Raw genomic sequence first — 72089 nt, forward strand, 5'->3', positions numbered from 1 at the left:
GAATCGTGCATCCCGATCCGAAATGATGGAGGTGGGCACCCCGTGCCTCGAAACAACTTCTTTAAGATAGATGTCTGCGAGAGTGGAGAACTTATCCGTTTCCTTTATAGCTAGGAAGTGTGCAGACTTGGTGAGTCGATCCACGATCACCCATATAGTATCATTCCCACGCTGGGATCTGGGTAAGCCTGTAACAAAATCCATGGAAATCTCTTCCCATTTCCATTGAGGTATCTTAGGCTGCTGAAGTAGGCCCGCTGGTTTCTGATACTCCACTTTGACTTTTGCACACGTCAAACATTTGCCGACGTAAGTTGCTATGTGGGCCTTCATGCTAGGCCACCAATATGTAGTTCTGATGTCGTGGTACATTTTATCCGAACCTGGATGTACCGAGTAGCGAGACTAATGAGCTTCATCCATCACAAGTTCTCGTAAACCGCCATATAGTGGGACCCAAATGCGTCCTGTTACGTAGTAGGCGCCGTCTTCCTTTTGTTCTAATCATTGCCTTGAGCCGCGTAAGGCTTCAGCCTTTACATTTTCTGGTTTCAATGCTTCCACCTGAGCATCTCGTATTTGTACAGGAAGACTGGACTGAATGGTGAGCTGTAAGGCTCGTACGCGTCTAGGTAGAGTGTCCTTTCGACTGAGAGCGTCAGCCACAACATTGGCCTTGCCTGGATGGTACTTGATGGCGCATTCGTAGTCGTTCAGAAGTTCAACCCATCTCCGTTGACGCATGTTCAAATCCTTTTGCTTAAGAATATGCTCGAGACTCCTGTGATCGGTGTAAATCGTGCACCTGGTACCGTACAGGTAGTGTCGCCATATCTTAAGCGCGAAAACAACAGCTCCCAGCTCTAAATCGTGCGTCGTGTAGTTTCGTTCATGAATCTTGAGTTGTCGCAAAGCGTAGGCAATAACTTTATCCCGTTGCATCAATACACACCCAAGTCCCTGTATCGGTGCGTCACAATAAACCACGAAGTCATCTGTGCCCTCCGGCAGTGAGAGAATAGGTGCGCCGCAAGGCCTATCCTTTAAGTACTGAAAAGCGGTCTCTTGGGAATCTCCTCAACGGTAGGTGACACCTTTCTGTGTCAGCATAGTAAGCGGCTGCGCGATCTTGGAGAAGTCTTTGATGAATCGCCTGCAATACCCCGCCAAACCCAAGAATTGGCGTATTTCCGTCGGTGTACGCGGTGCAGGCCAGTTCCTGATCGAATCTACCTTGGATGGATCAGCATGAATCCCATCCCTGTTCACCACATGGCCTAAGAAGTGGACTTCACGAAGCCAGAAGTCGCATTTAGAAAACTTTGCATACAGTTGCTCCTTTCGAAGAAGTTCCAAGATAAGACGTAAGTGCTGCTCGTGCTCCTCCTGACTCTTGGAGTAGATCAGAATGTCGTCGATGAAGACAATGACGAACTTGTCAAGATAGGGTTTGCACACCCTGTTCGTAAGGTCCATAAATACGGCAGGTGCGTTCAATAATATCAAACCATCCATCATATCAAACATAAAATATAGTAGGTAAAATAATTCATAAAACCCAATACGATTAATGTTCGAGCCAAACTTTGTTTGAGTAGCGTAAACATAATAATGAAAACCCAAGATAAGTTATAAGTTCAAATATCGTTCATTGCGTCTCCTCGTCCTAACACGAAAACTCGACCTCTTGCCTCGTTGCCATTGTTGTTGTTGTTTCCCCCGTTGTTGTTGTTGTTCCCGTTGCCCTGGTTATTGTTGTGGTTCTGATTCTGATTCAACTGAGGGCAATCGCGTTTGTAATGACCTTCTGCCCCACACTGGAAACATCCCCGGTTTCCACGCTGTGGTTGCTGCTGCTGGTTCTGTGGAGCTGGCGGTGGGAGTTACTGGTTCTGATTTGCTGGCCGAGAGCTTCTACAATCCTTAGCCTCATGACCCATCTTGAGGCATCTTTGACAACGTTCCCTGCGACATCTTCCGCTGTGGTGTCTGTTGCACTTATTACACAGTGGGTGAATTCCCCGATATCCACCCTGCCCCTGACTGCCAGATGATTGCTGACTCGAATTCTGGTAGTCATTTGTCTTGCGCTGCTGAGACTGAACAGAAACCGATCCCTTGCTGGAATCCCCCTCCCATTTCCTCTTGTTGTCACTGGGAGTAGCAGAAGTGGTGACAGCAGCAGTGGTAGCCTTGACACGTTTTGGCAGCCTGTTCTGATCCACTGCCTGATCTGTAATACGATGAGCAAGGCGCTGAATAGCCTGGATATTATCAAGGTTAGCCGATGTAACATGGCTCTGGATCTCTGGCGCTAAACCCTTGAGATACAACTCAATACGTTTCACTGGAGGGTCCACCATAGTTGGGCATAGCACGGCCAGTTCATTCGACCGTTTGGTATAGGCTTCGATCTCTGACCCAACCATTTTCAAGTGATACAGTTCATCTTCCAACTTGTGAATGTCTTCACGAGTGCAGTACTCCCTTTTGATCAATTCTTTGAAGTCATTCCAAGGGGTGGCGTTAGCAGCTGCCAACCCTAGGATCTGTACTTGCGCGTTCCACCAAGTCAACGCGATTCCTTCCAAAGTGCCAGTGGCGTACTTGACCCTGCGAGCCTCAGGGCATTCACACATTTCGAACACAGATTCTAGCTTCTCGAACCAATGGAGGAGTCCCACTGCCCCCTCGGTGCCACTGAATGAGCTTGGACGACAGTCCATGAAGTTCTTGAAAGTGTAGACAGGCTGCTGCGCGTGTTGACCTATTGTGTACGAATAGGACAAAGTTAAATACGAGAGTTAATGTAGGATCTAAGGATCCTAGTGTGTGTCTATACGGCAGGGTATACTACCTGCTTGAGCAGCTGCAAGTGCCGCAGCAACTTGAGCTTGAACGAGAGCCTCTAGCTGGGCTTGAGTCATGTTAATTCGTCCGGCCATTGATCTTCACATCAAAGGCAACATAAGTGAGAAAGGTTCGCGAATAGTGCGATGACAGAAGAGTGTAAGCACATAGGTGTTCTCAAGCAATAACAAGTAGTGAGCAAAGTAATGTAAGCATACTACGAGCAAAGTTCTATGCAGTTCTAGCAAGCAGGTAATAAACATAAACCTTATTACCTAGGATGTTGAGTCTTGCACGTGGAGCGAAGCGTCGTTGTGGATCGTTGAGAGCACTGTTCTGGTTATAGTCTGGTTTTAATAAAAACGTTTTCCCCATATTAAAACCAAGTTCTCTATAACCAATGGCTCTGATACCAATCTGTCACACCCCCAAAATCCACCTGCGGAGTATCACCGCTTGGGAGCGTGACTGACCAGGATCAAGCCACCAATCATATTGAACATGTAATTAATATCAAATATAATAAATGTAAACCAATCATTCAATACGATAGGTGTTCAAAACATAATCATAGTTTTCAAAGTATAGCGGAAGCATAAGTACGAAAACCCAAATGTGTAACATAAGTTCAATAAGTTTCAAAACATAATCCATGCTCCACAACGACCTGCTCCTCCCTGTGCAAGCTCCATAAATATCTAACGACCTGCAAGGCATGTAACAAAGGATCAACAACTAGTTGAGCGAGTTCACATTTAACAGTTCAGTAATAGTATAGTGTGAGTAGTAGTATGTTCGTTCGTTATGTCCTGTATCGTATTAGTTTCCATCGCGGCCTCCCAGGCAGGTATGCGAAGATAATAGGGGATGTTCATCCCAAGTATTCTAGACTAGGTTTATCTGTATCGCGGCCTACCAGGCAGGTGTGCGAAGATTAGCAAATTCAGTTCGCGGCCTTTCAAAGGCAGGTGTGCGAAGTCAGTCATAATATCGCGGCCAACCCTTGGCAGGTGTGCGAAGATCAGTTCAATAAGTGTTACTAGTCTAGTCGTAGTTCTATCGTTAAGTTCTATCAACTGAGTATGTACTATAAGGTAATCCAATCCCATTCCCACCCTGGGAACCCCATGCCTTGGCTGTGTGAACTCACCTTGGTTTGCTCGGTTTGACTAGTTACGTGTTCAAGTTGCTCAAAACAATCCTAACATGGTTTATCAGTAACAATCAGTGTCGCATTTGTATTAAATCACGTATTTTATCACATAATACACAAGTTGCACAACGGATGTTCGTACCACACACAAGCTTACATAATACAAGGTACACATTCGGAATACAAGTTACTTCGCATCACAATTATATTCTACTAAATAACACTTGACAATTTATTGCATAAATCCATTTAAGATGCGGCCCACATGATTTCAGGCCCAGTTAAGCGTACAACCTACTCGATGTACAATCCAATACGCGGACCATTTCATGCGGACCATTTAACCAGTCAATAACATGTACGCTAGTGTGTGTATGTGTGTGGCCCATTTGAAACTAGCTAAACTTTTCTGCTTGTGAAGCCCGATTACCACACAAGGCCCAATTGAGTATATGTATGTAAAAGAAGTTCAGGCATATAAAAACAAGTAACAAGGTCGGCCCATGGGCTCCCATTACAAAACTCGGACAGAAGTTTAACAAATGTCGGACTAGAGAATATGGGAATTAAACTCGGACATGTGGGAGAGGTCACAAAGGTCGGACTTGGGTGATCCATCAAACTCGGACCATGTAAGGGGAAGGGGGTTTAAACTCGGACAAGATCAAAGGGACAAGAAACTCGGACCTCATGTGATAAGTAGGAACCTCGGACATGCATCATTATCAATAACCTCGGACTTACCTTCATATAGATAAACTCGGACCTCCCATTTTTCTTTATAAAAATCGAACAACCTTATTTTTTTAGCAAGAAAGTCGGACAAGGGATCTTAAACTCGGACATGGGCCTGGGGCATTAAAACTCGGACTACATGAGTAGTCTTCAATTACTTCGGACAAGCCACAAAGTAGTATACTCGGACCCATATCATGCCTAAAGGTCGGACACAAGCTTCACATAAACACTTAAAGTCGGGCTAAGGGTTAACCCACCAAAACTCAGACAATAATATCCATATATAATGTTTAAACCTCAGACAACAATCTTAATATAAAGCTCGGACCTTGTTTGATTTATAAAAGTCGGACATACATCACAAAACTCAGACACTTCAATCATGCGTGAACTCCAAACATTGCACAGAATCAAAAACAAGATCAGAACAGTTACGTTTTTCCATTTCATGACGAAGAGAACCCTAATCCTATTGAACCTGTCTAACATCAATTCCATTATCACATCAATCATGTATTTCTTAATCACCAAACAAATCGATCACACAACCATTCGATGTCATTAACATTATAATCAGACTCAAATCCAAATCACAGCACATTATATGGAAAACTAGGGTTTTAACATCAATCAATCAATCAACAATTAACATCACACAATGATTAAACAATTACCTTGATTCGATTCTAGATGGATTGGCAATCAACCTTGATGCAAAAGACTTGTGAATCCAAGAATGATAAGAAGGTGATTGTAGAGAGGATTAGGGAATGTGGGTACGTGTTTTGATTCTTGTGATGATTAGTGAATGATTAGTAAAAGAGATTAGGGTTAAGTATGGTTTAATTTTCACTAATTACACTATACATCCTGAGTTTCTATATTTTACACAAGTACACCATCCCCTAACAATTTCACAATTCCACCACCATGTTCATATATTTACCAATTTCACAATTAACAAACAATCATGCACAATCACACAATTAAAACATATATAATTCCATGGCAATCAATTGTGCAAGTAAACAACTAAATAATACAAGAACGTGCAATAAATGCGAAATAGAATCTTGGAAATTCGAGTTGTCACATTATCCCCAACTTAAAAGAAATTTCGTCCCGAAATTTGGTACGCACTCACTGAGGAAGCTAGGTAAGCTGTATCGTTCACTGGTTTTCCTGGGGTGTCACATCATCCCCCCGTTGATTTGGAATTTCGTCCCGAAATTCAGTAGTAGTAGCTTCAGCCTCAGTAGTGGTTGCATTGGTTTCGAACAATTAGGGGTACTTTTCTGTCATCTGGTCTTCGCGTTCCCAGGTGTACTCTGGGCCACGTCGGGAGTTCCAACGAACTCGAACAAGAGGGATTCTCTTGTGTTTGAGGACCTTAACATCCCGGTCCGTGATTTCAACTGGTTCCTCGACGAACTGCAACCGCTCGTCGATAGTGAGTTCCTTAAAAGGAATTATGAGGGTCTCATCTGATAGGCACTTCTTCAGATTCGACACGTGAAATACATTGTGAACTGCACCGAGTTCAGCTGGTAGGTTCAATCGGTAGGCTACTGGGCCTATTCGTTCTATAATCTCAAATGGTCTGACATACCGCGGATTGGGTTTGCCTCTTTTACCAAAACTAACCACACCCTTCCAGGGTGAAACTTTGAGTAAAACCCGGTCCCCGACCTGAAATTCCAACGATTTCCTACGCTTATCTGCGTATGCTTTCTGACGGTCGCGTGCTGCCGCCATGCGTTGTCGTATCTGTGCAATTTGTTCAGTAGTGTCAACTACCATTTCTGGGCCTGTAATCTAACTATCCCCCACCTCTGCCCAACCGAGAGGTGACCGGCATTTACGTCCGTACAATGCCTCGAATGGAGCGGCTTGAATGCTGGTGCGGTAACTGTTATTGTATGAAAACTCCACTAAAGGGAGGTGCTTTTCCTAGCTGTTGCCGAAATCGATAACACACGCCCGAAGCATGTCTTCTAGAGTTTGAATCGTGCGCTCAAACTGCCCATCCGTCTGAGGATGATACGCTGTGCTCATGTCTAATCGTGAGCCGAAAGATTTGTGCATCGCTTGCCATAGTTCTGACGTGAATCGTGCATCCCGATCCGAAATGATGGAGGTGGGCACCCCGTGCCTCGAAACAACTTCTTTAAGATAGATGTCTGCGAGAGTGGAGAACTTATCCGTTTCCTTTATAGCTAGGAAGTGTGCAGACTTGGTGAGTCGATCCACGATCACCCATATAGTATCATTCCCACGCTGGGATCTGGGTAAGCCTGTAACAAAATCCATGGAAATCTCTTCCCATTTCCATTGAGGTATCTTAGGCTGCTGAAGTAGGCCCGCTGGTTTCTGATACTCCACTTTGACTTTTGCACACGTCAAACATTTGCCGACGTAAGTTGCTATGTGGGCCTTCATGCTAGGCCACCAATATGTAGTTCTGATGTCGTGGTACATTTTATCCGAACCTGGATGTACCGAGTAGCGAGACTAATGAGCTTCATCCATCACAAGTTCTCGTAAACCGCCATATAGTGGGACCCAAATGCGTCCTGTTACGTAGTAGGCGCCGTCTTCCTTTTGTTCTAATCATTGCCTTGAGCCGCGTAAGGCTTCAGCCTTTACATTTTCTGGTTTCAATGCTTCCACCTGAGCATCTCGTATTTGTACAGGAAGACTGGACTGAATGGTGAGCTGTAAGGCTCGTACGCGTCTAGGTAGAGTGTCCTTTCGACTGAGAGCGTCAGCCACAACATTGGCCTTGCCTGGATGGTACTTGATGGCGCATTCGTAGTCGTTCAGAAGTTCAACCCATCTCCGTTGACGCATGTTCAAATCCTTTTGCTTAAGAATATGCTCGAGACTCCTGTGATCGGTGTAAATCGTGCACCTGGTACCGTACAGGTAGTGTCGCCATATCTTAAGCGCGAAAACAACAGCTCCCAGCTCTAAATCGTGCGTCGTGTAGTTTCGTTCATGAATCTTGAGTTGTCGCAAAGCGTAGGCAATAACTTTATCCCGTTGCATCAATACACACCCAAGTCCCTGTATCGGTGCGTCACAATAAACCACGAAGTCATCTGTGCCCTCCGGCAGTGAGAGAATAGGTGCGCCGCAAGGCCTATCCTTTAAGTACTGAAAAGCGGTCTCTTGGGAATCTCCTCAACGGTAGGTGACACCTTTCTGTGTCAGCATAGTAAGCGGCTGCGCGATCTTGGAGAAGTCTTTGATGAATCGCCTGCAATACCCCGCCAAACCCAAGAATTGGCGTATTTCCGTCGGTGTACGCGGTGCAGGCCAGTTCCTGATCGAATCTACCTTGGATGGATCAGCATGAATCCCATCCCTGTTCACCACATGGCCTAAGAAGTGGACTTCACGAAGCCAGAAGTCGCATTTAGAAAACTTTGCGTACAGTTGCTCCTTTCGAAGAAGTTCCAAGATAAGACGTAAGTGCTGCTCGTGCTCCTCCTGACTCTTGGAGTAGATCAGAATGTCGTCGATGAAGACAATGACGAACTTGTCAAGATAGGGTTTGCACACCCTGTTCGTAAGGTCCATAAATACGGCAGGTGCGTTCAATAATATCAAACCATCCATCATATCAAACATAAAATATAGTAGGTAAAATAATTCATAAAACCCAATACGATTAATGTTCGAGCCAAACTTTGTTTGAGTAGCGTAAACATAATAATGAAAACCCAAGATAAGTTATAAGTTCAAATATCGTTCATTGCGTCTCCTCGTCCTAACACGAAAACTCGACCTCTTGCCTCGTTGCCATTGTTGTTGTTGTTTCCCCCGTTGTTGTTGTTGTTCCCGTTGCCCTGGTTATTGTTGTGGTTCTGATTCTGATTCAACTGAGGGCAATCGCGTTTGTAATGACCTTCTGCCCCACACTGGAAACATCCCCGGTTTCCACGCTGTGGTTGCTGCTGCTGGTTCTGTGGAGCTGGCGGTGGGAGTTGCTGGTTCTGATTTGCTGGCCGAGAGCTTCTACAATCCTTAGCCTCATGACCCATCTTGAGGCATCTTTGACAACGTTCCCTGCGACATCTTCCGCTGTGGTGTCTGTTGCACTTATTACACAGTGGGTGAATTCCCCGATATCCACCCTGCCCCTGACTGCCAGATGATTGCTGACTCGAATTCTGGTAGTCATTTGTCTTGCGCTGCTGAGACTGAACAGAAACCGATCCCTTGCTGGAATCCCCCTCCCATTTCCTCTTGTTGTCACTGGGAGTAGCAGAAGTGGTGACAGCAGCAGTGGTAGCCTTGACACGTTTTGGCAGCCTGTTCTGATCCACTGCCTGATCTGTAATACGATGAGCAAGGCGCTGAATAGCCTGGATATTATCAAGGTTAGCCGATGTAACATGGCTCTGGATCTCTGGCGCTAAACCCTTGAGATACAACTCAATACGTTTCACTGGAGGGTCCACCATAGTTGGGCATAGCACGGCCAGTTCATTCGACCGTTTGGTATAGGCTTCGATCTCTGACCCAACCATTTTCAAGTGATACAGTTCATCTTCCAACTTGTGAATGTCTTCACGAGTGCAGTACTCCCTTTTGATCAATTCTTTGAAGTCATTCCAAGGGGTGGCGTTAGCAGCTGCCAACCCTAGGATCTGTACTTGCGCGTTCCACCAAGTCAACGCGATTCCTTCCAAAGTGCCAGTGGCGTACTTGACCCTGCGAGCCTCAGGGCATTCACACATTTCGAACACAGATTCTAGCTTCTCGAACCAATGGAGGAGTCCCACTGCCCCCTCGGTGCCACTGAATGAGCTTGGACGACAGTCCATGAAGTTCTTGAAAGTGTAGACAGGCTGCTGCGCGTGTTGACCTATTGTGTACGAATAGGACAAAGTTAAATACGAGAGTTAATGTAGGATCTAAGGATCCTAGTGTGTGTCTATACGGCAGGGTATACTACCTGCTTGAGCAGCTGCAAGTGCCGCAGCAACTTGAGCTTGAACGAGAGCCTCTAGCTGGGCTTGAGTCATGTTAATTCGTCCGGCCATTGATCTTCACATCAAAGGCAACATAAGTGAGAAAGGTTCGCGAATAGTGCGATGACAGAAGAGTGTAAGCACATAGGTGTTCTCAAGCAATAACAAGTAGTGAGCAAAGTAATGTAAGCATACTACGAGCAAAGTTCTATGCAGTTCTAGCAAGCAGGTAATAAACATAAACCTTATTACCTAGGATGTTGAGTCTTGCACGTGGAGCGAAGCGTCGTTGTGGATCGTTGAGAGCACTGTTCTGGTTATAGTCTGGTTTTAATAAAAACGTTTTCCCCATATTAAAACCAAGTTCTCTATAACCAATGGCTCTGATACCAATCTGTCACACCCCCAAAATCCACCTGCGGAGTATCACCGCTTGGGAGCGTGACTGACCAGGATCAAGCCACCAATCATATTGAACATGTAATTAATATCAAATATAATAAATGTAAACCAATCATTCAATACGATAGGTGTTCAAAACATAATCATAGTTTTCAAAGTATAGCGGAAGCATAAGTACGAAAACCCAAATGTGTAACATAAGTTCAATAAGTTTCAAAACATAATCCATGCTCCACAACGACCTGCTCCTCCCTGTGCAAGCTCCATAAATATCTAACGACCTGCAAGGCATGTAACAAAGGATCAACAACTAGTTGAGCGAGTTCACATTTAACAGTTCAGTAATAGTATAGTGTGAGTAGTAGTATGTTCGTTCGTTATGTCCTGTATCGTATTAGTTTCCATCGCGGCCTCCCAGGCAGGTATGCGAAGATAATAGGGGATGTTCATCCCAAGTATTCTAGACTAGGTTTATCTGTATCGCGGCCTACCAGGCAGGTGTGCGAAGATTAGCAAATTCAGTTCGCGGCCTTTCAAAGGCAGGTGTGCGAAGTCAGTCATAATATCGCGGCCAACCCTTGGCAGGTGTGCGAAGATCAGTTCAATAAGTGTTACTAGTCTAGTCGTAGTTCTATCGTTAAGTTCTATCAACTGAGTATGTACGATAAGGTAATCCAATCCCATTCCCACCCTGGGAACCCCATGCCTTGGCTGTGTGAACTCACCTTGGTTTGCTCGGTTTGACTAGTTACGTGTTCAAGTTGCTCAAAACAATCCTAACATGGTTTATCAGTAACAATCAGTGTCGCATTTGTATTAAATCACGTATTTTATCACATAATACACAGGTTGCACAACGGATGTTCGTACCACACACAAGCTTACATAATACAAGGTACACATTCGGAATACAAGTTACTTCGCATCACAATTATATTCTACTAAATAACACTTGACAATTTATTGCATAAATCCATTTAAGATGCGGCCCACATGATTTCAGGCCCAGTTAAGCGTACAACCTACTCGATGTACAATCCAATACGCGGACCATTTCATGCGGACCATTTAACCAGTCAATAACATGTACGCTAGTGTGTGTATGTGTGTGGCCCATTTGAAACTAGCTAAACTTTTCTGCTTGTGAAGCCCGATTACCACACAAGGCCCAATTGAGTATATGTATGTAAAAGAAGTTCAGACATATAAAAACAAGTAACAAGGTCGGCCCATGGGCTCCCATTACAAAACTCGGACAGAAGTTTAACAAATGTCGGACTAGAGAATATGGGAATTAAACTCGGACATGTGGGAGAGGTCACAAAGGTCGGACTTGGGTGATCCATCAAACTCGGACCATGTAAGGGGAAGGGGGTTTAAACTCGGACAAGATCAAAGGGACAAGAAACTCGGACCTCATGTGATAAGTAGGAACCTCGGACATGCATCATTATCAATAACCTCGGACTTACCTTCATATAGATAAACTCGGACCTCCCATTTTTCTTTATAAAAATCGAACAACCTTATTTTTTTAGCAAGAAAGTCGGACAAGGGATCTTAAACTCGGACATGGGCCTGGGGCATTAAAACTCGGACTACATGAGTAGTCTTCAATTACTTCGGACAAGCCACAAAGTAGTATACTCGGACCCATATCATGCCTAAAGGTCGGACACAAGCTTCACATAAACACTTAAAGTCGGGCTAAGGGTTAACCCACCAAAACTCAGACAATAATATCCATATATAATGTTTAAACCTCAGACAACAATCTTAATATAAAGCTCGGACCTTGTTTGATTTATAAAAGTCGGACATACATCACAAAACTCAGACACTTCAATCATGCGTGAACTCCAAACATTGCACAGAATCAAAAACAAGATCAGAACAGTTACGTTTTTCCATTTCATGACGAAGAGAACCCTAATCCTATTGAACCTGTCTAACATCAATTCCATTATCACATCAATCATGTATTTCTTAATCACCAAACAAATCGATTACACAACCATTCGATGTCATTAACATTATAATCAGACTCAAATCCAAATCACAGCACATTATATGGAAAACTAGGGTTTTAACATCAATCAATCAATCAACAATTAACATCACACAATGATTAAACAATTACCTTGATTCGATTCTAGATGGATTGGCAATCAACCTTGATGCAAAAGACTTGTGAATCCAAGAATGATAAGAAGGTGATTGTAGAGAGGATTAGGGAATGTGGGTACGTGTTTTGATTCTTGTGATGATTAGTGAATGATTAGTAAAAGAGATTAGGGTTAAGTATGGTTTAATTTTCACTAATTACACTATACATCCTGAGTTTCTATATTTTACACAAGTACACCATCCCCTAACAATTTCACAATTCCACCACCATGTTCATATATTTACCAATTTCACAATTAACAAACAATCATGCACAATCACACAATTAAAACATATATAATTCCATGGCAATCAATTGTGCAAGTAAACAACTAAATAATACAAGAACGTGCAATAAATGCGAAATAGAATCTTGGAAATTCGAGTTGTCACATCAAAAGGGTTAGAAGTCCTAACCGTAGATGTTGAAGCATTATCTCCATTAGATTTATTTTTACTAATTGGCCGATAAACCATCTTTGGTTTTAGATTTTTTATCTGAATCCCTTGCTGGGTACCTTTCTTACTTTTACTTTTGAAATCCTTAAAACCATCATCATCTTTACTTGACCCACCCATCTCAGCTATTTTCGGTTTCTTTGGACATTCCTTATCATCATGTCCAAAGACACAACAAGTACTGCATCTTAACGGCTCCCAATCATATTCTACCTTCACATCAACTTTTGAATAGCCATTACCTTCCAATGATTGGACCGCAATCTTGACACTTTTTTTCAATTCAGCACCAGCTTTAACTTCGATAAGGGCTCTTGCAAAGCTACTTCTACCCCAGGATTCCGCACACATAGCCGCTGTATACGAATCTAGCATCTTGGGCACTCCTACCTTTGACGCTAGTAAACTCAGTCCATCCTCCGTGAAAGCTTGCAGCGGCACATCAATCAGTTTCACCCATACAGGTATAGCCGTGATATCTTCCTTAGCCAACATAACTGAAGGAGACCACACATTCAGAATTATTGGAACATTACGAATCATCCACGGCCCATCTTCCAACAGTTGCTCCAAACCTTGTTTAGTTTTAAATTTAAAGAAGAAAAAACCCTTCGCATTCATCATTATTTTGATTAAACCATATTTCGCCCATTGATTCTTCACAAAGTATTCAACCACAGGAAAAGCAAGACGCTTCCCTAAGAAATACCCATAGAGCGTATTAGCAAACCTCTCATTCACCTGTTTAACCGAAGCTACAGGGATGACAACATCCACATCCTCAATTTTCTCATCCGACTCCATTTTCTAAAGTTGATTTTTATAGGTTCCTTTTTAGTTTGAACAATACTAGCAAAAGATTGGGATCCCGGCATCTTTAACTCATCCTTTTCCTCCTGCGACTTCTTATTTCCATCACCATGCAAAATAGTGTTGCTAGTACCTGATGACTTAGGGTTTGCATGCATATTAGTAGGCTTTGTATGAAAACCCAAGTTAACAGGTGAGGAGATAGCCTCTAAGCCATCCAGAACTGAACGATTATTAGTGGAATATATACCTCTTCTAGGCATAAGCGGGTTCCCCTCAATGTTAGTAACACGTAATCTGATGCCACGTACAGGTGCCGTACCCGGTGAAGTATCATAATCCTCACTCCCCATATCCGATATGTTGTTACCTCCTTTCTCATGACTCATATGTGGATAGCTGTCATCCGCACCTTGATCACCTCTCTCCATACTCACTTATTCTAACCAACCATGCAAACACCCACTAACAAACCAGATAACGAAGAACAATCCGGCAAAACCCTTATTCCTTAAACCCTAGAATCTATTTTAATCCTTAAATGATTAGACAGGTGTTATCAATCTAGCTAAATTAAACTCAGTTAACCGCAATCAACAACACCCATATAATTAATCAGGATATCGAACAGAATTCCAAGGGCGATTATCAGAGAAAACGAATGAAAAACTGGAACCCTAAAATTAGTCGATCACTATTGCTAACGAGTTCGTTATAGAATCTTGAAATCAAAACTCTAATCACAGACTGTTATGCAAAAGATTACAAAAAAACTAGGGTTTCATGAAGAACAAAAAAATCGCCCAAGGAGAGAGAGAAAGGGTTTTGGTCTTGATGTTTCGAATGCCTGTGTAAGTAGACGAATTGATTATCATTCAATAACTAACATAAAATGCTAACAAAATATTGAAGCACATAGCCGTGTACCTTTTCAAAGCTTTCCTTTTAAGCGGGTATCCGTTCCACCTTGCCCACTTGATGATTCACCCAAATCACCTATATAATTTAATTCGAATATATTGCTTAGAACTCATAGTTCAATATTCGATATTTCATTCTCTTGATTAATCAATTAAGTGATTACTTCGTATATTTCAAGCATTCCAATTCAATCAAGCATTTTATCGAACATCTAGTGTGCATAATTTGTATTCTTACACTATCATGTTCGTGGTTAATAACGTTAACCATATTTAAGCATAGTAATTCAATTCATATATCAAGAACACTATAATCACACTAGAATTTGCATCATAAGCATCAATTAACATCTAATATCACAAGACTATATGTATTCTTCATAAAACCCATATACTCTTATGTGATAAACATTTAAACTCCTAGGTTATGTCATGAATTGATCAATTTTATTGTCTAAGATTAGTTCCTAGACTTGAATTCATCATAATTTAATTATAACCTTCATCAATTCACCAAAAATTTCTATTAATAGAATTCAAGAATCAATAGAACATCTTCATATAACAAAATTAAGCATACCTTTCGATCTCCTAGTGTTAGTGATCAAGATACTAGCTTAAGATTGATTCTTAATTGAATTCTCCTTTGATTTTTGAGTGAATTTTATAGAATTTAGTGTTTGAAAGAATTCTTGTTCGCTCCTAGGGTTTCAATCGATCAGGACACACACAAAGTGTGTGTGTTCTGATGTTTATCCAGGTTTAAGCAAACATCTTTCATAATTGGTACCTTTGGCCCCTCAAATTTCGAAGTTTTATAAAAAGGGTTAAAACACCTTAATTTCCCCATCTTTTCTATTAATATTGTAACTAGGTTTATTATTCCTAGTCTCTATTCTCATTGTTTTATTAAAATTTTATAACTTACACATGTTCACAAACATATATAGTTTAATAATTTAGGGGTGTTACAAGTCTACCCCTCTTAAAAGGATTTTGTCCTCGAAATCAGAATACATACCGAATAAGGAAGGGTATAAGCGTCTCATCTCCTCTCCGGACTCCCAAGTGGTGTCCGATCCCTTCCTATGTTCCCATTTGACTTTAACTTGATTAATCTCTTTATGCCTTAAACTTTTGATTTTCCGATCAAAGATTTCAATAGGCTTTACGACATAGTTAAGTTTATTGTCAACTTCAAAGTCGTCATAGTTTACATAAGTTGTTTCATCAGCTAAGCACTTCCGTAAGTGTGAAACATGGAAAGTGCTGTGTATACTACTCAATTCTTCCGGTAATTCAATTCGGTATGCAACCTTACCTATCCGCTCTACGATTTTGAATGGTCCAATAAATCTTGGACTCAGTTTTCCCTGTTTTTTGAATCGAATAACCCCTTTCCATGGAGATACCTTGAGCATCACCATATCACCCACCTGAAATTCAATTGGTCTTCGTCTTTTATCCGCGTAGGACTTCTGTCGATCTTGAGCAGCTTTTAAATGAGCCTGAATCACTACAATATTTTCATTAGTGATACTGACTATATCTTTGTGAGTTAATTCTCGTGGACCCACTTCGCCCCATCACACCGGGGTTCGACACTTTCTGCCATAAAGCATTTCATACAGGGCTATTCCAATACTGGAATGGTAGCTGTTGTTATATGAAAATTCAGATAGTGGTAGATAGATATCCCAGCTACCGCCAAAATCGATAATGCATGCTCTTAGCATATCTTCAAGTGTTTGAATAGTTCTTTCACTCTGCCCATCGGTCTGCGGATGATATGTGGTACTAATAAATAACTTAGTACCCATCTCTTCTTGAAAATCGCACTAGAAGCTTGAAGTAAAGTGTGTATCTCTATCCGATACGATAGACACCGGTACTCCGTGGCGAGAGATAATTTCGTTTGTGTATACTTCCGACATCTTCTCGGAAGTGTATGTTTCCCGAATTGGAATAAAATGAGTACTCTTGGTCATTCTGTCAACTACTACCCATATAGCATCAAATCCATGTGATGTTCTTGGTAGCTTAGTTAACGAATCCATAGTAATGTGCTCCCATTTCCACACCAGAATATCTAACGGCTGAAGTTTACCGTAAGGCTTCTGGTGTTCTGCTTTTACTTGTAAACAAGTTAAGCATTTTTCCACATACTTCGTGATGTCTCGTTTCATTCCAGGCCACCAATAATTTTGTTTCAAGTCTTTGTACATCTTGGTAGCTCCCGGATGAATAGAATAGCAGGACTTATGGGCTTCGCCAAGAAGAAGAGTTTTAACATTTCAAGTGTTTGGAATCCAAATTTGATTGAAACGGGTTTTCAATCCATTACTATTATCCTGTAAGTCTTTGAGCTGACACACTATTCTTTCCTTTTTCACATTTTCTTCTTTTACAACATTAGTTTGCGCCTCCTTGATTCGTTCAAGTAACCCTGAGGTCACTATTAACTGCATCGACTGCACCCGAATAGGTGAATATTCTTCTTTCCTACTCAGTGCATCTGCAACTATGTTGGCTTTTCCGGGATGATAATGAATTTCACAGTCATAATCCTTCACCGTCTCTAACCAACGTCGTTTTCTCATATTTAACTCTTTTTGATCAAAGAAGTACTTGAGACTTTTATGGTCAGTGAAAATAGTGCATTTCACACCATATAAATAATGCCCCCATATTTTTAAGGCAAAGACTACCGCCGCCAATTCCAGATCATGTGTTGGATATTTCTTTTCATGAATCTTTAATTGTCTTGAAGCATACGCAATCAGCTTTCCTCGTTGCATAAGTACACATCCGAGACCAAGCTGGGATGCATCTGAAATACCATATCTTCAGTCCCATTTGGTAACGTTAGCACAGGGGCACTGGTCAATTTTTCTTTAAGGATACGGAAGGCATCTTCTTGTGTACTATCCCATACAAATTTCTCATCATTACGGGTCAACTTAGTTAATGGAGTTGCAATTTTGGAGAAATCTTGTATAAATCTCCGATAATAGCCCGCAAGACCTAGAAAACTCCTAATCTCTGATGGATTCTTTGGAGGTTTCCAGTTAGACACAGCTTCTATTTTGGACGGATTTACTGAAATTCCATCGGCACTAATAACATGTCCCAGAAACTGTACCTCACGTAGCCAGAAGGCGCATTTCGAAAACTTTGCACAAAGTCTCTCACGCCTAAGCGTTTCAAGTACTTCACGCAAGTGACATCCATGCTCCGCTTCACTTTTTGAATATACAAGGATATCGTTGATGAAAACAATCATCGACTTATCCAACATTGGCTTACAGACGCGGTTCATAAGATCCATTAAAGCCGCAGGTGCATTAGTTAATCCGAAAGACATTACTAAAAACTCGTAATGTCCATAACGAGTTCAGAATGCTGTTTTTGGTATATCTTCTTCTTTTACATTCAACTGATGATAACCTGACCTTAAGTCGATCTTCGAAAACCAACTCGTGCCTTGTAATTTATCGAACAAGTCATCGATCCTAGGAAGCGGATGTCGATTCTTTACCGTGAGTTTATTCAACTCCCGGTAATCAATGAACATCCTCATACTTCCGTATTTCTTCTTTACAAATAATACCGGCGCTCCCCACAGAGAAACGCTCGGTCGAATAAATCCTTTGTCTAAAAGGTCTTGTAATTACGACAACAATTCTTGTAGTTCTGACGGCGCTAATCGATAAGGAGCCTTGGCTACCGGTTTCGCGCCCGGTACTAATTCAATGCCAAACTCCACCTCACGCTCGGGCGGTAACCCCGGTAGATCTTCCGGAAAAACATCTTCGAATTCTCATACCACTGGTACGTCTTTGATTTCTGGAGCCTCTTTAGTCGAATCATGTATGTAAGCCATATACGCCTTACATCCATGTCGAACCAGCTTGCAAGCTTTGATGAAAGAACATATTATGGGGCTGCAGCTTTTCTCCCCATAAATAGTAACATGTTTTCCGCTTGGAGACATTAGTTGTATCTCTTTACGGTTGCATATTACTTTCGCGTGATACCGAGCTAGCCAATCCATCCCGATTACCACTTGAAATTCTCCCATTGACATGGTAATTAAGTCAACGAAATACTCTTCGTCGTCAATGCTCAGTTTGCAGTTCCAACACATATCACAAACAATAAAACTTTTATTATCATCTATTTCTACTTCTAGTGGTATAGGTAATTTTGTTAACGTGAATGTAGGGTGTTGAATAAATCGATGTGATATAAAAGATCTATTTGCACCCTATCAAATAAAATTCGTGCTGGAACTGAATTTACAAGAAATATACCTGAAACGACATCAGGTTCGGTTTTAGTCTCAGTAGCTGTCATGTGGAAAGATCTAGCCTTCGCTTTCTGGGCATCAGGCTTTGCATCAGTGGTGTCTTTAGTTCCAACTAACTCTGGGCACTCAGACTTTTTGTGTCCCGGTTTATAACATTTATAGCATACTGACACCTTCCCTGGGCAATTTGCAACTACATGTCCCACTTTGCCGCAAGTAGGACATGGTTTGTTTTTCAAATAGCATTCGCCCTTGTGATTCTTTCCACAAATTTTGCATTGAGGCGCTCTTCCTTTTTCAGTGCCTTTCTTAGGAGCTTCATTTAGCTTTTGTTTCTTTGCGGGGAGTGTATTTTTCTCAAATGCTCTCCTCTCACCCCTATAAATCTGCATTTTCAACTTAATCTCTCTTTCACGTGCGGCATTCACTATTTCAGTAAGATGCACATATTTTGAAGGAGTCATGAACTCCCTATACTCTGCACTCAGCATGTTGTAGTAATAGTAGATTTTCTGTTCTTCATTTTGAACCAGCTCATCACAAAACCTGAGCTTATCAAGAAAGATTCCCGTAATCTTCTCTATCGACTCACCACTATGCCTTAACTGAATAAACTCTTCTTTGATCCTATTAATTACAGATTTCGGGCTATGGTGTCTAAGGAACGGAGTTTTGAATTCTTCCCACGTCATATTTCTAGTGGCCTCGATTCCCTGTTCCTTCTTCCGATTATCCCACCAATCCTTAGCTTGGCCTCTTAACTGACCGGTTCCGTATGCCACGAAATCAGTCTCATCGTAATGGGTCCTTTCGAATACCCCTTCGATGTCGCTAATCCTTCATTGACAAACGATCAGATCAACTTCACCATGATAGAACGAGGGTTTGTATGCCATAAATTTATTATATGGACACGCTTTCGATTTACCCGCATATTTCTTTTCATTCATCTTATCGTCTATTACCGCTAAAAGCGTAGTTTGTAGTCTATCGATGAACTGCGGTAGACTAGCTTCTAAAGCTTTTCCGACTTCCTCGGAAATAGTAGCTTTCATCTCTTCAGTTACACGAGATGTTGATTCCTTCCGGTTTCACCAACCATTTCTTTGACTGAATTATTCACAATAGTTAATCAATAACTATTTAATTTATTTCCACCTTGTTACATGGAAATTTGTATTACACATACTTAACCACAAGTAATGTGTATTTCTTTTTAGGTTCAAAAAGTATATATCTTGCCTTACCTTTCTTACTTAGTGTATTTCCCGGGTTCGAGTATAATAGTACACTCTTCCCATACACTTTTGTATACCTACATCATCTAAATCTATACATTTGAACTAATTTATAAGTAACTCTTACCGGATGTCTTGATCAAGCTTTGAACCGAACACGCTCTGTCTTAACGAGGCTCTGATTACCAACTTGTAAGACCCATCATGCTTACATTATCATTTAGTAAACTCTTTAATTTTAAAACATCAAGATAACGATATTTATATAAGTTTCAAGGTTTACAAAAACTTACTTCATGTTTCCAAAACATATTGTACAAACCGAACATACTTGACCCTTTTAAAACTTACAACCCATATGTACTAATGAAAGTAAACACAACATTTAAAATGTTTTGTGACAAAAGAACTAGATTCGTTTGCGGAAGAATTTTTATGCACGCGTTCGGTTCTATTACAAAGCTTGATCTTCATCCGCAAGTTCCTATAGTTACCTGTGATCAAAATGCTTAAAACTATCAATTTTATGATGTTATAATATAATCTAACATGTTCGGAACATCAAACTGAACAACATAAAAAAATTTTGTAGATCTGGGCTGCTGTCGCGGGGCGCAACAGAGTCGGGTTTAGCCTACACGGCCCGTGAGCGCTGTCACGTGTCACGACAATGATGGTGATTTTGTTGAAAATTTCGTGTAACTTTTGGAAAAAAAACTTTAGCAATTTGTCAAACAAACTGAACGCAGCGGAAAACATGTACACGAGGTTCGGTTCTAAACCGTTTCCACCAGTGATCTCTTTACAATCAAAATAGGTTATAATAAAATTAAAGAATCGTGACATCCAAGAAAGACACATTGGTTCAACGAACGATCTCGCTAGATGATCGTTGGTCACGAAATTTGATTTGTTCGTTTCAAACGATTTCAAACGAAACCTTTAAACTAAAGAAAAATAAAGTTCAAAAACTTTACTTACCTTTTTGCGTAATTAAAGAAACAACAAACTTAAAAATTAGGATCAATTAGACTTTCTTGCTCCTGACCTTCTTGCTCCTCTTAATTTTTTTGTTTCTTTTGCAACGAAAAGAAAACAATGAATTTCTACTTCCTGTTTTCTTTTTGGAACTTTGAAAGCATCCCAACTATATCTCATCCAAGTTCCGTATATAATAATTATTGAGAATTATATGGAGAAAATTATGGAAAGCCCTTTTTTATTATTAAAAGATATACATATATCTTTTATTTTAAATCAAGGATTAAGAATTGTAATCTAATCACAAATCCTTCATAACTATCTCATAATTAAACAATATCTCTTCTCATTATTATTACTTATCTAATAACTAACAATATGGATAGACAAATTTAATTATCTGATATTAATTATAATTAACAAATTAATTATAATATTAATCCGGCTCTCCGTAATTATTCTAAATAATTACCCGTTTCTTTTACTACGCTTATTATTTCGTGATCCGGTGATTAACGATTAAAACACCGTTAAATGTTCGTTGCCCAAAGTGTAACTCTTTGGGTCGTACCTTGACGGCAACATTGAATTATAATCGACAATTGAACATTATATCCAACAATCTCCCACTTGGTCGATTGGCCGATTAATTTTCAATGTAGACAATAGTGGGTGCCTAGCTGCATCATATTGCCCCCGGCAAGGTATGACAAATTTATGTCAACTAATTCTTTGCACTAATCAAACCTTTGGTTATGCAAATAGTATAGCCCGGGTTATCGACTCATTTATCCCTCTGTATTGAACACTTGTTGAACATGAGACATGGATCCAATTCATTCTCATATATTATTCAACCATTTCTAATTTCGTTCCTGATTTGAAGTGGTTTATCAAACTACTACTAGTTCGAGCGTGGCCACGCGTTAACACCAGTTCAAACCAACGAAAGGCGCCAGAGTATTCCTCTCCTAAGTATAGAAGCACAAATCCCTTTGGCTACAAACAACTCCCACTAAACTTCAGATCATTCCCAAAACTATCCTTATTACTGCCAGTTACGTACAGCGTTAGATAGAATCAAAGAGCAATCATTCATTTAAGTTAGTTCTAGTATGTACCGCAGGTCTAAGGATACAATGATCGTACCTATTCAAAATGTCTTATGACTAAGATCCATGAAGATCATTTTGAAACGAGTTACGCCCAATATGATTCAACTAATCATATCAGTGAATATGGTTCTCAACACTTTGACTATCCATGATATGGATCAACCATCTAATTCACAATAGTCTTTTACCAGATTGGTTCTCACGAATCTGATAGACTACGGACATTTTAGAATACAATATTCATAGATACTTAACGTACTAATATTTGAACACAAATATAATAGTTTAAAAGACATTCAACCATTAAATTCAAATAAACATAAAATACTGTTTACAGTTCAAAATGCACCAAATTACTAAATTACAAAATCAGACCCACTGTCTAGCATATCTAAGACCTATACAATCAGCATGCTTCTCGTGTCTCACTTGAGGTATAGGCTTAGTAAACGGGTCCGCTAGATTCTGATCAGTATCAATTTTCTCTACTACGATGTCTCCTCTTTCCAAAACTTCCCGTATGTAATGGAATTTTCTGAGAATATGCTTCGTGCTGTGATGCGACCTTGGTTCCTTTGCCTGAGCAATCGCACCTGTATTGTCGCAAAATATCTCGATAGGCTTCTGTATGCTTGGTATAACTTCGAGATCACCAATGAACTTTTTCATCCAAACAGCCTCCTTAGCAGCTTCTGAAGCCGCTATATATTCTGATTCAGTGGTCGACTGGGCCACCACGCTTTGCTTAGAACTCTTCCAAGTTATAGCACCACCATTTAAAGTAAAAACATAGCCTGTCTGAGATCGTGAATCGTCACGATCCGTTTGGAAGCTTGCGTCAGTGTAACATTTTACTTTCAGCTCTTCTTCCAAACCGCCAAATATCAGAAACATATCCTTAGTTCTTTTTAAGTACTTTAGGATATTTTTCACAGCAATCCAGTGACTTTTACCAGGATTCTGTTGATATCTGCTAGTCAAGCTCAGAGCAAACGATACGTCCGGTCTAGTACATAACATAGCATACATGATGGAACCGATAGCAGAGGCATATGGAACCTTTTTCATATCCTCTTTATCTTTGTCCAGTTTGGGACACTGATGACTATTTAGTACGGTTCCACTTGCCATTGGCAAGAGACCCTTCTTGGAATCTTGCATCGAAAAGCGCCGAATGACCTTATCGATATACGTACTTTGACTAAGTCCAAGTAGCCGCTTAGATCTATCTCTATAAATCTTTATTCCTAGAATATAAGCAGCTTCTCCAAGATCCTTCATTGAGAAACATTTACCAAGCCAGGATTTAACGTCCTGCAGCATCGGGATATTGTTTCCAATGAGAAGTATGTCATCTACATACAGGATTAGAAAAGTAATAGAACTCCCACTTGCCTTTTTGTAAACACACGGCTCATCTTCATTTTTGATAAAACCAAATTGTTTGATTTTCTGATCAAAACGAAGATTCCAGCTTCGAGATGCTTGTTTCAATCCATAAATGGATTTATTCAACTTGCAAACTTTCTTTGGATTCTTAGGATCTACAAAACATTCAGGCTGCTCCATATAGACATCTTCTGTAAGGTGTCCATTTAGGAACGCGGTTTTGACATCCATTTGCCATATCTCATAGTCATAATACGCGGCTATGGCAAGTAGAATCCTAATAGACTTAAGCATGGCTACTGGCGAGAAGGTTTCCTCATAATCAACTCCTTGAGTTTGAGTAAATCCTTTAGCAACCAACCGAGCCTTATAAGTTTGCACATTTCCATCCATGTCTGTTTTCAACTTGAAAACCCATTTACTTCCTACAGTCCGACATTCGGGAGGAAGTTCAACCAAATCCCAGACTTGGTTGTCATACATGGATTGCATCTCGACGCCCATGGCTTCGAGCCATTTTTCAGATTCGTTACCTGAAATCGCAGCTTTGTAGGTTGAGGGCTCTTCTTGATCTATTATCAAGACGTACCTATCAGGTGAATACCGATTAGGTTCATGACGATCCCTCGTACTTCTGCGGACGCCTAGTGTTACATCAGATTCCTGAATCCTCTCAGGTTCAGGTTCAACAATATTTTGTTGAGAGGCAGATTCGACTATTGGTTGATTAATTTGTGGTTCTCGAATTTCCTCAAGATCCACAAGATTATCTCCAATTCCTCGCGCCATAAGCTCATCCTCTAGGAATGTTCCTCGACGCTTAGTGAAAACTCTATTTTCAGCAGGATTATAGAAATAATAACCAACCGGATATGCATATCCAATGAAAACAACCTTTTCACCGCGAGGATCAAGTTTGTCCGAAGACTCACTGGTAACATAAGCGTTACATCCCCATATGCGAAGGTAAGAGACTTTAGGTGGTTTACCATGCCACATCTCATATGGTGTCTTTTCTACCTTTTTAGTAGGAGCAATATTCACAAGACGTGTAGCAGTTTCAAGAGCATAACTCCAAAAGGAGTGTGGTAAGTTTGTACGACACATCATTGATCGAACCATATCTAATAAGGTTCGATTTCTCCTCTCAGACACACCATTGAGTTGTGGTGTTCCGGGTGGAGTTAGTTGGGATATAATCCCACACTTCTTGAGATGTTCATCAAACTCTTGATTAATGTATTCACCACCTCGATCGGATCGAAGTGCCTTAATCGTTTTCCCTAGTTGATTCTGTACTTCATTTTGGAATTCTTTGAACTTTTCAAAGGTTTCATGTTTAAACTTCATAAGATAAACATATCCATATCTACTATAATCATCAGTAAATGTAACGAAGTATCTTTCCCCGTTCCTTGACATAGTCCTGAATGGACCACATACATCAGTATGTATGAGTCCTAACAGGTCTTTGGCCCTTTCACTAGTTCCGGTAAAAGGGGCCTTAGTCATCTTGCCACTTAGACAACATTCGCATAAATCATAAGTCTCCTGACCCGTGGATTCTAGAATCCCTGCGGTCTGGAGCTTCCTCATGCGATTGATGTTAATATGGCCAAGACGACAATGCCAACGATATGTTTGATTAAAGCTAGTTTTAACACGTTTAGAGGAAAGAGAGCATACTATATTATTTGATCTATTGTTAGAAGTATCTATTTCATAGACACCATTGTGAGGCTTAGCCTCAAAATAGAACACGCCATTTAAAAATGCAGAAATGTTACCATTAACAATATCAAAAGCATAATTAAAACCTTGTTCTCTTAAAGCAGAAACAGAAATAATATTCTTAGTCAAACTAGGAACATAAAAAACATTGTCTAATGTAATAAACAATCCAGAAGGTAATTCAAGAATAAATTCTCCAACTGCCTTCACAGCAACTTTCTGCCCGTTCCCAACGTGCAGCTCTAAGTCACCCTGCTTCAGCTTCCTAATCCTTTTTAGTCCCTGCAAATCATTACAAATGTGAAAACCACATCCAGTGTCAAACACCCAAGATTTGCTCGAAAAGGAAAATAGATCAATAACATGTATAACTGAGGATTCTCCAATCTGCAGCTTCTTAAGCTTCAACTCAGCCAGGTACTTGGGACAATTCCTCTTCCAATGCCCGATCTCATCACAATGAAAACACTTGGCATCTTTATGAGGCTTTGCCTTCGGAGTGGCAACCTTTTTGCCTTTGCCCTTGTCTTGCTTACTCGCCTTGCCTTTTCCCTTGGATTGCTTCTTCTTGGTAATTCTTCCTTCCCTGATCGCCAGCACTGGATTGCCCTTAGTTGGGATGTTTGTCTCAGCAGTTTTTAGCATCTGATGCAACTCTGGGATCGTTCTTTCCCACCCATTCATGTTATAGTTCATTACGAACTGATGATATGAATTGGGTAGCGAGTTAAGGATCACATCCGTAGCTAACTCATTACTAAGGGGTGCGTTCAGACGCTCCAGTTGATCAACGAAAGACTTCATTTTCAGTACATGAGCACTGACCGAAGTACCTTCCTGCATGCGACATGTAATGAGAGATCTCATCACCTCAAAACGCTCATGACGAGCTTGCTGCTGAAACATGTTTTTCAGCTGCTCACTCATCTCATATGCGCCCAAGTTTTCCAGATTCTTCTGAAGTTCTGGAATCATCATAGCAAGCATAAGACATGTCACATCTTGGGAATCATCAACATGTTTTTCCCATGTCCTACGGGCTGCACCCGTATTAGCAGCAGGTGCTTCGGGAATTGGTCCTTCAAGGACATAAGCCTTTTTCTCCGCCCTGAGAACAATTTTCAGGTTGCGGTACCAATCCATGAAGTTAGAATTATCAAGTTTAGCATTTTCAAGGATGGACTTAAGCGAGAATTTGGTGTTATCAGAATTGTTTGTAGACATCTGTAGAATTTTTAGAAGAAAATTTTATTAGTAATTTTCATGCATTAACCTAATTCAATTTTGACCCAAGATATACAAAATTTTAGGAATTAGGATGAGATCCCATCTCCCCATAACTCAGTGAATGGACTTAGCACTCTTCACTGGCATAGATTGAAGGGTAGGTGACGATCACCAATTGTGTCAACTACACAATTCTCGGTTTGGGGTCGCATGACGAGTGTTGTCAAGCATTGGTACGTTAACCCCAACTACGCCCACTTTCACAACCGTAGAAGACGAATGCAGGGTAAACACTAACATTCGCTCTCGTGTCGCAAAAGTGATATTTTTCCTCAAATAAGAACCGTAGCCCGGCCCATGTAAGCATGGAAATCGCGGAACTACCCATAACCAAAACCGTAGGCCTGGATGCAGGGTAAACACTAGCACCAGGGGTTCGGATAGATCAGTTCGGGTGTTCTTAATTCAGGGTGGCGTAGAATATCGATTTTAGTTTGGGTTATATTTTAAAATTACCAGTTCGGGTCGTTTTAAAATACTTGTACGGCCTATGGCATGAATATAGGCTATACAATTCCTTTGTAAAATTCAATTTTACGTTTTAATTTGTGACGATTTGAAACACCTTTCAATCACTCGACCGGTTAATTTTAAATACCCTATTTAATCTAAGTTGGTCGTGTCGCAAATTTATTTTAATCAATAACTTTTATTAATTATGGTTTTCAAATTAACTTTTAATTTTTGAAAAACCAATTTTGATTTTTGTATTTTAAAATAAACTGTTTATTTTAATTACCTATCCAATACTTAATAAACCTTTTATTAAAATTGTCGTTTTAATGATCGTGTATTAGTTATTAATTTTATGGCGTAATAAACATCTCATGGCAAAACACAAAATAAATAAATAAATATGCAATTCCGGGTTCATAATATGTTCGGTTCGTTCGAGCCCAAGAACGTGAACCGAGCCCATTAAGTGTAGCACAAACCCTTTTGTGCTCCCACTTAATCTTGGATCCAATCCTAAAAAAAAACTTCCTTTTTTTTTGTTTGTTTAAATTTCCGATTGGAAAAATTTAATGAGTTCTATTTTTTTTAATAAAAAAAATATATATCGCTTTCATATTAAAATCATTATTTCAATATTATCGGTTTTATTTTTTGTGTGTAACGCGCGTAGCTCAAAAAAATTTATTTAGTACGCGTGTTATATTAAAACCGATTCTAGACCCGGATTTGCATATTACGATCATTAAGCTAAACGAAATAGGTTAAGGCCAAAAATTATTTTGTCAAAGTGGACTTTGACAAGTGTTCATGTTTGGCCTTAATAAAAATTTGCCTATAACTATTATACATGACAAATTCCTATGCCAAATCTACTCGATTTTAAGCATGCAATTCTATAAACTACTTTATCAAAAATAAACCTACTTTGATTTGTAAGGTGGCTCTGATACCACTGTTGAAAATTTCGTGTAACTTTTGGAAAAAAAACTTTAGCAATTTGTCAAACAAACTGAACGCAGCGGAAAACATGTACACGAGGTTCGGTTCTAAACCGTTTCCACCAGTGATCTCTTTACAATCAAAATAGGTTATAATAAAATTAAAGAATCGTGACATCCAAGAAAGACACATTGGTTCAACGAACGATCTCGCTAGATGATCGTTGGTCACGAAATTTGATTTGTTCGTTTCAAACGATTTCAAACGAAACCTTTAAACTAAAGAAAAATAAAGTTCAAAAACTTTACTTACCTTTTTGCGTAATTAAAGAAACAACAAACTTAAAAATTAGGATCAATTAGACTTTCTTGCTCCTGACCTTCTTGCTCCTCTTAATTTTTTTGTTTCTTTTGCAACGAAAAGAAAACAATGAATTTCTACTTCCTGTTTTCTTTTTGGAACTTTGAAAGCATCCCAACTATATCTCATCCAAGTTCCGTATATAATAATTATTGAGAATTATATGGAGAAAATTATGGAAAGCCCTTTTTTATTATTAAAAGATATACATATATCTTTTATTTTAAATCAAGGATTAAGAATTGTAATCTAATCACAAATCCTTCATAACTATCTCATAATTAAACAATATCTCTTCTCATTATTATTACTTATCTAATAACTAACAATATGGATAGACAAATTTAATTATCTGATATTAATTATAATTAACAAATTAATTATAATATTAATCCGGCTCTCCGTAATTATTCTAAATAATTACCCGTTTCTTTTACTACGCTTATTATTTCGTGATCCGGTGATTAACGATTAAAACACCGTTAAATGTTCGTTGCCCAAAGTGTAACTCTTTGGGTCGTACCTTGACGGCAACATTGAATTATAATCGACAATTGAACATTATATCCAACAGATTTTTGGTCGCATGACACGACGGTGCAAATTTTCCAGCAGGTTTGTTTCCCAAACCTGCATTTTCCCAGCTAATAGCCATTTTACAAAAACTATCATAACTTGTTTGTTTTGAGTCCGATTTGGATCACGTTTCTTTCTACATGACCGTAATCAGATAACCTATAACATAGAATCAAAATCCCATATCAAGATTCACAATTTTCTTGATTTTATACCCTTCGAAGTCATAAATTTAAACAAGTTATATTGACCCGTTCAAGAATTTGAACTATAACCTCATTTTATGACCTTTAACCTGCTATAACCAAATACACATCCCATACTTATAGTTACGACACCTTTTATACTGCGAATTCAAGTGCCAATAACAAGTTACATATGTCCTAAGTGCCTTGTTTAACTAAATTATCGACATTTATCACTTAAACATACCAAAGTTCAATACTTTGGTGATTTTGACCCGTTTGATTTCATTAGCGAAATCCATCGCCATTTTCGAATCAAACATGTATTATTTCAGTCAATTCTACCCATTTAATCTATTAAGTGGAGTCCACCACCTTAATCGTTTATATGTCATCGAATTTCTACTTTTTCTTGTTTGGGTACTACAAACGAAATCCTTCGTTTTAGTAATATCCAAACATTATAACGAATTGATATCATTCAACAACTAACATAAAATGCTAACAAAATATTACGAAGCACATAGCCGCGTACTGTCACACCCCGACCACGTAAAACATCAAATCATGGCGGAAACGTTGGGGAGTGTTGTAACAGAATTATTGTTTCACAACCATGGCATACAAAGTTATATTTTATTTATCAAACAAATAAGATACATTGTCTTAAAACAACTGAAACAAAGAGTACATAACATGTTTTAACAAGTCTAGCTTCATTTTATGTCACTAAGGCCCAAGTCCACCCTAGCGTGTCACGAACATCCTATGCATTAGCTCCTGAAACACATGTGAAAATAGGTACGTCAGCATAAAAATGCCTGTGAGATACATAGGTTTTGTTGATTTAGGATTCATGACTTATAAGTTTAAGAAAAATGTTTAACGAAAGTTAGTCATGATCCTTCTAAAATGTTTTCTTTTATAAGTTATTTGAAAAGCGATGATAAAATAGATGATATGTAAAAGAATAATGTAAGGTTAAATGAATAACCAAGTAAAATGAGTTTGTATAAAATAAGTTGTTTTGTAAAACAATGTTTAGTGAAAATATGCTAATTGTGTAAAATGTATAAGTCCAAATTGAATGATTTAAATAATGCTACGACATGTAATACAATACAAGCACTTATATATAGGAAGTACCAGCGGCGTATCCACCATGCTTGTATCATACTACACACGTATCGTTACTTAAGTCACTTAAAGAAACCACCAATGTATAAAGTCCATGTTTAAACCAAATGTCAAAAGTTCTTGTATAAACCATGTCAATTGTTAAAAGTCAAAATGTAGTCATGTAATGTGTAACAAATGTTATGTATGGTAAGTAAAGTGTAATCACTTAAACCAAATGTTAAGAATGTACAAAACAAAGTATTTTGAATATATCAAAAAGTTGTGTTTTGAAAAATAAATGCATGTTTTACTGATACAAACATTTACGTGGTAAGTTAAACACATACATTCAAGCCTTGAGACAGACGGATAACCTTAAGTAAAGGTTATCAAAAGAAATGTTTTCGGATTCAGTCATTCCTTACACCCAAACAAACCTAGGATGTCAGGAACGGGATTTGTCAAGTCCTATGGTACCATTACTTACTAATGCTCAGTAAACATACATAGCAGAAAAGTAATGTAAAACAATGTGCTAATATGCCAAGTAAACATATGTAGCAAAACAATGTAATGTAAATGTGCTAGCATGCTAAGTTAACATACATAGCAAAACAATGTAATGAAATCATGTACTATATGCGTACTAATGAAATAGCAAGTATATGATGTAAAAACACGAAAGTAACAAGTAGGCACATGTGTTTCACCCCAAAATGTTTGAAAAACAGTAAAAGAGGGGACTATGTACTCACTTGAGATTGCTCAATAGACTTTAGATATCCACCAAGCAAAGCTAGAAGATCACGGATTCAACGGCACCTAATATAGGTATTTACATTAATAAACGGACCTATCGGAGGATGGGGTAACATGAGGGTTCGTAAACCAAATAAGTGTAAGAACTTATGTAATATGGTTTGACAAAGCCTACATACTAAAACGAAACCTATGCTAAGTGCTTTTGACCCGTTACGACCCGTTTAGGTAGCTTACGCTAATTTAACACGTTGTTCGTGTAAAACGCGTTCGGACCGCCTAACTAGCCGTATGACAAGTAAGATATGCCTTAACATGTTTAATATTGTTGTTAAATCAGTTTATATGTCAAAAATTGCCACACCCCGACCACGTAAAACAACAAAACGTGGCGGAAACGTCGGGGAGTGTTGTAACAAAATCATTGTTTCATAACACATGGAAATTTAAATATTGTTTTATTGATTAAAAGAGTTACAATGTCTTGACAATCAAAGAAATATAACATAAATAACTAGTCTTGCATCTTTTATTGTCACTAAGGCCCAAGTCCGCCTAAGTGTATCTTGATAAGTCCTATGCATCATATCCTGAAACACACGTGAAAATAGGTACGTCAGCATAAAAATGCCTGTGAGATACATAGGTTTTGTGGAAATAGAATTCATGACTTATGTTTGAGAAAATGTTTAGTCATGAACCTTGTAATTTGCTTTGTCTTGTAAATCATTTGAAAAACGATAAGATCAGAAGATATGTATAAATAAATGTAAGGTTAAATGAATAACCAAGTTAAATGAGTTTGTATAAGATAAGTTGTTTGTAAAACAATGTCTTGTGAAAAGTATGTTATTTGTATAAAATGTTACATGTCTCAAATTGAAATGATTCAAATAACGCTACGATATGTAATACCATACAAACACTTATATATAGTAAGTACCAGCGGCGTATCCACCATGCTTGTATCATATTACACACGCCTCGTTACTCAAATCATTTACCCAAACCAAACCATCAAGATGTAATGTTTAACAATTGTAGAAATGTTTATGTATAGTCCAATGCCTATTGTCAAATGTAAATCTTGTCAACAGATACAAAAGGTTCACACGGTTCAACATTTAAAATCAGTTCATATAATCAAACGGTTACGACGGTTCACATGGCCAAATGGTTACAACGGTTCAAAATGTAATATAATGTGTTCATATGCTGGCTGAGTATATGCAACAGAAATACAATTTAAAACAATGTACTAAGTATGCACACAATGGACATACATAGCATGAAATGTAATGTAAAACAATATACTAAGTATGCACACAATGGACATACATAGCATGAAATGTAATGTAAAACAATGTACTAAGTATGCACACAATGGACATACATAGCATGAAATGTAATGTAAAACAATGTACTAAGTATGCTATCAGTCAACATACATAGCAAAACGATGTAATGTAAATCATGTACTATAAATGTACTAATGAACATAGCAAGTATATGATGTGAAAACATGAAAGCATGAAGGTAACAAGTAGGCACATGTGTTTCACCCCAAAACAGTTTGGAAAACAGTAAAAGAGGGGTCTATGTACTCACTTGAGATTGCTTAGTAGTCCTTGAGTAACAACCAAACAATGCTAGAGATCACAGATATCAAACGGCACCTAATATAGGTAACTATGTTAATATACTGGATCTAAATCGAAGGATTTGGATAGAATGAGGGTTCGTAAACCAAACGAGTATGGAGACTCGTGTAGTATGGTTTAACAAAGCCTACATACCAAAATGAAACCTAACCTAAGTGCTTACGACCCATTACGACCCGTTTAGGTAGCTTATGCTACTTTAACGCGTCGTTCGCGTGAAACGCGTTCGGAACGCCTAACTAGCCCTATGATAAGTAAAATATGCCTTAACATGTCTAATATTGTTGCCAAATCTTTAGATATCAAAAGTTATGTTACATATGCTTAATATGGATTTTGGCGTAAAAAGGGTATTTTGGTAATTTACCCAAGGCATATAAACTACCTATCATACAACTAAATAAACGTCGTGACCATAAGGTATAACCTCGAAAGGTTATTCCCTATACAACTATGGTCACCTAATGCGTTTGGTCGGATCCTAAAGATCGACCAAGTGGGTCGGGTTCGAAAGTATAAACGATTGTTTAGACCGCTTACCTTACGACCCTATATAAGCACTAAACTAAAAGTGACAAGCTAAGCATGTTAAAACATGCTTAACTAAGTTTAGAGAACAGGTTTGGTATCAAAACAAACGGTTTTGATACCTATGAGTAGTTTGGTTACAAAATACGCAAGAATGCGCATTTTGGCCGAAACTATGACTCGTCACTGAGCCTAGATAACGTGGTAATCAGTAGGTATAGTCACTAGGGACTATAACCATCGTGATCACGCTCACGTTATGAAGGATATGCAAGAATGGGGGGGGGCATTTATAGGATATGCAAGACCGTTAGGATCGTTTATCGATTTACGTGCTTGAATCTCATCCGTACAAGTGTCAAAATGTTATGGTATCACAATATGACCCCAACCCCAGAGTTTTGCAAGAGGCATTGCCCTTTGGAGTGTTGAAAGGCTGCTAACAGCTGTGAAAACGAGTTTCTACATATCTGGGGAGGCCTAGCGGCCCACGTAAGGTTCAGACAGGGCTTACGCGCCCCGCCTGGGTGTCCTGATCTGCAACCAACTTTGGAAAATGACAGTTTCAGTCCCTGTTGGTGTTTAAAGCCTTTTCCCACATGTTTAAGGCCCGTTAAGCCAACTTTAAGGCCCTAAAATGATGCTTAAACATTGTGGACATGAAACATGCTCAAAAATATGCCGGATGTCGGTTCGTTTGGCCGTACGATTGCGATGTTCGCTTAATTACGACGGAATGCGCATAAGTGCGAAAAATGATCCAAAATGCGCGACGAATGGATTTTTCTTTTGCCAAACACTAAAATAAAATATTTTAGTGCTTACATAAATTTTTGGATGTCCGGATGTATTCAGAACGTAAGTTATGCGCGAAAGTGCAAACTTACGCACTTTTTGACACTTTTAGTCCCTGAATGACCCAAAAGTTTATTTTAGCACACCGAACCCCTTAAAGCCTATTTCTAAACTATGTAAAGGATATTTATGGTATGTTTAACTTATGGCCATGTTCCGGAATGTCTGTTACAGTTCAAATTGGCATACTTTCGTAGTTTGTCGAATCTAGTCCCTGTAAGCGATTAAACTTGATTTTGCCCTACCAAAGCCTTCAAAACTTATTTCTAAGTTATGTAAAGGTTATTTAAGGTATGTTAAGCCTATTTCACTATTCCGGAGTGTTCGTTGCATTAAACTGGTTATATTTATGCATCAGTGCGTGTATAACCTTCCAGAAAACGATTTAGAGCTTGAAATCGAACAAGAATTGATATGTGCAAAAGATACACATATTTATACAGATCCCAAGTATGAAATACAATATTTCATTGGCTTGGTATTCGTTTGAAGGTCGCAGTGACCCAGGTGTCACGGTCTCCCCTACTTTAGGAAATTTCGTCCCGAAATTTATTCGTAGGAGTCTATCTGTGGCTTTATGTCAAATAACTATCAGAGATATGCAACGCATAATCCTGTCATTTCCTTAACGGACATTCTTCAGAAATGAAAACGAACAAACGGAGTCATTTTCCTCAACGAGTATTCTTCAGAAGCGGAAATGAAGGAATAAACAACCGGGGATTCATTTCCTCAGCGGACAAATCTTCAGAAACGAAAATGAACTGACGGAGTTATTTTCAACGGGTCCTTCATCAGGAATGGAAATGAAAAGGGTAAACAAACGGATATTCATTTCCTTAACGGACAATCTTCAGGAACGAAAAATGAACTGACGGAGTCATTTTCAACGGTTGCTTCCTCAGAAATGGAAATGATAAGGATAAACAAACGGATATTCATTTCCTCAACGGACAATCTTCAGAAACGAAAAATGAACTGACGGAGTCATTTTCAACGGTTGCTTCCTCAGAAATGGAAATGATAAGGATAAACAAACGGATATTCATTTCCTCAACGGACAATCTTCAGAAACGAAAAATGAACTGACAGAGTCATTTTCAACGGTTACTTCCTCAGAAATGGAAATGAATAGAGCTAATTCTAAACATATGACAAAACTCGCTGTGGTTTCTGTGCACTAAATTCCATAATTATGTATGCATCCATAATCACGTAATTCCTTGCACAGTCCGCACAGTTCGTCATGTAATGTTTAGGGGAAGAAAAATCAAACCTGTGATGAGGGTGACTAAACTACCATAGGGTCCCTTTTAATTAGATCGACAGATGATCTTTTTAATTAGGCCACCAAGGAGACCTTTCAACTATATCATCACATGATGTTCCTAACCAAAATTTTGGATCAATCTGTTTAACTAGACCACTCAAGGGGTCTAATTATGGAGTAGTACTTTATAATCCAAGGGACTTAACTACAACGTAGAAGTCCATTAAGGATTTATATAGTACTTTTGGGTATCCTACTATGAATCCCTTATACGAATGATATGGAAGATTCTTCGAGGATTTGGATAACGAATATCCAGAGTATACAAAAACACAGAAAAATGCATAAAAGAAAACACAAAATGCATAAACACATAGTCGCATAGCCACAAACTTGATTTTAGATTTGTTGTCATTTTGTTAATTTGTTCTGCTATCTGTGCACATGCATTTAAAGCACACTAGGAATCCATTCCGTGGATTTCATTTGGTACTTTAAACATTATCAAGAATCTAACTATGAAGATAGAAAGATCTTCCAAAAATTCATTTGGTACTTTATTACAAGGAATCACCACATTCAAATTAAGGTATACAACAATTAAGGACTTACGGAAATACCCTTAGGTACCCTGTTAAGGATTTATAGTGGTACTTTGGGTATTCGTCCAGTGTTGTAACTTGCGCCTTGTACTTCGTTTCCTTAGAATGAACGGGTACTTAGGAATTTCGTGGGAAACGCAAGAGATCATAAGATGGAAAAATTTTGGGGGTAGTTTGCTTTTCAAGGAATACGATTCCTCGCTTGTCGGTATTGTAGGGGATATGTTCTTTATACATACAACCACATAAATACATTGAAATGTAAATAAAAGATTTATTTATAAACAATGATAACAACTGTTTCATGGACCTTGACAACTAAAGAAAATAATACATAAGACGTAATTATTTCTAAACGATGTTGTCTTCTGGTCGGTCAGATGCTCATCCCTGTGCTGGATTTGCATTAGCAAGCTTTGGGCAATTTCTTCGGAAATGACCCATCTCGCCACAGTTGAAACAAGAACCTGGTAGGAAACGACCTTGAGCGGGATTGTTGCCAGCTTGGTTTGGCGCAGCTGCAGCTGGGCAGACTCTTGCTGTATGGCCTATAAGTCCGCAAGTCTGGCATTTGCGGCACTTTACATTGGCATGATGATGGAGGCTACATTGGTTGCACAAGGGTGCAGTTCCATTGTATGGTTTCCTAGCAGGGGGTGGAGCTGGTTGGTTGGGGACGGCTTGACCATTGTGAGCGACCACGGCGAAGTTCTGAGAAGTCTTTCGCTTCTTTGACTTCTTAGGGGATCCAGTCTGTTCATCCATGGTCTTTGATTCCTCGATTAGTTTCGATTCCTCGACCGGTTTCTTGTCACCTTTTTGGAAAAGTTTACCTTTCCTGATCTTTGATTCAGTCAAGGTTGTATATAGCTAAATGGCCTGTCTAACTGTAGTGGGATTACTACCGGTCACAATGTCTTGTACTGAGTCAGGGAGGCCATCAATGTACTTTTCAATTGCCTTATCCAAAGGCGTAACCATATTCGGGCATAACAAACTTAACTCCTCATAACGATCCGTGTAGGCTCGATGCTCACCGCTAACTTGCTTAAGATCGCCGAACTCCCTTTCCAAGGCCCTGATCTCGTGACGAGGACAAAATTCCTTCATCATCAGAGCTCGAAGCTCTTGCCATGTTTGAGCCAGTGCCACATCGGCACCCCTATCTCTCATCACACCATTCCACCATGTCAAAGCTCATTTCTCAAAGACGCTAGATGCGAATTCTACCTTTCGCTCGTTTGGAGATTGAACATGTCTGAAGGTGCTCTCTAAACTCTCGAACCATTGCAGAAGTGCAGTCGGTCCTTGAGACCCAGAAAACTTTGATGGCTTAGCCGAGTTGAACGTCTTGAAGTTGCAGGGGGCATTATTGTTGTTGAGGGCTTGGTTACATTGAGCAATGATGTTCGGGAACGCAGCAGTCATTTGCTGTGTAATGACAGCTGCCAGCTCTTCAATAGATACCTGATTTTCGCGTCGTGGAGGCATTCTAAAAGGGGAAAACAAGAGAGAAAACAAATGAAATGGCATTGGGTAAGAATAGGATGTTACAATTACCGACCAAAATCATGGGTGATGGTCATTTGTTTGAACCACGAAGCAAACTGTCACACCCCCAAAATCCACATGCGGAGTACCACCGCTTGGAGGAGTGACTGACCAGGATCCAGCCACCAATTATACTGAGCAATTTAATTAATAACATAAGTAATACTCACCAACCGCAAGCTTAGCAAATATCATAGTCAAAGTTCAAAAGTTTTAAGTTTAAGTAATAGTTCAGATAAGTAGCGGAAGCATAGACAAAAATAGTTTAAAACAAGATTCTTAGTTCAAGTTTGTTTAGAACCCAACACACGGGTTAGACGACCACTACACATCCGCAAGCTGCAAGCTCCAGAATTACTGGGTACCTACAAAGCATGCAGTAGGGTATCAACATAATGTTGGTGAGTCCACGAGTTGTTAAGTTTTAGTTTTTGAAAACGTAAGTTGTTTAGATAAGGCATTTATAATCACGTTATGGGGAGCTACCCCATCTGTAAGCTCACTAAACAGTAGATACCGAAACTGTTGACGGAAAGTTGTTGTGCCCCGAGTCAATGTCTATCGTCATTGACCAAGATGCGAGGTCTACTAGTTCACGCCCGATCCCCCCGGTCACGGTGTGAGGTTGTCAAACCTAATAGCGCTATCAACTAATAACCCGTTCGCCCCCGACGATTAATCGGTATTGTAAGCAGAGACTTAAGGTGATAGAGTTTCGTTTAGCTTGGCTAGTTGTGATTTATAAATAATATCCAAACGTATCTCCCCCGGAGACAGTAAATACCCATTCGGATTTCCCCCGGAAATAATAGTTCAAAAGTATTTTTCCCAAAGTTGGCAGTTTGTCCGTGTCCCTCCCTGGGACGCATGCTTTTAGTGTGTGAACTCACCTTGGATTGCTCGGCAGATTAGGTTACTTGGTCAAGCACGCTGGTCACCACGTCCTAGCATGGTTACCAGTATAGGTCAGGTTTGGGTACAGAGATGTCACGCATTCTACACATAGCATGCATACAGTTACATGTTGAGTTATTAGGCCTGCTCTACTATTTGATCAGTCAACAGTAACAACTAACACATAGTCCAGTTAAACAGGTAGCCCAAACAAATCAAGTTGTGGCCCAATAACTAAAGTAAGCAGCCCAGTCGAGACAAGGTGGTCTCGACTCAAGAACATGCGGTCTCGAGTCGCAACCAGGAGGTCTCGACTTGTAATGGTTGGTCTCGAGTGGTGCAGGCATGACTCGCAACCCCGGAGATCTCGAGTCCCGTCTCGAGTTGTCACGATGCGGTCTCGAGTCGAGACCTTGATGGTCTCGAGTCCCTGAAGTCCGTTTTTGTGTTGCTTGGTCTGGGTCTCGAGTCGCAACCGTTGCGGTCTCGAGTTGTAGTTTCATGGTCTCGAGTCGAAACCAGAGGTCTCGACTCATTTGCCTGCTGATTCTGGTGCGTCTGCCCGCATTGTACTATCCAACTGAATTCTGATTTCATGATATTATGTACTATCCAATGATATCGCACAAACATGTTTTCTTGTCTAAACCTTAATCAAAACAGATCAAATACACCATTTTTCAAATATCCAAATCACATTCAAACATGTTCTTCACATATTCAAATATTTCCTATTATCTTCAAACAAGTTTTTATCACTTTGCACATAGTAATCAAACAGTTTCATCATCATCGACTACTAACTCTAGTGTAACCAAACAATACAAAAACATGCTTGTATAGTACTTATTATCAACATTCATCCATTTAACATTCAAACCGCAAACACTCATTATGCTACAAACACACATTTTTAAGCATACACTTCATAAACCATGAGTAACATCTTCCTACACAATCATCAATCAACACTTTCATCATGCATTTTCATGTGTTTGATGAGAAACACTAACCGGTTGTGAAAGGCACCGAGTGAAGGAAGAAAGTGAGAAAATGAAGTGTCCGAGTGATGATGATGAGCTTGACCGACCCTCCTTGTTGTTGCCGATTGAATCCGAGAGAAAGAGGAGGAGGTGAGCTTGGTTGTTAGGGTTTTAGTGAGAGAGTAAGAAGGAGTGTGTGTGTGGGAGTGAGTGAGGGAGAATGATGGAAGTGAGGAATGGTTGGCTTGGGCATGGGTTTTATACTCGGTTTGGGTGGTGCACCCTACTAAGGTTCCGAGTGGGCTCAAAGAGGTTTGCAGCCCCAACCGGCCCAACTATTTACTGTTCACTCAAGACCGGGTGGTCTTGAGTCGGGTCCTTGTGTCTCGGCTCACGCACATATAATTTATACATACATACATTCAACACATAGCATAACAAGATAATCACAACTTTTCATTTAATAATTCGTACATACACATTGCTAATACAAGAGGGTTACTCGGGAAAACCTAGAGTGTCACATTATCCCCAAGTTTTAAGAACTTTCGTCTCGAAAGTTAAGTCAGCCACTGTCAAGCTAGTATGAGTGCGCACGTTTCAACGGGGTGTCACATCATCCCCCCGTTAGTTTGGAATTTCGTCCCGAAATTCAGCTGTAGCTTCAGTGCTGGGGGTTTCGTTTGGGAACAACTGGGGATACTTGCACTTCATCTGGTCTTCCCGCTCCCAGGTATACTCTGGGCCACATCGCGAGTTCCAACGAACTCGTACGAGAGGTATCTGGCTACATTTGAGGGTTTTGATTTCTCGATCCGTGATCTCAATCGGTTCCTCAGTAAAGTGTAGCTGTTCGTAAATAGTGAGTTCCTTGAAGGGAATGATGAGTGTTTCATCTGACAGACATTTCTTCAGATTAGACACGTGGAAGACGTTTTGCACCGCACTCAGTTCTTCAGGCAGATTCAATCTGTACGCAACCTTACCGATTTTCTCAAAAAATTCGAATGGTCCAACATATCGCGGATTCAGCTTGCCCCGTTTACCAAAACGAACCACACCCTTCCAGGGTGAGACTTTAAGTAGAGCCCGGTCCCCGACCTGGAATTCTAGCGGTTTCCTCCGCTTATCAGCGTAGCTTTTCTGACGGTCACGAGCTGCCGCCATGCGTTGTCTGATCTGGGCAATCTTCTCCGTTGTGTCTGCCATCAGTTCCGGGCCTGTGACCTGGCTGTCGCCAACCTCCGCCCAGCAAAGAGGTGATCGGCATTTACGACCGTACAATGCCTCGAAGGGTGCTGCCTGAATGCTGGTGTGGTAGCTGTTATTGTAGGAGAACTCCACTAGCGGTAGATGCTTCTCCCAATTCTTGCCAAAATCGATCACACACGCTCTAAGCATCTCTTCCAGGGTTTGGATGGTGCGTTCAGACTGCCCATCCGTTTGTGGGTGATAAGCGGTGCTCATGTCCAATCGTGAGCCAAAGGATTTGTGCATAGCTTGCCACAACTCCGAAGTAAAACGAGCGTCTCGGTCGGAAATAATGGAGGTTGGCACCCCGTGCCTCGAGACTACTTCCTTTAAGTAAACCTCTACCAAGGTAGAAAACTTGTCTGTTTCCTTAATGGCCAAAAAGTGTGCGGACTTGGTCAATCGATCTACTATTACCCAAATAGTATCATTCCCACGTTGGGATCTAGGTAGGCCAGTGACGAAATCCATAGAAATTTGCTCCCATTTCCATTTCGGGATTTCTGGTTGTTGGAGTAGGCCTACTGGTTTCTGGTACTCTGTCTTGACTCTTGCGCAAGTCAAACATTTGCTGACATATGTTGCTATGTGGGCTTTCATGCCAGGCCACCAATATGTAGTCCTTAAGTCGTGGTACATCTTATCCGAACCAGGATATACTGAGTAACGGGACTTATGGGCTTCGTCCATCACAAGTTCATGTAGATCTCCATAGAGTGGAACCCAAATGCGCCCTGTCACATAGTATGCGCCATCTTCTTTTTGTTATAATCGCTGCCTCGATCCTCGCAGGGACTCAGCCCTGATGTTTTCCGGTTTCAGAGCTTCAACCTGAGCATTTCGAATCTGAGTAGGGAGGTTAGACTGGATGGTAAGTTGTAGCGCTCGCACGCGCTTGGGCGTAGTGTCTTTTCGGCTGAGGGCGTCTGCCACGACATTGGCCTTGCTCGGATGGTACTTGATTGCGCATTCGTAATCATTCAAGAGTTTGACCCATCGACGTTGTCGCATGTTTAATTCCTTTTGCTTGAAGATATGCTTGAGACTCCTATGATCAGTGTAAATAGTGCATTTGGTACCGTACAGGTAATGTCTCCATATCTTAAGTGCAAAAACCACTGCTCCCAGTTCCAAGTCGTGCGTAGTGTAGTTCCTTTCGTGAGTCTTAAGTTGTCGAGAGGCGTAGGCAATAACTTTCTCGCGTTGCATTAACACGCAACGAGCCCGTGAATAAACGCATCACAGTAAACCACAAAGTCGTCGGTACCTTCAGGTAACGAGAGAATAGGAGCACTACAGAGGTTATCCTTTAGCTTCTGAAATGCGGATTCCTGGGCTTCATTCCATTTGTAAGCAATACCCTTCTGAGTGAGAGCCGTGAGAGGCTGAGCAATCTTCGAGAATCCCTTGATAAATCTACGATAGTATCCTGCCAATCCCAAGAATTGGCGAACTTCAGTCAGAGTTTTGGGCGTAGGCCAATTCTTTATAGAGTCGATCTTAGCTGGGTCGACGTGAATTCCGTCCTTATTGACCACGTGCCCAAGGAAATGGACTTCTCGAAGCCAGAAGTCACATTTCGAGAACTTGGCGTACAGTTGCTCATTGCGAAGGAGTTCGAGGATAAGGCGTAGGTGCTGTTCATGCTCTTCTTGACTTTTCGAGTAGATCAGGATGTCGTCGATAAACACAATTACGAATCTGTCGAGGTAAGGCTTGCACACTCGGTTCATGAGATCCATGAAAACCGCAGGCGCGTTAGTCATTCCAAAGGGCATGACAAGGAATTCGTAATGACCATAACGAGTTCTGAATGCAGTTTTGGAGATGTCTTCGTCGCGGACCCTTAGCTGATGATAACCTGATCGCAGGTCGATCTTGGAGTAGTAGCTCGATCCCTGCAACTGATCGAATAGATCGTCGATACGCGGGAGAGGGTAGCGATTCTTGATGGTAACCTTGTTCAGCTCACGATAGTCGATGCACATTCGGAATGTGCCATCCTTCTTCTTAACAAAGAGTACTGGTGCTCCCCAGGGTGACGAACTAGGGTGGATAAATCCTTTATCCAATAGTTCCTGTAGTTGCGTAGAGAGTTCCTTCAGTTCTGCGGGGGCTAATCGATAAGGTGCACGAGCTATGGGCGCTGCTCCGGGTGCTAGCTTGATTTGGAATTCGACTTGACGGTGGGGAGGGAGTCCAGGTAGTTCTTCAGGGAACACCTCGGGGTAGTCGTGTACCACTGGAAAATCTTCAATCCCCTTTTCCTTTTCCTGTGTGTTGGTGACAAGTGCTAAGATAGCGGTGTGCCCCTTTCGTAAACACTTCTAGGCTTTCAAGAACGAGATGATGCTTGTGACTTCTCCGCCTTTGTCACCTTGTACGATGAGGGGTTCGCCAGAACGGCGGGGGATGCGAACCATTTTCTCTAGACAGAGGATTTCAGCGCGATGTTTGGATAACCAATCCATACCAATGACGACGTCGAAGCTTCCAAGAGCAATAGGGAAAAGATCGATGCTATAGGTCTGACCAGACAGTACTAGTTTGCAGTCGTTGATAACATGTGAGGCCTCGATGTTTCTACCATTAGCTAACTCGACGATATGTTTAGAACTTAGCAACGTAGGCAGGTGCTTAAGCTTCTTACTAATACGTAGGGATACATAACTAGCATCGGCTCCGGAATCAAATAATACAGAAACATAACGATCATCGAGTAGGAACTTACCCGCCACGACGTTGGGGTCATTCCTCACTTCTCCAGCTCCAATCACAAAAGCTCTTCCTCTTGCACCATTCCCAACATTGTTGTTTTGATCGTTGTTTCCAGCTCCCTGATTGTTGTTGCGGTTCTGGTTCAGTTCAGGGCAATTCTTCTTAATGTGCCCCTCAGCTCCACACTGGAAACAACCCTTGACGTTCCCATGATGTTGCTGTTGCTGCTGCTGGTTCTGCCCCGCGGGACGTGGACTCCTACAGTCCTTGGCCTCATACCCTATCTTGTTACATTGCTGACACTGACTTTTCCCACAAGGCCCGCTGTGGTGTCGGTTGCACCTGTTGCACTTGGGGTGGTTCCCGCGATAGCCACCCTGTTGTTGAGGGCCCTTGTTGTTGTCAGTTTTCCTTTGCTGGGTTGGGGCCTGAGTGGGGTTAGCATCCTTGCTTTGATTTCCTTCCCACTTACGCTTGTTGTCACTAGGAGTTCCAGCAGTAGCACTGATCCTTTTGGGCAGCTTGCCCTGTTCCACAGCCTGATCAGTGAGTTTGTGAGCAAGACGGACGACTGGCTGAATGGTATTGAGGTTGGCTGCGGTCACATGGCTTCGGATTTCTGGAGCCAAACCCTTGATGTATAATTCGATTCATCGATACATAGGTCGGGACATGTTTGGGCAAAGAGCAGCATAGTCGTTGGACTGTTTGGTGAATGCCTCGATCTCTGATCCAACCATCTTGAGCTCAAAGTACTCGTTTTCGAGCTTGTGGATGTCATCCCTGTGACAATACTCTTCCTTAATCATGTCCTTGAAATCTTCCCACGCAGTAGCATTAGCAGTTTCCGAACCAAACATCTGAATTTGCGCCTTCCACCAGGAAAGCGCGTTTCCTTCGAGCATACCAGTAGCAAACTTCACCCAATTCGCAGGGGGACACTCACAGACAGCAAAGATGGCTTCGACTTTCTCAATCCAGTGCAGAAGTCCTATGGCACCCTAGTACCATTGAAAGGGAGAGGCTTGCAATCCATGAAAGTTTTGAAAGTACACACGTGTGGTTGCGCAGGTGCATGCTGACCTCCAGGGTGAGCTGCGAAAGCTGTAGCCACTGTGTTAAGCAGGTTAGTGAATTGAGCCTGAGTCATGTTAATGTTTCCTCTTCCGCGTCCACTCATTGTCTTCATAATCAGAAAACATAGTATGAGTGTGATGTCGTAATGTAGCGAGAATGAGATAGAAGAGGGAGGTGTATCTATCTAACTAGGCACACTAGTACGTATAGCAAAACAGAAACCATAAAGCAAGCAAGCAAGTAAACACTAGTCCGAGCTGTGAGGTCTAATGTGTTGAGTCTTGCACTTGGAGTGTAGTGTCGTCACGAGTCACGAGTTATAGTCTGGTTTTTCTCAAAAAGATTTCCCCTTTTTAAAACCAAGTTCACTATAACCAATGGCTCTGATACCAATCTGTCACACCCCCAAAATCCACATGCGGAGTGTGACAACTCGAACTTTAGACTTGCTCTGTGTAACGATACGTGTTTATGTGAACCTTATTTGATTGAATGAATGTTACGGTTGAATGTTTAAATGTTGCATTATTGGATCACAACACTACACCCGATCCATAAATCAATTGGGCTTTACTATTGTTTGCAAACCCACTCGGTCCATGTAAGGGACTCGAGATCACAAGCCGGCCCAAGTGAGGTTTCGGCCCGCCCTCACCTCACACGTATATGTACATACACACATCTTAGGGTTTTAGTTTTTACAACCTTTGCAACCATAAAGAACTCACACACACAAACTCTCTCTCCCTCTCGTTGCTTGGGAACCGACGGCACAAGAACCAACTCCCCATTCGGATCACACTCCTTTACTTGTAACCGGTTAGTATGATTGATTATGTTCTTGTACGATTTATGTGGTTTAGTTTGTGTTCTTGCAAATCGTTTGTTCACCATATGATGGTAATCGGATGAGTTATGTTATTAAGCTAAACTGATTAAGTGACATAGATTATCATAACTAATCTACTTTTATGTAAATCGGCTCTTATGTATGCTCACACAAACCGGGTTGTATGATAGAAGCCTAACGGTGTTTCGTGATGTTGATTGTAATTCGGTTAGGATGCATGATAGGGTTGCAAGATTTAAAACCAACCGATTGCTATATGTTTTGATTATGATCCGATTATTATTCTTGATACTGTTATGCATTTGTTTAAAGATGAACACGTTGAATATGATATAAAAATCTGCAAATTATTAGGTTTGATCTGAATTGTGAAACTGCTTAGTTGTTTGCATAAATCACGGAATGATTGTTGCTTATGATTATGGAAATCAGTTACACACGGTTGCGACTCGGTATCACTCATTGCGAGTCGGTACCCCACTCGAGACCACAACAGCACAAGCCGAGATCATGGTTGCGAGTCAGGTTGCGACTCGTAACCAGACCATGAAGAGCCGAAATCATCATTTGCGACTCGCAACCTCCTGTTGCGACTCGTAATCTCCGGCTGTGACTCGTAACCGGGCCATGATGAACCGAGACCACCTGTTGCGACTCGTAACCACCGGTTGCGACTCGAGATCGCTGGTTGCGACTCGAGACCTCCCTTGCACGCACACTGTTTTGGGCCTACACTGTCACGGGCCCAACCTTATGACTGCTATGTTAATGGACTTGTTTACATAGTTGCTAATTGGACTGCTTATGTTTAATTGGGCCGACTACTTGGACTCGTTACTTGAGATGAACTGCTGATACGTTTATGTGATTTGCCATGATCATACTTGATACCATACGTGATACAAACGTGCTACATACGGACCTAACTTGCATAAGTAACCATGATAGGACGTGGTTGATCCATTACTTGTATACTTGAGCATTTTATTGTCTGCCGAGCAAACCCAGGTGAGTTCACACTCCTACTAAGGCATGGGATTCCCGGGTCGTGGGAATGGGTTAATGGTTACAATTGACTTAGAACGTACATATGTTTTCCTAGACTATTACCTACCATGATCCTCAGATGTCAGGACGGTTCCGTAGGTTAGGATAACACCTACGTGGTCATATGCCGATTACTGCCTCGGATGTCAGGCACGCACGTAAAACCTACGTGTACGCATTACCTACTTCTATCCTCGGTACAAAGGATACGTACGTGAAACCCACGTACACCCCCGCGTCTCCTATCCTCGGTTGTGAAGGATACGTGCGTAAAACCTACGTACACCCCATACGCGCTACTGTTCTCGGAAGAAGAACAGGGATGATACGAGTAGTTGATACGAATAGTCTAGTGGTCACATAACATGGGAAGCCCCCACCTATACAACTTACTATCGGCCCAGTAGAGCCACCCGTTACATAATGTTACGCATTTACTTACTGTGAACTCGCTCAACTAGTTTGTTGATCATTCTGATACATGCCTTGCAGATCGTTAGGTACATGGAGCTTGCACAAGGAGGAGCCGGTCGTTGTGGACAAGGATCGTATTACTTTGTTGGACACTTATGACATTTCAGTATTTTTAACTTGGGTTTACAACAATGCTTCCGCTACTTAAACAATACTTGGTTTTTGAAACATCGATCATGTCATGATGAACTACTGTAACGACTTTTATTATTATTGAATGCTATGTTTGTTATGATTGATGGCTTGATCCTGGTCATGTCACGCTCCCAAGCGGTGGTACTCCGCGTGTGGATTTTGGGGGTGTGACAGATTGGTATCAGAGCCATTGGTTATAGAGAACTTGGTTTTAATATGGGAAAACGTTTTTATTAAAACCGGACTATAACCAGTACAGTGCTCTCAACGATCCACAACGACGCTTCGCTCCACGTGCAAGACTCGACATTTTAGGTAATAAGGTCTATGTTTATTGCCTACTTGCTAGAATTACTTAGAAATTTGCTCGTGGTATGCTTAGACTACAATGCTCACTATTTGCTATTGCTTAAGAACCATTACGTGCTTACACTTTTCTGTCATCGCACTATTCGCGAACTTTTCTCACCTATTTCGCCTTTGACATGAAGATCAATGGCTGGAAGAATTAACATGACACAAGCCCAGTTAGAGGCTCTTGTTCAAGCTCAAGTTGCTGCGGCAGTTGCAGCAGCTCAAGCAGGTAGTACATCCTGCAGTATAGGCACACACTAGGATCCCTAGATCCTACATTCACTCTTGTATTTAACTTTGCCCTATTCGTACACAATAGGTCAACACGCGCAGCAGCCTGTCTGCACTTTCAAGAACTTCATGGACTGTCGTCCAAACTCCTTCAGCGGCACAGAAGGAGCGGTTGGACTCCTCCACTGGTTCGAGAAGCTAGAATCAGTATTCGAGATGTGCGAGTGCCCTGAGGCTCGCAAGGTCAAGTTTGCCACCGGCACCTTGGAAGGAATCGCGCTAACCTGGTGGAACGCGCAGGTGCAGATTCTTGGGTTGGCAGCTGCTAACGCCACCCCATGGAACGATTTTAAGGAACTCATCAAGCGTGAGTATTGCACGCGTGAAGATATTCACAAGCTAGAAGACGAGCTGTATAATCTGAAAATGGTTGGGTCGGAGATTGAAGCGTATACGAAGCGGTCAAACGAGCTGGCCGTGCTGTGTCCAACTATGGTGGACCCTCCATACAAGCGTATCGAGATGTATCTCAAGGGGTTGGCACCAGAAATCCAGAGCCACGTTACCTCGGCTAACCTCGACAACATCCAGGAAATCCAGCGTCTCGCTCATCGCATCACCGATCAGGCAGTGGATCAGAATAAACTGCCTAAGCGTGTCAGCGCTACTGCTACAGTCACTCCTTCAGCTACTCCCGTTACTCTCAGTGACAACAAGAGGAAATGGGAGGGGGATTCAAGCAAAGCATCAGTTTCGGTCCAGTCCCAGAATCAGCAGCGAAAGACCGACAACTATCAAAGCCCTAACCAGCAGTCGTCAGGTAGCCACAGGCAGGGTGGATATCGCGGAAATCTTCCAAAGTGCAACAACTGCAACAGGCACCACAACGGTCAGTGTACCAAGGGTCGTTGTCAAAGATGCCTCAAGATGGGTCACGAGGCCAAAGACTGTAGAAGCCTTCGTCCTGCGAACCAAAATCAGCAGCAGCCTCACGCTCAGCCTAACCAACAACAGGGCAACAAGGGATGCTACAATTGTGGTGCTGAAGGCCACATCAAGAGACACTGCCCACAGCTCAACAGGAACCAGAACAACAACAACAACAATCAGGGCAATGGCAACAACAACAATGGGGGAAACAACAACGGCAACGAGGCAAGGGGCCGTGCATTCGTACTAGGTCGTGGCGACGCAGTGAACGATCCCAACGTTGTTATGGGTAAGTTTCTCCTCGACAATATTTACGTTACTGTTTTGTTTGATTCGGGTGCGGATACAAGCTATATGTCTGTGAAAATGTGTCAACTGCTAAAACGTGCACCAACACTTTTACCCACCAAACATGTAGTAGAGTTAGCTAACGGTAAAAGTCTAGAAGCCACGCACGTAGTTCAGGGTTGTAATCTTATCCTAGCTGGTCAAGCCTTCTCTATTGATCTCATTCCCATAGTTTTGGGAAGTTTCGACGTCGTGATTGGGATGGATTCGTTATCCCAACACCAGGCAGAAATCTTATGCAGTGAGAAGATCATTCGTATTCCACGTTCTGGTCAAGAACCTCTCGAAGTCCAAGGCGACAAGAGTGGTGCTGTGGTTGGCATCATCTCATTCTTGAAGGCTCAGAAGTGCTTACGTAAAGGTCACACAGCCATTTTGGCTCTTGTTTCAGACGCATCAGTAAAGGAAAAGAAATTGGAGGATATACCAGTCGTACGTGACTTCCCTCAGGTGTTTCCTGAAGATTTACCTGGCTTACCGCCTCATCGTCAGGTTGAATTTCAAATCGAGCTCGCTCCAGGAGCAGCACCCATAGCTCGCGCACCATATCGTCTAGCTCCATCAGAATTGGAGGAACTGTCAAAGCAACTGCAAGAACTCTTGGAAAAGGGTTTCATTCGTCCAAGCTCTTCGCCTTGGGGAGCTCCAGTACTATTCGTGAAAAAGAAAGACGGTACGTTCAGGATGTGCATTGACTACCGTGAACTCAACAAGGTGACGGTGAAGAACCGTTATCCTCTTCCGCGCATCGACGACTTATTCGACCAGTTGCAAGGGTCGTGCTATTATTCGAAGATAGACTTAAGGTCTGGGTATCATCAGCTGAGAGTCCGGGATGAGGACGTCTCAAAGACAGCATTCAGAACTCGCTATGGTCACTACGAGTTCTTGGTTATGCCGTTCGGACTTACGAACGCGCCTGCGGTATTCATGGATCTTATGAACAGGGTGTGCAAACCCTACCTTGACAAGTTCGTCATTGTTTTCATCGACGACATTCTGATTTACTCCAAGAGTCGGGAGGAACACGAGCAGCATCTTCGTCTTATTTTGGAACTCCTTCGGAAGGAACAATTGTACGCCAAGCTTTCTAAATGCGACTTCTGGCTTCGTGAAGTCCACTTCTTAGGCCACGTGGTAAACAAGGATGGGATTCACGTCGATCCATCCAAGGTAGATTCGATCAGGAACTGGCCTGCACCGCGTACACCAACAGAAATACGCCAATACTTGGGTCTGGCAGGTTACTACAGACGGTTTATTAGAGACTTTTCGAAGATTGCTCAGCCGCTTACGCTACTGACACAGAAGGGTGTTACCTATCGCTGGGGAGAGCCCCAGGAGACTGCTTTTCAGCACCTAAAGGATAGACTTTGCAGTGCACCTATCCTCTCATTGCCAGAGGGCACAGACGACTTCGTGGTTTATTGTGATGCATCCATTCGGGGACTTGGATGTGTGTTAATGCAGCGCGACAAGGTTATTGCTTACACCTCTCGTCAACTCAAGGTTCATGAACGCAATTACACGACGCACGATTTAGAGCTGGGAGCTGTTGTTTTCGCGCTTAAGATATGGCGACACTACCTGTACGGTACCAGATGCACGATTTACACCGATCACAGGAGTCTCGAGCATATCCTTAAGCAGAAGGATTTGAACATGCGTCAACGACGATGGGTCGAGTTGCTTAACGACTACGAATGCGCCATCAAGTATCATCCAGGCAAAGCCAATGTTGTGGCTGACGCCCTCAGTCGGAAAGACACTCTACCACGGCGCGTGCGAGCGCTACAGCTTACGATTCAGTCTAGCCTTCCTACACAGATACGAAATGCTCAGATAGAAGCATTGAAGCCCGAAAATGTCAAGGCTGAAGCCTTACGCGGCTCACGACAGCAAATGGAACAGAAGGCAGACGGCGCCTACTATGTAACAGGGCGTATTTGGGTCCCTCTTTATGGCGGTTTACGCGAACTTGTAATGGATGAAGCTCACAAGTCTCGCTACTCGGTACATCCAGGGTCAGATAAAATGTACCACGACATCAGCACTACTTATTGGTGGCCTAGCATGAAGGCCCACATCGCTACGTACGTTGGAAAATGCTTGACCTGTGCGAGAGTCAAGGTTGAATATCAGAAGCCAGCTGGTCTACTTCAGCAGCCTAAGATACCGCAATGGAAATGGGAAGAAATTTCCATGGATTTTGTTACAGGCTTACCTAGATCTCAGCGTGGGAACGATACAATATGGGTCATAGTTGATCGACTCACCAAGTCTGCACACTTCCTGCCGATAAAGGAAACGGATAAGTTCTCCACTCTCGCAGACGTCTATCTTAAAGAAGTTGTTTCGAGGCACGGGGTGCCCACATCTATCATATCGGATCGAGATGCACGATTCACGTCAGAGCTATGGCAGACGATGCATAAATCTTTCGGCTCACGGTTAGACATGAGCACAGCATATCATCCTCAGACGGATGGGCAGTCTGAGCGAACGATTCAAACGCTTGAAGACATGCTTCGGGCATGCGTTATTGACTTCGGCAACGGCTGGGAAAAGCACCTCCCTTTAGTGGAGTTCTCATACAATAACAGTTATCACACCAGCATTCAAGCCGCTCCATTCGAGGCATTGTACGGGCGTAAATGCCGGTCACCTCTCTGTTGGGCAGAGGTGGGGGATAGTCAGATTACGGGTCCGGAGATTGTAGTGGACGCCACAGAAAAGATAGCACAGATACGACAATGCATGGCGGCAGCACGCGACCGTCAGAAAGCCTACGCGGACAAGCGTAGAAAGCCTTTGGAATTTCAGGTCGGAGACCGGGTTTTACTAAAAGTTTCACCCTGGAAGGGTGTGGTACGTTTTGGCAAACGGGGCAAACTGAATCCGCGGTACGTCGGACCATTCGAAATCTTAGAAAAGATTGGCAAAGTAGCCTACAAACTGAAACTACCAGCTGAACTCGGAGCAGTTCACAATGTCTTTCATGTATCGAACTTAAGGAAGTGCCTATCAGATGAAAACCTCATCATTCCTTTTAAGGAACTCACTATCGACGAGCGGTTGCAGTTCGTCGAGGAACCAGTTGAAATCACGGACCGGGATGTGAAGGTCCTCAAACACAAGAGAATCCCTCTTGTTCGAGTTCGTTGGAACTCCAAACGTGGCCCAGAGTACACCTGGGAACGCGAAGACAGGATGACAGAAAAGTACCCCCAGTTATTCGAAACCAATGCAACCACTACTGAGGCTGAAGCTACTACTTCGGAATTTCGGGACGAAATTCCAGATCAACGGGGGAAGGATGTGACACCCCAGGAAAACCAGTGAACGCTATAACTTACCTAGCTTCCTCAGTGAGTGCATACCAAATTTCGGGACGAAATTTCCAATTAGTTGGGGATAATGTGACAACTCGAACTTTAGACTTGCTCTGTGTAACGATACGTGTTTATGTGAACCTTATTTGATTGAATGAATGTTACGGTTGAATGTTTAAATGTTGCATTATTGGATCACAACACTACACCCGATCCATAAATCAATTGGGCTTTACTATTGTTTGCAAACCCACTCGGTCCATGTAAGGGACTCGAGATCACAAGCCGGCCCAAGTGAGGTTTCGGCCCGCCCTCACCTCACACGTATATGTACATACACACATCTTAGGGTTTTAGTTTTTACAACCTTTGCAACCATAAAGAACTCACACACACAAACTCTCTCTCCCTCTCGTTGCTTGGGAACCGACGGCACAAGAACCAACTCCCCATTCGGATCACACTCCTTTACTTGTAACCGGTTAGTATGATTGATTATGTTCTTGTACGATTTATGTGGTTTAGTTTGTGTTCTTGCAAATCGTTTGTTCACCATATGATGGTAATCGGATGAGTTATGTTATTAAGCTAAACTGATTAAGTGACATAGATTATCATAACTAATCTACTTGTATGTAAATCGGCTCTTATGTATGCTCACACAAACCGGGTTGTATGATAGAAGCCTAACGGTGTTTCGTGATGTTGATTGTAATTCGGTTAGGATGCATGATAGGGTTGCAAGATTTAAAACCAACCGATTGCTATATGTTTTGATTATGATCCGATTATTATTCTTGATACTGTTATGCATTTGTTTAAAGATGAACACGTTGAATATGATATAAAAATCTGCAAATTATTAGGTTTGATCTGAATTGTGAAACTGCTTAGTTGTTTGCATAAATCACGGAATGATTGTTGCTTATGATTATGGAAATCAGTTACACACGGTTGCGACTCGGTATCACTCATTGCGAGTCGGTACCCCACTCGAGACCACAACAGCACAAGCCGAGATCATGGTTGCGAGTCAGGTTGCGACTCGTAACCAGACCATGAAGAGCCGAAATCATCATTTGCGACTCGCAACCTCCTGTTGCGACTCGTAATCTCCGGCTGTGACTCGTAACCGGGCCATGATGAACCGAGACCACCTGTTGCGACTCGTAACCACCGGTTGCGACTCGAGATCGCTGGTTGCGACTCGAGACCTCCCTTGCACGCACACTGTTTTGGGCCTACACTGTCACGGGCCCAACCTTATGACTGCTATGTTAATGGACTTGTTTACATAGTTGCTAATTGGACTGCTTATGTTTAATTGGGCCGACTACTTGGACTCGTTACTTGAGATGAACTGCTGATACGTTTATGTGATTTGCCATGATCATACTTGATACCATACGTGATACAAACGTGCTACATACGGACCTAACTTGCATAAGTAACCATGATAGGACGTGGTTGATCCATTACTTGTATACTTGAGCATTTTATTGTCTGCCGAGCAAACCCAGGTGAGTTCACACTCCTACTAAGGCATGGGATTCCCGGGTCGTGGGAATGGGTTAATGGTTACAATTGACTTAGAACGTACATATGTTTTCCTAGACTATCACCTACCATGATCCTCGGATGTCAGGACGGTTCCGTAGGTTAGGATAACACCTACGTGGTCATATGCCGATTACTGCCTCGGATGTCAGGCACGCACGTAAAACCTACGTGTACGCATTACCTACTTCTATCCTCGGTACAAAGGATACGTACGTGAAACCCACGTACACCCCCGCGTCTCCTATCCTCGGTTGTGAAGGATACGTGCGTAAAACCTACGTACACCCCATACGCGCTACTGTTCTCGGAAGAAGAACAGGGATGATACGAGTAGTTGATACGAATAGTCTAGTGGTCACATAACATGGGAAGCCCCCACCTATACAACTTACTATCGGCCCAGTAGAGCCACCCGTTACATAATGTTGCGCATTTACTTACTGTGAACTCGCTCAACTAGTTTGTTGATCATTCTGTTACATGCCTTGCAGATCGTTAGGTACATGGAGCTTGCACAAGGAGGAGCCGGTCGTTGTGGACAAGGATCGTATTACTTTGTTGGACACTTATGACATTTCAGTATTTTTAACTTGGGTTTACAACAATGCTTCCGCTACTTAAACAATACTTGGTTTTTGAAACATCGATCATGTCATGATGAACTACTGTAATGACTTTTATTATTATTGAATGCTATGTTTGATATGATTGATGGCTTGATCCTGGTCATGTCACGCTCCCAAGCGGTGGTACTCCGCGTGTGGATTTTGGGGGTGTGACACGGAGTACCACCGCTTGGAGGCGTGACTGACCAGGATCCAGCCACCAATTATACTGAGCAATTTAATTAATAACATAAGTAATACTCACCAACCGCAAGGTTAGCAAATATCATAGTCAAAGTTCAAAAGTTTTAAGTTTAAGTAATAGTTCAGATAAGTAGCGGAAGCATAGACAAAAATAGTTTAAAACAAGATTCTTAGTTCAAGTTTGTTTAGAACCCAACACACGGGTTAGACGACCACTACACATCCGCAAGCTGCAAGCTCCTGAATTACTGGGTACCTGCAAAGCATGCAGTAGGGTATCAACATAATGTTGGCGAGTCCATGAGGTGTCAAGTTTTAGTTTTCGAAAACGTAAGTTGTTTAGATAAAGCATTTATAATCACGTTATGGGGAGCTACCCCATCTGTAAGCTCACTAAACAGTAGATACCGAAACTGTTGACGGAAAGTTGTTGTGCCCCGAGTCAATGTCTATCGTCATTGACCAAGATGCGAGGTCTACTAGTTCACGCCCGATCCCCCCGGTCACGGTGTGAGGTTGTCAAACCTAATAGCGCTATCAACTAATAACCCGTTCGCCCTCGACGATTAATCGGTATTGTAAGCAGGGACTTAAGGTGATAGAGTTTCGTTTAGCTTGGCTAGTTGTGATTTATAAATAATATCCAAACGTATCTCCCCCGGAGACAGTAAATACCCATTCGGATTTCCCCCGGAAATAATAGTTCAAAAGTATTTTTCCCAAAGTTGGCAGTTTGTCCGTGTCCCTCCCTAGGACGCATGCTTTTAGTGTGTGACTCACCTTGGGTTGCTCGACAGATTAGGTTACTTGGTCAAGCACGCTGGTCACCACGTCCTAGCATGGTTACCAGTATAGGTCAGGTTTGGGTACAGAGATGTCACGCATTCTTCACATAGCTACACATAGCATGCATACAGTTACATGTTGAGTTATTGGGCCTGCTCTACAATTTGATCAGTCAACAGTAACAACTAACACATAGTCCAGTTAAACAGGCAGGCCAAACAAATCAAGTTGTGGCCCAATAACTAAAGTAAGCAGCCCAGTCGAGACAAGGTGGTCTCGACTCGAGAACATGCGGGCTCGAGTCGCAACCAGGAGATCTCGACTTGTAATGGTTGGTCTCGAGTGGTGCAGGCATGACTCGCAACCCCGGAGATCTCGAGTCCCGTCTCGAGTTGTCACGATGCGGTCTCGAGTCGAGACCTTGATGGTCTCGAGTCCCTGAAGTCCGTTTTTGAGTTGCTTGGTCTGGGTCTCGAGTCGCAACCGTTGCGGTCTCGAGTTGTAGCTTCATGGTCTCGAGTGGAAACCAGAGGTCTCGAATCATTTGCCTGCTGATTCTGGTGCGTCTGCCCGCATTGTACTATCCAACAGAATTCTGATTTCATGATATTATGTACTATCCAATGATATCGCACAAACATGTTTTCTTGTCTAAACCTTAATCAAAACAGATCAAATACACCATTTTTCAAATATCCAAATCACATTCAAAAATGTTCTTCACATATTCAAATATTTCCTATTATCTTCAAACAAGTTTTTATCACTTTGCACATAGTAATCAAACAGTTTCATCAGTTTTTTGGGTAAAGGGTTACCCCGATGAATTTTATAAATAACTGAATAAGTACAAGGGTGTATCAAAGCGACACACCAACTAGACTTGACAGACCAAGCCTAGGAAAACAAGCAAACAACCAACCAAACATCCAAAACAAAATCAACCATATAAAAACAACCAAGCCAAACCTAGACACAAATAAAAACACAACTTAGCCTGGCTTCGCTACATTATCTTCGTTCTCTTCAATCTTCCACAACTTGAAAATCCTTTTCTTAGTTGAATCCACCCGAAACCTGAATCCCATGAGACGCAATCGAACCGAGTTCTTAATTACCACAATTACTTGAGCTACCGTCCTCTTATGATTTTTAAACATTCTGTTATTCCTCTCTTGCCAGATGTAGTAAGACGACGCCGCAATCAACAACTTACAAATGACATAATCCGCTTTTTTAGAACTTGAATGTTGATCCACCCAGCCTAATAACGATTCCCAAGTATTATCCACGCTCCTCAGCTGAACCAACATCTTAACATTACTCCACACATGCTCCGCAAAAGAGCATCTGAAAAATAAATGATCCCGACTATCACGATCCGAGTAACACAGCGGACAACACATCAAATTTAAATTTGTAAGACTCCCTGCTTCCCAAGCTGTCAACCGGTCCTGAGTTTTTAATTTATTTCGAAACGCTAGCCACAAATGAAATGAGTGCCTCAGAATGCATTGAGAAAACCAAACCATGTTAGACCACATCACCTGATTCTCCCTATTCCGAATTGTATTCCACACCTGAGCCGATTGGAGTTCACCAGTTTTCCCATCCAAACCTTTCCACACCAAACGATCAATAGAGTTAGGGACAATATTCGGAACCGAGATCGTTAGTAACACCGGAAAGAGATCCAACCACGCTTGCGGCCACTTCCAATTTCCATTTTGATCAATAACGTCTGCGACTGTAGAGTGTAACGAAAAACCAGCATTAGCAATAGCCCGAGGAGTTATAAAGGAACTAAGCGGACTTAGCGAGCACCACATATCACTCCACACATTGGTTTGAGACCCACTCTGAATAGAAGACCAAATGTAAGGCCGAATGATATGACGAATAGATAAAATCTTTCGCCATCCCCAACTCATACTCCCACGGCACGGAATATCCCAAAAATTTCGACCTTTAAGCTTATAATCATGAATCCAACGAACCCAAATAGACTCCCACTTCGTGATAATACTCTAAATATGGTTTGCCATGAGCGATTTATTGACATCAGAAATGCTTCTTATGCCCAATCCACCCTCATTCTTTGGTAAACACACATCGTTCCATGCAACCTTGGCACGAATTCTACCATCCGAACCCGCATTCCACAAAAATCTGCGAATACGCTTCTCAAGCTCATTAATAACCCTAGCCGGAATAATGAACACTGAGGCCCAATAGATGTGCATCGATGAGAGGACCGAATTAATAAGCTGTAACCTACCAGCAAACGATAAAGCTTTGGTTGCCCAATTAACAATCTTTTTATCCATACGCTCAGTAAGAATCGTGCAATCTTTATATAATAATCTTGAGGAAATCAGAGGAACCCCAAGATAGCGGACAGGGAGGACACCCTCCTGATAAGGCATAATATTCAGAATTTCCTGCCGAACCGAATGTGGCACATTGCAAAAAAACACCGTACTCTTAGCTGGGCTAGGCGCAAGACCTGAAATATTAGTAAATATCTCCAGCGCTTCTTTTATTTTCTTCACAGAGACCACATCACCATGCACAAAGATAAATAAATCATCAGCAAATGACAAATTGATTATCTTCTCCTTAGCACAGTGAGCATGATATTTAAAACAGGGAGTGCATGATTACTAGAGAATGGAGCTCTGGGCGAAATTGGCGATTCTCTGTTAAACCCTACTTTCATTCGTCTCTAACCTGTTCTTGATCGATTTTGATTAGTGATTAGGGTTTGTCGATTCCTTTACTGCTAAGGCAACTTGACTATTCCTTGATCCCTAATTGATTGAAGTTAAGATTAGGGTTTTATACAAGTAGGTTTGTTTTGTCTTTGCTGCCGTCCATCCTATTACTAATCTGGGTTCCGGATTTTCTTTGTCTTCTGATTGGTTTCGGGTGACGGCTGCTTATTTCGTGTCTAGATTTTGTTCTTAATCTGATCTAAACGCCGAATCAGTTTTACATCAGATTAGGGTTCACAAGCTTCTGTGCTTTGTAGCGGCTGTTTAATCATTGCAGAATCGGCTATATTCAGGTTCGGGTTTTTATTTAACGTTGCTGATTGCTCTGAATAGATGACTGTAAAAGTGATGCGGCTACTCATAAGGAGAATCACAGCAAACCCTTGTACTCCTTTGACAGTTTTGCAAGCCGTATTATTGATGTGGACGGTAACACATGGATGCCTCGTAGGGGAACAGTCCAGACACCGCAGATTAATCACACAAAAACGAACATTATTGATGAACTGTTGAAGGTGTCTGTTCCAGATCCGGTGGAGAGTATGGGGGCTGATTTGAGGACTTCGGCTAATTGGGAAGGCTGTGCAGGATCTCAGGGGAACCATAGCGATCGAAATATTAATTCTAAGCCAATGTCTTATGCAGATTCAGTCTCTGCAGCCAAATCTGCTAAGGTAAACTTCAGAGTCCTTACAAGCACTGATTCACATGAGGGTTGTGATGTGGTATTGCCTCGAGACTCTGTTAGAGTAGTTCAAGAGAAGCTAGCAAACACCCTTTATGGTTACTTCCTAGGGGACCGAGTTGCGTACCCGGTGGTGGATTATTTTGTGCGAACAAATTGGAAGAAGTATGGATTGCAAAAATCCATGATGAATGCTAATGGTTTTTTCTTTTTCAAGTTTGCTGATAAAGACGGGATGACGAATGTCCTGAAAGAAGGACCATGGATTATTCGAGGTCAGCCTATATTTCTTAATATTTGGTCTCCCATCTCGAAACTGGAAAAGAAGGTGGTTAAGAAATTGCAACTATGGGTCAAAATCCATGATGTTCCGATTGCTGCGTATACTGAGGATGGATTGAGTATGATAGCTACGGCTATTGGTGATCCGAAGATGTTGGACTCGTACACCTCGTCCATGTGTATGGATACTTGGGGAAGGAGTAGCTATGCTAGAGCGTTAGTAGAAATCTCAGCTAAAAATGAATTAAAGGAGGAGATAGTTATAGCGGTTCCTGACCTTGAAGGTGAAGGTTTTGTCAAACAGAAACTGTATGTGGAGTATGAATGGAGTCCTTATAGGTGTGCTCATTGTAAAGTGTTTGGGCATTCTGATGCTACATGCCCGAGGCAGACTACGAGGGATCCTAAGGAGCCGGTCAACAACCAGAAACATTATGAAGGGAATAATAGACAACAAGTGAATCAGCCGGTAGTAGACAAGGATGGGTTTATGGATGTGGTTCGCAAGAAAGCGACCAGGAAGGCAGGTTTTCCTTTAAACAAGCAGAAACAGAAGTTCGAGTATAGGCCGATTGGACCTAAACCTAATGGGGGGACCAATACATCGGCTCAGCAATCGAATATTTTATCTAAGAACTCCTTCGGTGTTTTACGGGATAAGGGTCTTCATATGGGTCAGACTAGTAGTGGGGCTCATAATGATCAGCAAGACTCGGATGATGAGGAGGTCACAGAAGTATACAATGAAACAAATAGATTTATGACCTCGTCTTCTGCGAGAGTAGGAGCAAGCACATCTTCCTCAAAATCACTTAATGGATAGATTGTCTCGGGGTCGTGTGAAGGGGTTGCCGGTTCACGGCAATTTTATTTTTGATGATGGAGGATGATGTTTGATTTCGTTTTATTTTTGTTTGTCTACTAGATAGTCTTCTTTGATGTTTAGTAGGCTAGGTTATGTGGTGTAATAGGTTTTTTGTTGGTTGGTTTTACATATATGGGGCATGTCCTATATATGAACTAGTGTGGAACTCATCCTCACTACTTGTACTTATTTGCGGTTGTTTTATAATAGAATCACCGGGGTAACCCTTTACCCCAAAAAAAAAAAGCATGATATTTAAAGGGCATACTAGCTGCTCGCTTAAGCAAAAGCGATAAGACCTCCATGACTAGCGTAAATAAGTAAGGCGACATAGGATCACCTTGCCTTAAGCCCCGCTTACCCCTGAAGTAACCATGCAGACTACCATTAATGCATAACGAGTACGACACCGTGGACACACACGTCATGATCCAGTTCACCATTTTATGATGAAACCCAAACCGAACCAGCACATCCTCCAAAAAATTCCAGTTGACAGTGTCGTATGCTTTCTGAATATCAATCTTAAAAGCACACCTAGACGGGCCCCTGTTCAAATGATAGTTGTGCATCAATTCCTGAGTGAGGAGAATGTTATCCGAAATCTTCCGACCCGGCACAAAGGCTGATTGGTTAATGCTAACAAGCGATCCCAAACTCCCTTTCAAACGATCAGTAATGATTTTGCTTATACATTTGTACAAAACATTGCAACATGATATCGGTCGATAGTCCAATACCGAATCCGGGATGTCTTTTTTCAGGAGCAAGGCAAGAATAGTATGATTAATCTGTTTAAGAAGTTTACCGTTTTCAAAAAACTGAAGAACCGCATTAGTAACTTCATTCCCGACAATCTCCCATGCTTTCTTGAAAAAAGTCGACGTATACCCATCCGGCCCCGGGGCCTTGTCCTCTCCAATACTAAACATGGCATTCTTAACCTCGTCACAAGTAACCGGACGAATCATATTCTCCGCATCTTCGTTACTAAGCACATGAGAAAATAAGTTTCCCATGTTCGTTGTCTCGACCGGATATTCCATGCCCAAAAAACTTGAATAATGAAGAACCATAGCATCAGCAACATTCTCTCCTTCATGTCTAACCCCCATAAGATCCATAACACTATAAATCCTCGCTCTAGCATTCCTAGATTTTACAATGTTATGAAAATATTTTGTGTTTGAATCCCCTGCACAAAGCCATTCTACCTTAGACTTCTGTTTCAGAAAGCATTCCTCGTCATAGGCAGCTGCTTGAAAATCTTTAAGACATTGAGCTTCCCGTTGATGCAACTGACCACTCCACGGATTACTATCAACCCGACCTTGAATCTCATCTAGCTCCTTCCTCAGATTATTAACTTTTACATGCAAGTTTCCCTGATTGAATAATAGCTTTCTCAACCTCGGTTTTAAATTCCTCAACTTTTTTACAACCGAAAGCATAGCGATACCCTCCACAGTCTTTGTCCATTCTAATTTAACAATCTCCTTAAATTCTGGCTTGGTGGCAATAAAATTTGGAAATTTAAAAGGCTTTGGCCGAAACCCACTAGATCCGAGAATTTTTAGTATGCAAGGAGTGTGATCCGAAACTCGAAACAGTTTCATCATCATCGACTACTAACTCTAGTGTAACCAAACAATACAAAAACATGCTTGTATAGTACTTATTATCAACATTCATCCATTTAACATTCAAACCGCAAACACTCATTATGCTACAAACACACATTTTTAAGCATACACTTCATAAACCATGAGTAACATCTTCCTACACAATCATCAATCAACACTTTCATCATGCATTTTCATGTGTTTGATGAGAAACACTAACCGGTTGTGAAAGGCACCGAGTGAAGGAAGAAAGTGAGAAAATGAAGTGTCCGAGTGATGATGATGAGCTTGACCGACCCTCCTTGTTGTTGCCGATTGAATCCGAGAGAAAGAGGAGGAGGTGAGCTTGGTTGTTAGGGTTTTAGTGAGAGAGTAAGAAGGAGTGTGTGTGTGGGAGTGAGTGAGGGAGAATGATGGAAGTGAGGAATGGTTGGCTTGGGCATGGGTTTTATACTCGGTTTGGGTGGTGCACCCTACTAAGGTTCCGAGTGGGCTCAAAGGGGTTTGCAGCCCCAACCGGCCCAACTATTTACTGTTCACTCGAGACCGGGTGGTCTCGAGTCGGGTCCTTGTGTCTCGGCTCACGCACATATAATTTATACATACATACAACACATAGCATAACAAGATAATCACAACTTTTCATTTAATAATTCGTACATACACATTGCTAATACAAGAGGGTTACTCGGGAAAACCTACAGTGTCACACAAACAAACGACACACAAAGGCTGAATCAAAGCAAATAGATCCTCATAATGTATCACGAAGACATGCTCGCCTATGGGTGGACTGTCACACCCCCAAAATCCACACGCGGAGTACCACCGCTTGGGAGCGTGACATGACCAGGATCAAGCCATCAATCATATCAAACATAGCATTTAATAATAATAAAAGTCATTAAAGTAGTTCATCATGACATGATCGATGTTTCAAAACCAAGCATTGTTTAAGTAGCGGAAGCATTGTTGTAAACCCAAGTTAAAAATACTGAAACGTCATAAGTGTCCAACAAAGTAATACGATCCTTGTCCACAACGACCGGCTCCTCTTTGTGCAAGCTCCATGTACCTAACGATCTGCAAGGCATGTAACAGAATGATCAACAAACTAGTTGAGCGAGTTCACAGTAAGTAAGTGCGTAACAGTAAATAACGGGTGGCTCTACTGGGCCGATAGTAAGTTGTATAGGTGGGGGCTTCCCATGTTATGTGACCACTAGACTACTCGTATCAACTACTCGTATCATCCCTGTTCTTCTTCCGAGAACAGTAGCGCGTATGGGGTGTACGTAGGTTTTACGCACGTATCCTTCACAACCGAGGATAGGAGACGCGGGGGTGTACATGGGTTTCACGTACGTATCCTTTGTACCGAGGATAGAAGTAAGTAATGCGTACACGTAGGTTTTACGTGCGTGCCTGACATCCGAGGCAGTGATTGGCATATGACCACGTAGGTGTTATTCTAACCTACGGAACCGTCCTGACATCCGAGGATCATGGTAGGTGATAGTCTAGGAAAAACATATGTACGTTCTTAGTCAATGGTAACCTTTATCCCATTCCCACGACCCGGGAATCCCATGCCTTAGTAAGAGTGTGAACTCACCTGGGTTTGCTCGGCGGACAGTAAAATGCTCAAGTATACAAGTAAGGGATCAACCACGTCCTATCATGGTTACTTATGCAAGTTAGGTTCGTACTCAACTATTGCACGTATAAGCTACACGTATGTATTCACATATAATCATGGCAATGTACACGTATTCCAATAGCAGCCCAAAACAAACAGTAAACAAATATCCAAGTGCCCGGCCCAAACCAATTGGGCCTGTATAGTAAAAGTCCAATAGCATGGCCCGTCTCGAGTCGCAACGAGGAGATCCCGAGTCGCAACGGGACTCGTAACGGTAATGTTCTCGAGTCACAATCGGAGCTGGTCTCGAGTTGTTAAGGTCCGGTTACGAGTCGCAACGGGACTCGCAACCATGGTCTCGGTTCATCATGGTCCGGTTACGAGTCGCAACGGGACTCGCAACCATGGTCTCGGCTTGTGCTGTTGTGGTCTCGAGTCGTGATTGTGAGGTTTCGAGTCGCAACTGTGTTACCGAGTCGCAACCGGGTGTGTGTAACTGGTTTCCATAATTCATGCAACAATCATTCCGTGATTCTAGCAAACGACTTAGGCAGTTTCGGGAATCAGATCAAACACAGAAAATTAATCAGTTTCATACCACATTCCTATCATTATTATCAAGAACATATAACAATGATTTAGCCTATGAACATCCTACAACCATGAACCGTATATTAGACTATCATGTAACCTAGCCGGTTAGCATATACTCGGACCGATTAGCAAATAAGAACTAAACATCATCATACAATCCGGTTATAATCCAGCATATCAACACATATTACCGAAAGCAATACATAGATCCTATTTGGTTTACTAGCATAATCAACATACTAACCGGTTACAAGAATATTATCATCAACAACTATCCGAATGCTCATGAATCAAAACATACTAACCGAATTAGAGAGGGGAGAGGGTGATCCGAGTTGTGGATGTTCCTGCCGTCGGGTTCTAAGCAAGCCGAGAGGGAGAGAGAGAGCAAGTAGGGTTTCTTGTTGTGATAATGTTTTGTAACAAAATGAGAGGAACAAGTCCCTAAGGGTGTTTGTTTGCGTAAAAGGGGAGTGGGCCGAGCCCAACTCGGTTATCTAATGGGGTCCGATTTCAAAGTGTGGCCCAAATGGGCTTGTGTGACCGGTTAGCCTTGTGCGATCGGGTTTTAGTGTGTGGTTTGGGCTCGTGCAACACATAACATACATACACACATAATGCACAAAAACATAACATACCAAGTATTCATTCAATTAATAACGTTCTCGTAAACACGTATCGTTATTCAAAGTAAGTCTAAAGTTCGAGTTGTCACATTATCCCCAACTAATTGGAAATTTCGTCCCGAAATTTGGTATGCACTCACTGAGGAAGCTAGGTAAGTTATAGCGTTCACTGGTTTTCCTGGGGTGTCACATCCTCCCCCCGTTGATCTGGAATTTCGTCCCGAAATTCCGAAGTAGTAGCTTCAGCCTCACTAGTGGTTGCATTGGTTTCGAATAACTGGGGGTACTTTTCTGTCATCCTGTCTTCGCGTTCCCAGGTGTACTCTGGGCCACGTGTGGAGTTCCAACGAACTCGAACAAGAGGGATTCTCTTGCTTTTGAGGACCTTCACATCCCGGTCCGTGATTTCTACTGGTTCCTCGACGAACTGCAACCGCTCGTCGATAGTGAGTTCCTTAAAAGGAATGATGAGGGTTTCATCTGATAAGCACTTCTTTAGGTTCGACACATGAAAGACATTGTGAACTGCACCGAGTTCAGCTGGTAGGTTCAACTTGTAGGCTACCTTGCCAATCTTTTCTAAGATTTCGAATGGTCCGACGTACCGCGGATTCAGTTTGCCCCTTTTGCCAAAACGTACCACACCCTTCCAGGGTGAAACTTTTAGTAAAACCCGGTCCCCGACCTGAAATTCCAAAGGCTTTCTACGCTTGTCCGCGTAGGCTTTCTGACGGTCGCGTGCTGCCGCCATGCGTTGTCGTATCTGCGCTATCTTTTCTGTGGCGTCCACTACAATCTCTGGACCCGTAATTTGACTATCCCCCACCTCTGCCCAACAGAGAGGTGACCGGCATTTACGTCCGTACAATGCCTCGAATGGAGCGGCTTGAATGCTGGTATGGTAACTGTTATTGTACGAAAACTCCACCAATGGGAGGTGCTTTTCCCAGCCGTTGCCGAAATCGATAACGCATGCCCTAAGCATGTCTTCAAGTGTTTGAATCGTTCGCTCAGACTGCCCATCCGTCTGAGGATGATATGCTGTGCTCATGTCTAATCGTGAGCCGAAAGATTTATGCATTGCTTGCCATAGCTCTGACGTGAATCGTGCATCGCGATCCGAAATAATAGAGGTGGGCACTCCGTGCCTCGAAACAACTTCTTTAAGATAGACGTCTGCGAGAGTGGAGAACTTGTCCGTTTCCTTAATCGGCAGGAAGTGTGCAGACTTGGTGAGTCGATCAACTATGACCCATATTGTATCGTTCCCACGCTGAGATCTAGGTAAGCCTGTAACAAAATCCATGGAAATTTCTTCCCATTTCCATTGAGGTATCTTAGGCTGCTGAAGTAGACCAGCTGGCTTCTGATATTCAACCTTGACTCTCGCACAGGTCAAACATTTTCCAACGTACGTAGCGATGTGGGCCTTCATGCTAGGCCACCAATAAGTAGTGCTGATGTCGTGGTACATTTTATCTGACCCTGGATGTACCGAGTAGCGAGACTTGTGAGCTTCATCCATCACAAGTTCGCGTAAACCGCCATAGAGAGGGACCCAAATCCGGCCCGTTACATAGTAGGCGCCGTCTTCCTTTTGTTCCATTTGTTGTCGTGAGCCGCGTAAGGCTTCAGCCTTGACGTTTTCGGGCTTCAATGCTTCTACCTGAGCATTTCGTATCTGTGCTGGAAGGCTAGACTGAATCGTAAGCTGTAGCGCTCGCACGCGCCGAGGTAAAGTGTCTTTCCGACTGAGGGCGTCAGCCACAACATTGGCTTTGCCTGGATGGTACTTGATGGCGCATTCGTAGTCGTTAAGTAACTCGACCCATCGTCGTTGACGCATGTTCAAATCCTTCTGCTTAAGGATATGCTCGAGACTCCTGTGATCGGTGTAAATCGTGCACCTGGTACCGTACAGGTAGTGTCGCCATATCTTAACCGCGAAAACAACAGCTCCCAGCTCTAGATCGTGCGTCGTGTAGTTTCGTTCGTGAACCTTGAGTTGCCGAGAAGCGTAGGCTATCACTTTATCACGTTGCATCAACACACATCCAAGACCCTGGATGGATGCATCACAATATACTACGAAGTCTTCTGTGCCTTCTGGCAATGAGAGAATAGGTGCGCTGCAAAGCCTATCCTTTAGATACTGAAAAGCAGTTTCCTGCGTTTTGCCCCAACGGTAGGTGACACCCTTCTGTGTCAGTAGCGTAAGTGGTTGCGCGATCTTTGAAAAGTCTTTAATAAACCGTCTGTAGTAGCCTGCCAAACCCAAGAATTGGCGTATTTCCGTCGGTGTATGCGGTGCAGGCCAATTTCTGATCGAATCTACCTTGGATGGATCGACGTGAATCCCATCCTTGTTTACCACGTGGCCTAAGAAGTGGACTTCACGAAGCCAGAAGTCGCATTTTGAAAGCTTGGCGTACAACTGTTCCTTTCGAAGGAGTTCCAAAATAAGGCGAAGATGCTGCTCGTGCTCCTCCTGACTCTTGGAGTAAATCAGGATGTCGTCGATGAAAACAATGACGAACTTGTCGAGATAGGGTTTGCACACCCTGTTCATAAGATCCATGAATACTGCAGGTGCGTTCGTAAGTCCGAACGGCATAACCAAGAACTCGTAGTGACCATAGCGAGTTCTGAATGCTGTCTTAGAGACGTCCTCCTCGCGGACTCTCAGTTGATGATATCCTGACCGTAGGTCGATCTTGGAATAGTAACACGACCCTTGCAACTGGTCGAATAAGTCGTCTATGCGTGGAAGAGGATAACGGTTCTTCACCGTCACCTTGTTCAGTTCCCTGTAGTCTATACACATCCTGAACGTACCGTCTTTCTTTTTCACGAAAAGCACTGGAGCTCCCCAAGGCGAAGAGCTTGGACGAATGAAGCCCTTTTCCAAGAGCTCTTTTAGCTGCTTTGACAATTCTTCCAATTCTGATGGAGCTAGACGATATGGTGCGCGAGCTATGGGTGCTGCTCCTGGAGCGAGCTTGATCTGAAATTCAACCTGACGATGAGGCGGTAAGCCGGGTAAATCTTCAGGAAACACCTGAGGGAAGTCACGTACGACTGGTATATTCTCCAATTTCTTTTCTTTTACTGATGCGTTTGAAACAAGAGCCAAAATGGCTGTGTGACCTTTACGTAAGCACTTCTGAGCCTTCAAGAATGAGATGATGCCAACCACAGCACCACTCTTGTCGCCTAGGACTTCGAGAGGTTCTTGACCAGAACGTGGAATACGAATGATCTTCTCACTGCATAAGATTTCTGCCTGGTGTTGGGATAACCAATCCATCCCAATCACGACGTCGAAACTTCCCAAAACTATGGGAATGAGATCAATAGAGAAGGCTTGACCAGCTAGGATAAGATTACAACCCTGAACTACGTGCGTGGCTTCTAGACTTTTACCGTTAGCTAACTCTACTACATGTTTGGTGGGTAAAAGTGTTGGTGCACGTTTTAGCAGTTGACACATTTTCACAGACATATAGCTTGTATCCGCACCCGAATCAAACAAAACAGTAACGTAAATATTGTCGAGGAGAAACTTACCCATAACAACGTTGGGATCGTTCACTGCGTCACCTCGACCTAGCACAAAAGCACGACCCCGAGCTTCGTTGCCGTTGTTATTTCCTCCGTTGTTGTTGTTGCCGTTGCCCTGGTTGTTGTTGTTGTTGTTCTGGTTCCTGTTGAGCTGTGGGCAGTGTCTCTTGATGTGGCCTTCAACACCACAATTGTAGCATCCCTTGTTGCCCTGTTGTTGGTTAGGCTGAGCGTGAGGCTGCTGCTGATTTTGGTTCGCAGGACGAAGGCTTCTACAGTCTTTGGCCTCGTGACCCATCTTGAGGCATCTTTGACAACGACCCTTAGTACACTGGCCGTTGTGGTGCCTGTTGCAGTTGTTGCACTTTGGAAGATTTCCGCGATATCCACCCTGCCTGTGGCTACCTGACGACTGCTGGTTAGGGCTTTGATAGTTGTCAGTCTTTCGCTGCTGATTCTGGGACTGAACCGAAACTGATGCTTTGCTTGAATCCCCCTCCCATTTCCTCTTGTTGTCACTGAGGGTAACGGGAGTAGCTGAAGGAGTGACTGTAGCAGTAGCGCTGACACGCTTAGGCAGTTTATTCTGATCCACTGCCTGATCGGTGATGCGATGAGCGAAACGCTGGATTTCCTGGATGTTGTCGAGATTAGCCGAAGTAACATGGCTCTGGATTTCTGGTGCCAACCCCTTGAGATGCATCTCGATGCGCTTATATGGAGGGTCTACCATAGTTGGACACAGCACGGCCAGCTCGTTTGACCGCTTGGTATACGCTTCAATCTCCGACCCAACCATTTTCAGATTATACAGCTCGTCTTCTAGCTTGTGAATATCTTCACGCGTACAATACTCTCTCTTGATAAGTTCCTTAAAATCGTTCCAGGGTGTGGCATTAGCAGCTGCCAACCCCAGAATTTGCACCTGCGCGTTCCACCAAGTTAGCGCGATTCCTTCTAAAGTGCCGGTGGCGTATTTCACCCTGCGTGCCTCAGGGCATTCACACATTTCGAATACTGATTCTAGCTTCTCGAACCAGTGGAGGAGTCCAACCGCTCCTTCTGTGCCGCTGAACGTGCCGGGACGGCAGTCCATAAAGTTCTTGAATGTGCAGACAGGCTGCCGCGCGTGTTGACCTATTGTGTACGAATAGGACGAAGTTAAATACGAGTGTTAATGTAGGATCCAAAGATCCTAGTGTATGCCTATACTGCAGGATGTACTACCTGCTTGAGCTGCTGCAACTGCCGCAGCAACTTGAGCTTGAACGAGAGCCTCTAACTGGGCTTGTGTCATGTTAATTCTTCCAGCCATTGATCTTCATGTCAAAGGCGAAATAGGTGAGAAAAGTTTGCGAATAGTGCGATGACAGAAAAGTGTAAGCACGTAAGGGTTCTTAAGCAATAGCAAATAGTGAGCATTGTAGTCTAAGCATATCGCGAGCAAAGTTCTAAGTAATTCTAGCAAGTAGGCAATAAACATAAACCTTATTACCTAAAATGTCGAGTCTTGCACATGGAGCGAAGCGTCGTTGTGGATCGTTGAGAGCACTGTTCGGGTTATAGTCTGGTTTTAATAAAAACTTTTTCCCGTATTAAAACCAAGTTCTCTATAACCAATGGCTCTGATACCAATCTGTCACACCCCCAAAATCCACACGCGGAGTACCACCGCTTGGGAGCGTGACATGACCAGGATCAAGCCATCAATCATATCAAACATAGCATTTAATAATAATAAAAGTCATTAAAGTAGTTCATCATGACATGATCGATGTTTCAAAACCAAGCATTGTTTAAGTAGCGGAAGCATTGTTGTAAACCCAAGTTAAAAATACTGAAACGTCATAAGTGTCCAACAAAGTAATACGATCCTTGTCCACAACGACCGGCTCCTCTTTGTGCAAGCTCCATGTACCTAACGATCTGCAAGGCATGTAACAGAATGATCAACAAACTAGTTGAGCGAGTTCACAGTAAGTAAGTGCGTAACAGTAAATAACGGGTGGCTCTACTGGGCCGATAGTAAGTTGTATAGGTGGGGGCTTCCCATGTTATGTGACCACTAGACTACTTGTATCAACTACTCGTATCATCCCTGTTCTTCTTCCGAGAACAGTAGCGCGTATGGGGTGTACGTAGGTTTTACGCACGTATCCTTCACAACCGAGGATAGGAGACGCGGGGGTGTACATGGGTTTCACGTACGTATCCTTTGTACCGAGGATAGAAGTAAGTAATGCGTACACGTAGGTTTTACGTGCGTGCCTGACATCCGAGGCAGTGATTGGCATATGACCACGTAGGTGTTATTCTAACCTACGGAACCGTCCTGACATCCGAGGATCATGGTAGGTGATAGTCTAGGAAAAACATATGTACGTTCTTAGTCAATGGTAACCTTTATCCCATTCCCACGACCCGGGAATCCCATGCCTTAGTAAGAGTGTGAACTCACCTGGGTTTGCTCGGCAGACAGTAAAATGCTCAAGTATACAAGTAAGGGATCAACCACGTCCTATCATGGTTACTTATGCAAGTTAGGTTCGTACTCAACTATTGCACGTATAAGCTACACGTATGTATTCACATATAATCATGGCAATGTACACGTATTCCAATAGCAGCCCAAAACAAATAGTAAACAAATATCCAAGTGCCCGGCCCAAACCAATTGGGCCTGTATAGTAAAAGTCCAATAGCATGGCCCGTCTCGAGTCGCAACGAGGAGATCCCGAGTCGCAACGGGACTCGTAACGGTGATGTTCTCGAGTCACAATCGGAGCTGGTCTCGAGTTGTTAAGGTCCGGTTACGAGTCGCAACGGGACTCGTAACCATGGTCTCGGTTCATCATGGTCCGGTTACGAGTCGCAACGGGACTCGCAACCATGGTCTCGGCTTGTGCTGTTGTGGTCTCGAGTCGTGATTGTGAGGTTTCGAGTCGCAACTGTGTTACCGAGTCGCAACCGGGTGTGTGTAACTGGTTTCCATAATTCATGCAACAATCATTCCGTGATTCTAGCAAACAACTTAGGCAGTTTCGGGAATCAGATCAAACACAGAAAATTAATCAGTTTCATACCACATTCCTATCATTATTATCAAGAACATATAACAATGATTTAGCCTATGAACATCCTACAACCATGAACCGTATATTAGACTATCATGTAACCTAGCCGGTTAGCATATACTCGGACCGATTAGCAAATAAGAACTAAACATCATCATACAATCCGGTTATAATCCAGCATATCAACACATATTACCGAAAGCAATACATAGATCCTATTTGGTTTACTAGCATAATCAACATACTAACCGGTTACAAGAATATTATCATCAACAACTATCCGAATGCTCATGAATCAAAACATACTAACCGAATTAGAGAGGGGAGAGGGTGATCCGAGTTGTGGATGTTCCTGCCGTCGGGTTCTAAGCAAGCCGAGAGGGAGAGAGAGAGCAAGTAGGGTTTCTTGTTGTGATAATGTTTTGTAACAAAATGAGAGGAACAAGTCCCTAAGGGTGTTTGTTTGCGTAAAAGGGGAGTGGGCCGAGCCCAACTCGGTTATCTAATGGGGTCTGATTTCAAAGTGTGGCCCAAATGGGCTTGTGTGACCGGTTAGCCTTGTGCGATCGGGTTTTAGTGTGTGGTTTGGGCTCGTGCAACACATAACATACATACACACATAATGCACAAAAACATAACATACCAAGTATTCATTCAATTAATAACGTTCTCGTAAACACGTATCGTTACTCAAAGTAAGTCTAAAGTTCGAGTTGTCACATGGACACTCACCCCAAGAGTTCCCAGGTAAGAGTGACTGGTCCGATTATGTGGATTTGTACGAACACTCTAGCCTTAGACAGAAAACTCAGGGTACAGGCATTCACTCTTCCAGTTTGCACGTGTTCACATTATTTAGGACCCAAAACTTTGACGAGATTTTGAAAACTCATAGGGGTTCAAAACCTTATAATAGAGGGTTCAAAACCTAGTAATCAATTATCCAAAAACAGATGATTCATTTCCAAAGCGGATTCGGAATTGATGTTCTCGTTGTGGTTATCACCTAAGGATAGGTAAAGGTATTGTTTTATGACTAAACGCAAGTAAACTCGCGTTAGGGTCCTAAGAAGGTTATAGACTAGGCCAAAGTATTACTAATAACCTAATTCCCTATAACCATTGGCTCTGATACCAACTTTTCTGTCACACCCCGACCACGTAAAACAACAAAACATGGCGGAAACGTCGGGGAGT

The 72089-nt window shown here is 42.1% G+C and overlaps 3 protein-coding genes across 3 annotated transcripts; all 3 read right to left on the bottom strand.

The window, feature by feature from the left end:
- Window positions 1–17256: 17256 nt before the first annotated feature.
- LOC110942304 (uncharacterized mitochondrial protein AtMg00860-like) lies at window positions 17257–17805 on the bottom strand. Its single transcript, XM_022184083.1, has one exon. The coding sequence runs from the start codon at window positions 17803–17805 to the stop codon at window positions 17257–17259; it is 549 nt and encodes a 182-aa protein (XP_022039775.1).
- Window positions 17806–18297: 492 nt separating this feature from the next.
- On the bottom strand, window positions 18298–19841 carry LOC110942384. Its single transcript, XM_022184171.1, has 3 exons — window positions 19666–19841; window positions 18791–19623; window positions 18298–18665 (listed from the first exon to the last, which is right to left on the bottom strand). The coding sequence occupies exons 1-3, from the start codon at window positions 19839–19841 to the stop codon at window positions 18298–18300; spliced, it is 1377 nt and encodes a 458-aa protein (XP_022039863.1).
- Window positions 19842–56159: 36318 nt separating this feature from the next.
- Window positions 56160–57098, bottom strand: LOC118486663. Its single transcript, XM_035983285.1, has one exon. It carries the CDS (start codon window positions 57096–57098, stop codon window positions 56160–56162), a length of 939 nt encoding a protein of 312 aa, XP_035839178.1.
- Between the last annotated feature and the right edge of the window lie 14991 nt (window positions 57099–72089).

This window comes from Helianthus annuus, chromosome 1, assembly GCF_002127325.2.
Source record: "Helianthus annuus cultivar XRQ/B chromosome 1, HanXRQr2.0-SUNRISE, whole genome shotgun sequence".
Classification (NCBI taxonomy): domain Eukaryota; kingdom Viridiplantae; phylum Streptophyta; class Magnoliopsida; order Asterales; family Asteraceae; genus Helianthus; species Helianthus annuus.

Coding starts and splice junctions, on each gene's coding strand:
- LOC110942304 (XM_022184083.1), bottom strand. CDS start 17,805: ATGGATCTTATGAACCGCGTCTGTAAGCCAATGTTGGATAAGTCGATG.
- LOC110942384 (XM_022184171.1), bottom strand. CDS start 19,841: ATGAAAGCTACTATTTCCGAGGAAGTCGGAAAAGCTTTAGAAGCTAGT. Junction 19,624..19,665: donor TTTATGGCATACAAACCCTC/GTTCTATCATGG, acceptor TTGTCAATGAAG/GATTAGCGACATCGAAGGGG. Junction 18,666..18,790: donor CGAACCTGATGTCGTTTCAG/GTATATTTCTTG, acceptor CTATACCACTAG/AAGTAGAAATAGATGATAAT.
- LOC118486663 (XM_035983285.1), bottom strand. CDS start 57,098: ATGAGTTGGGGATGGCGAAAGATTTTATCTATTCGTCATATCATTCGG.